Source organism: Lipophrys pholis (assembly GCF_963383615.2).
Source record: "Lipophrys pholis genome assembly, chromosome: 15".
Taxonomy (NCBI): domain Eukaryota; kingdom Metazoa; phylum Chordata; class Actinopteri; order Blenniiformes; family Blenniidae; genus Lipophrys; species Lipophrys pholis.
In genome coordinates, this window is record NC_137642.1 from 15713086 (window position 1) to 15784966 (window position 71881).

At 39.6% G+C, this 71881-nt stretch overlaps 3 protein-coding genes across 3 annotated transcripts in view; all 3 read right to left on the bottom strand.

Annotated features, from left to right (window-relative positions):
• Nucleotides 1-4174, bottom strand: part of fam83b (family with sequence similarity 83 member B) — an 8617-nt gene extending 4443 nt beyond the window's left edge. The window contains exons 1-3 of the mRNA XM_080481737.1: nucleotides 4036-4174; nucleotides 1545-2018; nucleotides 260-424 (exon numbers count right to left, since the gene is read on the bottom strand). Of these exons, the coding sequence (XP_080337863.1) occupies nucleotides 260-424; nucleotides 1545-1994 (615 nt within the window). The 5' untranslated portion in view covers nucleotides 1995-2018; nucleotides 4036-4174. The remainder of the gene's footprint in view (nucleotides 1-259; nucleotides 425-1544; nucleotides 2019-4035) is intronic.
• A 24224-nt stretch (nucleotides 4175-28398) lies between these two features.
• Nucleotides 28399-58938, bottom strand: mlip (muscular LMNA-interacting protein). The gene is made up of 12 exons (XM_080482267.1): nucleotides 58764-58938; nucleotides 52661-52786; nucleotides 48554-48682; nucleotides 46560-48218; nucleotides 45869-45940; nucleotides 45289-45366; nucleotides 43551-43634; nucleotides 43435-43470; nucleotides 41199-41243; nucleotides 39547-39606; nucleotides 39319-39444; nucleotides 28399-30447 (listed from the first exon to the last, which is right to left on the bottom strand). Exons 1-12 carry the CDS (start codon nucleotides 58791-58793, stop codon nucleotides 30226-30228), a joined length of 2667 nt encoding a protein of 888 aa, XP_080338393.1. The 5' UTR covers nucleotides 58794-58938; the 3' UTR covers nucleotides 28399-30225.
• An 8913-nt stretch (nucleotides 58939-67851) lies between these two features.
• lrrc1 (leucine rich repeat containing 1) overlaps nucleotides 67852-71881 on the bottom strand; it is a 21099-nt gene continuing 17069 nt past the window's right edge. The window contains exons 13-14 of the mRNA XM_080480982.1: nucleotides 70756-70895; nucleotides 67852-69428 (exon numbers count right to left, since the gene is read on the bottom strand). Of these exons, the coding sequence (XP_080337108.1) occupies nucleotides 69270-69428; nucleotides 70756-70895 (299 nt within the window). The 3' untranslated portion in view covers nucleotides 67852-69269. The remainder of the gene's footprint in view (nucleotides 69429-70755; nucleotides 70896-71881) is intronic.

The window sequence follows — 71881 nt, forward strand, 5'->3', positions numbered from 1 at the left end:
ATAAATTCATCACTCATCATATAAACAGTTAAAAAGAACGGATGCACTTTGCAGGAAAGATCCATGTGACATTTTGTCACTGACTCACTGTTGTTGACATATAAAAAGCATTTAGTTGAATATCAAGGGTGTGTTTTAATCTTCAGGATCTCTTGCCAATGATTATGACTGCACCCACTAAACAGGAGGAACCGGGTCTGAGGGATAATTTGCTTCTGTTTCCAGTGAAGCAAGACGCAACACACTTGCATGGACTTACCCTAAGTTGCTGAAGTTTGACATCTTGACTTTCGGCCATTGTGAGGAAACTTTTCAGTTGAGAATCATCCAAAAGTAGGTAAACAGAGACTCCTCGTATAGAAGCGTCAACAATTTCCTTGAGTATATCTACATCGGTGAACTTGTCCATGACGATTGCAATGACCTGCAAGGAAGCAGTGGACAAAACACAATCGATTGACTTGTACATACAGTGCACATGACCTGTTTACACATTTGTAATCAGTGGCTGGTATAGGCACAAACATGAATATCAAATGTGTGTTCCACAGCTTCAAATCAAAATTTTTTATAAAAAATATATTATAAACAGTGGGTCATCCTAAGCAAATGCAGTGATATTAAACGTATTGATTTGACTGAGATCGATGCAAAGAAATGAAGACGAAATGGCAAGGAATTATTCAGCTATCTTTAAGGGCAATATTGACGAAAACCCTATTTCAGTTTTTCCAGGAGTATATAAGCTGATGTCCTTGCTCATTCACATTGTTTCAGGCGCACCGCAGCCATGAAAGTTATCCCAGTGTTCAAAGTGAAAATACAACAAGCACCCTACCAATGTCCTACTAGAACCAAAGCAGGAAATAATGTTGTGTGTGACTAAAATTCAAATGAATTTCTCAGTTATAATTTCCTGTGCAGGAGGATTTGTACCATCCTTCATATGAGGAAGAAGTTTGCTATTCTTAGTCATAGAGGAAACATAGAACATCCATTCAACTGTGAATAATTTAACCGTGTAAAACTGGTGTTTTTCACAGACAAAACTTTGCAGCCGTCATGTCTCATGACACTTTTATCTGCATTTAGTTTGATTTGTTCATCATTGTACTGATAACGCCTGATAATGGTGTGTCCCCCTCTTGTTTCTGCTGTGAAAGCAAATTTTTAAGTCAATTCAGCAATCACAGAGCTGCACAGCGCTAAATGTCTACTGACCACAGTTTTGAGCAACAAAGCAAAAATCGACTGAGGCAAAAGAAAAAAAGAAAACCTGTGAGGGACAGGGCAGTATTATGCAGAGCTCACACTATAAAAAGAGTTCACACAGGTTTCCATTGAAGGTGAGTTGCATAACCAGATTTTGACCTTAACAACCTAGGCAGACACTCCTTAAATCTGAACACTGAACGCAATGCACGTCTGGGAAACTGCCTTGAGGAGGATTGTGCCACTGACATACCGTAGATGATTTCTGAGAAAAAAAAGCAACAACTTGTGATTGCCACGGAACTGTTCTCGTGAAGGTGTTTTTATATTACCTGTCTTGCTTCCTGAATTTTTTTCCGGACCACTTCTTTGATGGTTGGGTTGTTTGGTCTTGGCGGATGAAAGAGCAGGTCTATATTCGTCTCGTGTAGTTCGTGCATGACCTCTGGCCATCCTAAGTCCAAATCTGGCGTGACAACGTCTGAGTGGACGGGCCAATATGTCCCTGAGGAAGATTCATTGTCTGGTGGACCATTACTTTCCTCTTCATGATTTTGAAGCGGAAGCCGCTCAGCATTTTCAGTGATAAAGAGAAGTTCATCCTCTGAGAGAAAGCTCCCGATTCGCTCTCCTTTAAGAAACTCCTGGTAGCTGCTTGTGCCGTCTTTCACCAGAGAATCAATGGCCAGGCGATACGACTCCTTATAGTGAGGTTTAATGTAATCATCTGTTTTCAGCTCGCCCCTCAAGGATGAGAGCAGTGATAAATTGGATGACTCCATCCTCTCAGATGGATTCAGCTGTACCTGTCATGGATAATGAAAATCAATGATATGATGTCAGAGAATCAGAGAACAAACATAATAGCACAGTAGAAAACATTGACTGTTGATAAGCCTGATGAGGTCAAATTAACCTTATACTAGTGCTTGTGAGGTCATTTCATTCATCTATAATAGATGTTATTAAGATTTAAACCACAGTGCAATACATTTTGTCTGTACTTTACCGCTCCAGTGAGAGTTAAAGTGTAAGTAATAGTGTATAAGCGTGTGATCAATCAGATGCAAATGTGATGAAGAGGATTACGCACTTCCAGTTTTTGTGGATACATTGTGCTCAAAAGTTCATATCTTATCTTTTTAAAACAGCGACAATACCAACTGATCTCCAATGATTACTGCAGTATTCAGATTTCTAGAAAAACATTGAAAGGCAGTGTTCAAATAAACAGACACACACGTGTTTGCATATTCATGCAGCATAATCCAAACACTCACAAACCTGCTCGCACGCTTGTTTATAGCTGAGTATTCAAAAGAATACATCCTGAGACATGGCGCCAAGTCTGTATGTGGTGTTTTTCTTAATGCTTTTTGATGGTTTTAAAGGTGTGGTACATTAGCAGATGACAATAAAGTCCAATCAATCATGTCAAGATAACATAAGCTATCTGACTATATCATTAATAAGAACTTGATTCAAGCTGAATCAAGAGAAGTGGCATCATATGTGGTGGGCGGCATATCACATTTTGTCACAGTGTATGGTAAAGTTACTGGGATTGACTGTTAAGAAATTACTAAATGACATCAAATACATCAGCTGGTTAAGAAATGTTAATGCAGTAGACAATAAGTCTTGTTTACCACAAACGTTGCAATGCACCACGGCCATACCCCAGCTATTTATGTGCATCTCTTTCACAAGGTTGTATTTTGTCTTGAATCACATGCAGCTGTGACTGCTGTTTTTATAACTGAACATCGAACAGCAAGCCACATCATGAAAAGTAATTCATCGTTCTTAAGCACTTTTTCAAACGCTGTTCACAGACAGACATTTAAAAAATGGCAAGCAATGTTTGCACAAGGTGGGAAAACTACAAAATGGAGAGACATTTTACCAGCAAAACATCACTTTGCAGTAAACTTGCGTACTCGTTTGATTGCCTCACATGAAAACAAAATTATCCATAAGATTTTATAAAAAAAGTGCAGACATGGACTCAAAGGACGGTAAACTAGAGCAAACTTCTTTCTCAAAGATCAAGGAAAAAGTGTGCTACCATCTTGTAAATCATCCCTCCAAAAATGAATGTAAAAGAAAAATGTATTAAGTTGTGCCGAGAAGGCTCCACAAAGGCCAAGGAGGGGTGCTTTTTCAAAACACTGCTTAAGACTTGATTATCTACTGTCATTTAAAAAGTTTGTCTTGAGTGTTTTTACCAGGAGCAGCTTGCAACATCCCGGATGACAAACAACATAACAGCTAGACAGACCCAAGCAACATTTTAAAAGACGTAAGTTATTCAGTTTACTCGAGAGTACATGTTACCTGACAGGCCTCATGGGAATCAGGTTTTCCCGGTATTTTGGTGTATTCAGTAAATTAAACTGTCTGAGTGGTTATACTACTTTCACTTCTGCTCATAAGACAGAAAAAAGCTTTCGTGAACAAACAAATCTAAGTACAGCTACATTTTTTTGTGTTATTTCTCCTTTAGTGTCATTATGTATTTACTCTTTTTACAGCATTCTGAATTGGTTTACACTTATTGAAGAGCCTGGTAAATGTTCAAAGTATCTGTGTAGTAATGTGCAGCAGTTGTCGGAAATATACTTATCAGCTACACTGTATTACACAACCAGCTTATACTAGCGTTATTACAAAGCTGTCACTTTTCAAAACGCTTCATTTGAATTTGTGACTTCTGATACTCTCACAGAGCAGCTTCCTGTTGACGGACACTTCCGAGAGGCTTCAAAGACACAGTGAGCGAGTCACAACATTATCATCTTACACTCAACAACAGTGACTTACATTTAGAGAACTGTGTGAAAATCCTCTTGACTGCTCCCCGAGTATCCCCCTCACGTGTGTGTGTACTTTCAGCTCTCAGTACGCTCAGTGTTTGGAGAGAGAGAGACGCTGCTGTTTGTCAGCTGAAAAAGACAAAGACAAGGAGGTGTCTGAACATGATAAGCAGTCTGCAGATGGAGGGTGTGGATTCCAGTTTGAACACGCAAATAGAGCAGCTCGAAACTCGCTCACAGCCGGCCATAAACCTGTTTCAGACGTTTAGCCACTCCCCTCCCCTCGTTAGGGACAAGGTTCACTCTGACAGAAAACCTAGATAGTTATGGATAAAAAAAACTGCTTTGATGAATAGTTGACATATGAATGAAGGCTACACTGCACACAGATTGGATGAGAAGTGTCCGAGTTGTGATATGCCAACTATTCAAGCAGCAACAATAGACTTCAAACAGAAGTCTCTCAAACAGGAATACCACAAACCAAAGTCAACCGGGATAATCCAGGTATTATTATCCATGATAAGCTTGACTTTCAATGTTTCAAAAACATCAGGGTGGAGCTACACAAACCTTATTTTTTCGCATTCTTGTATAAAGGTGTGGGTAAGCACATCATTTCCTTTTCTTTTCTCGGGGGGGGGGGTTATGATTAATAATGTTGTCAATAAAAGTCTCATTATGTAAGTCATTTTGTCTGAAGAAAACAACCCTTCACAAAACAAATGTTCCCCTGAAAGCAAATGTAGGGACACAGTTTGTTGAAATTCCATTGTTTCTGTCTGCATTTGTCATAGAAATTATGCACTGCATGACATGTGCCAACAAAGGCAAAGAATATATATTTTTTTAAATGTATATAGTGTATCCACAGCCAGTGTCAGATTCTGTTTTTTATATTTTTCTTGGCACAAATTGTCTTTTCAGGACCAAACCTTTGTCTGCTGTTCGCTGTGATGGGCTCCACTCAACCACAACGGACGGAGAGACAGACGGACGATATAAGAATAATAAGAATTCTGCTAGATTTCCGCAGAATAAAGATTTTAACTGCACACAAGATGTAGAATGCAGAATATCTGCAGCATTCTTCACGTAAAACATTCTATCACACATTTCATGGCCTCTCAGCTGTTTGTTTGTTTTTTTTACTTTCAAGAGGCGTTACCATGTTATGTCCTTCAGTTGTGAAACATGTTTTACTAAATAGAAGTACCAGTTAAGTATTACTTGCATGCAAACTTGAATTAAACAAAAATGAATAATTGATGGAGTGATACCTCAGTGGTGTAGTGGTTTGCATTGTCGCCTCATAGCAAGAATACCACAGGTTTGATTTCAGATTACGTGTAGTTTGCATATTATCTTTGTGCATGCACAAGCGTTTTCTAGCACTTCCTCCAAAAGTACAAAAACATGCATTTGAAGTGAATTGACTATGCTAAAATAATCTTTCGATGGAGATGTAATTGTGTAGTCGGCTGTCTCTCGAGGTTTGCCATGTGATGGACTGGTGGGCTTTCCAAGGTGCACTATGCTTTTGCCCAGTTAACTTGGAATCGAGCAGTATAGAAGATGGATGGTGGCTTTGAAAACATGAAATCTGGGTTTATCGTCATGAGTTTTAAGCTGATGTCAATAATCTGCACTGGGAGATTGTTGTCCCTTCAAAAGACAAACAATGTTCCCTTTTTTATAGTCCAGCTTCCAAAAGAAATAGTCTCTCAATATAGTTTCCCACAAAATAAAAAAATAAAAATTCTCATTTCGAAACAAATACTAAAATGGACTTCAGTTTGACAAGTTTGAATGTTTTTACCTTTCAGTGATGAACACCACACCTCACAGTCTGTATGCCATTGCCCCAAAGCATTTGGTGGGTCAGTGTAGATTTGCATATCAACTTTCCAGCGGCTCCAAATAACATTTGGTGAAAATGGCTCTATAACATTTACACACACACACACACACACACACACACACAGCCCGACATACCAGAATATGTGAGCACACGCAGCGCAGGTGGGTTGGTCTGTCTATACAGCTTAAGGTTCTGAAGGTAATCCATCTCATTAAATTTTAAAGAACATGTTGGCATTTTGTAAAATGTCCTTCTTGTCTTTCTTGCCAGAAACCAAAGGAGATTGAAAACACTTGCATATATGCTGTAGGTGTTGATTGATTATCTATTTAGATAGGAAACAGGAGAAATGGCCTCATTCTGTATAAACCGCACAGCAAATCATTAAATCCATTTATTTATTTGCTTCAGTAATTGCCACTGAAAAGACGAATTCTGCTTGAAGTTAAGAAAAACCCGCGTTTCTTTTTTTTTTTTTACCATCTCATAGAATTAAGTGGTTGTAATAACAGGCTGTTTTTGTTCCGTTTTAAATCACGCCTAATCAGAGAAAACTTAAGAACATCATTGACTCACTTCAATCGTTTTTATTCTGTGTTTGTCAATACAAATCCATTTTACAATCATGTTCTTCGAAGAATAAAAAAAGAAATTAGCAACATATCATATGCTTTTGTTAATTTCCTGCCTCTTCTATATGCGTGTTTCACCGAGATGAAGTAAGGAAATGAAGAGTTATCATAATTAAATACTTTTTTTTTCTGTCGGTTGTAATATTTGCTGTCATACAATTACTTATTGCAGTTACTATCTTGAAAATAATCAATGTACCGGAGAGATATTCTACTAACGCAATCACAATGGGCCTTTATAGCGAGCGTGATAAGTGATAAGTCACATGATCATGTTGACAGTCTGTTCCTTCATTAAGGCCCAAACGCCTTCGGTAACACGTCAGTTGAAAAGCGTCATGCAGAACGAGATATGCTCGCCATTGTTCAGACGCGTCTTGAATCTGGGTGTGTAAATATTAAGTAACGTATGTACTCAGCCAAAGGGAGTTTCTTCTCCTGGAGTGGCCTCCTTGTTCGTCGTTCTTTGTGACACCCAATACCTGCCGTTATGATCAGCTCCTCGGGGCCGTCCTCAACTCCTGGTGGCACGTCTGAGCGAATGGCATGCTTCTGCTGGATTCAAATGAAGAAATCGCCACACAGATTACATTTTTAATAAATGGAACTGATGGCATGAGTAAATACAAAATGGAAGAAAGTGGATTGGTCTCAACAGCTTTCAACGGTCCACTGCCATTGCAGTACCTTTGTGTCGAATGTTTTCATCACGTATAATTGTGGATATTTGTGCGGATCCTGCAGAGACTGAGCAATTGGCAGAGCTGAAAGGTAATTAAGATTTTACCTTCGTAGCCAATTCATTCTAAATCTCCTTGTGCCAAATCAAATCAGGCTGGTGGCGATGCTGCTTAAAAGGCAAAGTGATATACAGTAATTGCACTATGATTAAAAGAAGACATGAAAGGTGTCACATGGATGAAATTACAGGTCTAGTTGGAACTGCAGCCTTTGCACAGAGACACTCATTAAAAAACACGACGAGCTGTTTTACCAGTTTATTACACGTCCCTAATCACACCTTGTTTTGTGATTTGTATGCAAAGGATTCAGATTTCAGGTTGGAGGTAGAGCCTATGAATGTGGGAAGATCACAGTCATCAACCTTCAGTACCAAGCAAATAGCACCTGATTGTGGCAATATACTGTATGTCCAAGACAACCATTTACATTAACATAGGCTGTTGTTGTTTTTTTTATCACCACATAATAGCTCTGCTACTCAGAAAAACCTCAACACTTATGTTTTGACAAATATTTTGAGGTAATTATCAACACTATAAATGTGCACATAACCCACATTGACCTCACACACTTGTCTAGTGTAGCTGAGATGTTTACTGTCTTCACCTTTGAACACCCATTTTAGCAAGCTCGCACGACACATAGAAAATTCCTGTCAAGCAAACCTCAGGTATGTATGTAAAGAAACCATTACGCCGATGTCATCACACCATATGATTATTAAATGTTAAGCTGCAACGGTGTCTTTGTGTTTAGTTTCAATGCAAACACATGATGGTGGCTGACTGGTTGATAGAAACACTCTGAGGAGATTGACCTGAAAAGAAATTGAGACGTGATTATATTTACTCCTGAAATGCCGGGGTGGGTGGGACGTGGCGAACAACGAAATCAAACGTTTTTTCTGAGTTACTAATTTTCCTCAGCGACTGAGACACTAACACACCATCAATTACTCCTAACTTAGCTACAATATATGGTATTCCTGTTGTATATACTGTGTATATATATATATATATATATATATATAAATTTTCTTCTTCTTAAGCTTTACATGAAATGAGACAGAAAAACATATATATCCATTTTGTTTTGTAGTAGTTTCCTTACTGTTCAGCTACTGTGTTTGAGTTCTCCATTGAAACAGTGGGAGAAGAGGAATATGAGAGGAAATCTGAAGATCTATAGTGTGAGTCCCTTTTTGTTGGAAAGAAAGTGTCTAAGTGATATTAAACATTCTATTTTTAATCAATTCATGAATGCAGCAAATATATATTGAGTGAACATAGATATTCATCTGAAAATTTAATTGTCCTACAGTATAGTTTCTGATTGTTCCACTATGGACAAGAGAAATTTATATTTCAAACTGAAATATAAATGAAATGAAGTCAGAGCAAAGCATTTGATATTAAAGTTACTGGATATTGCATTTTTAATGCTGTAATGCTACTTTACTACTAGTAGTGTTCTGAGTCGGTAATGATACTCACATTCTTTGGTCAAGAAATGAATACATTTTAAGAAAGAGAAACTTTGATTAAAGTCCAGAACTCTGCTGATCGGATCGTCACTAAAGCTCCTTCATTCCACCTCATCACCCCCACCCTATAGAGAAACTTCACTGGCTCCTGGTCAATCATAGGAATATCTACAAAATCCTCCTCTACACTATAAGTCTATTTATAACCTCGCCCCTCTATACCTCTCTGACCTCCTGCATGTTATCACTCCATCCTGCCCACTGAAATCCTCCACCTCACCGTACCCGCCTCAGCACCACGGGGGGCAGAGCTCATCGCCACTAGACCTGAGTAACTCTTCCACTCTTTCTGTCTTCAAATCCAAACTCACAATGCATCTGTTCAGTCTCGCCTGCTCTCTGTAACTGCTTCACATTGTCCCTCACCCTTTTTTTAAATCTGTTTTCCCACCTGTATTTTGTCTGATTTTTCATATCTTACTTTGTAAGTGTAAGTGTGTGTGTGTGTGTGTGTGTGTGTGTGTGTGTGTGTGTGTGTGTGTGTGTGTGTGTGTGTGTGTGTGTGTGTGTGTGTAGATATAGACAGACGCAGACAGACAGGGGGAATGGGGAGAGGCAACATGCATCTGAAGGAGCAAAACGGAGCAAATGAGAGTGAAGTCAGACCCGCCTGAAGCAAGAGCTGAGTTACCGCGGAGCACCGCCAGCCACAACATGAACAGTGATGATATCAAACATCAACGTGGCCTGAACTTGAGGAAGGATTACAGAATGAGAACAAAAACTAGAGAAATAGACAAATTGACAGGCAAAGAAACAGATCAGGATTCCACTTGTGTCATTGTATCAGAAAATTTAACTGGAAAAGAAAAATATCCGGATATTAATAGTTTGTTTTTGAATGAGAAACAGGAAATTATGGTTGTCAGCCTCGGATCCCCGATATGGCCGACAGACTGGCCGGAGAGCAGTTTGAACAGTGAGTAGCAAGAGATGACCGTGGCAGCTTTTAGCGTGGACCACTTCTTTTTGGGGGTTTTTATTTTCAAAAGTGCATAATGATAAAAGGGGCAATGTGCAAAAAGTGCATGGGAGGTTTCATTAGTTTCATATAACCACGTTAAAACCCTCCAAAACCAAAACCAAAAGTATAACTTAATGAAAGAAAACCCATATTAACAAATTAATTTTAAAAACCAAACACCTAAATAACTAAATCCCAAACCCTGCTAAAACTATGTGCCACGCCCCACTTGCTCCTCCTCTTGGTTCAGCCCGGAATCATCTTTAGGTGTCCATTCCAGGGGGAATCTTTTACCTTGACACAAAAGAAGTAAGTAAGTTAAAGCTCTCCTCTCACAGGCCCCACAACACTCTCACCCACATCTTAAAAGATTCACAGCACACACATCAACAACTAAAAGAATCAGCCCATATTAAATACACATATTGCACAATGCTCAATTTATCAATTAATTGTTGTGTTTCCACAGATGGCCGGGTCTACAGACGACAACAGAATATTCAATAAATAAGTTAAAGACAACAATTGTGTGCAAATGTCATTTAAATGTGCAAATAGCATCATCTTAAAGTGCTGTGTACTCCTCACAGTGTTGGTCAACTGAAAGGTCAGTAAAGATACTTGAGATTCGTTTTTTTGCCAAATTCACAAAACATAAAAAATAAAAATAAAATACCCTGTCATTTCTGGTAGAATTTGTTTGGTTTTGCAAATCCATAGACATTTTCATCACATATAAGCCACACCACAACTGATTTTAAAGTTTACATTTCATTATCACAGTATTTTATTAGTGCAGCCAGTCTAGATGAGATTGGGCTGTCTGCGGCCACTGAACTAAAATGTGTTTGACACCCTGACTTATACCAAAAGTAAAATCATCAGATCAGTCAGTTTTGCCATAATGAGCAACATCATGCAAAACAATTATATTCGAAGTGGGGCTTTGTGTCCATCAGTCCTGTTTTCTGGAAACGATATCTTTTTCAGTTGGTTTAGGTTTACCATGGATTTATTTGATGTAATGCTGAACCCCTAAAAGCAAAAAAATAAAAAATTGGAAAATAGATAATGGTGGAATATGTTATCAAATCCCCTGGCAAGCTCAGTTGGTAGAGCATGAGACTCGGAATCTCAAGGTAGTGTGTCCATGTCCCACGCTGGGTGCCACCTTCCCGTGGGCTCACCACCTGCAGGAAAGGTTCTTAATGTGATCTGGGTGACAGTACCTGCCACTCGGAAACAGATAAGCGGGAGAAAATGGATGGATGGATGGATGTTATCAAATTATTTGGGGGGAAAAAATTGCTGAGAGGTGATCATTCACTGAGTGAAATTTGTAGGGAAAAAGAACAACTGAAGTGATTCCTAAAATACAACAAGAAACAGAAATAAGACAGAAAATATCTTATGAAAGAGTCTACCCTATAGGTGAAAGCTGTGGACTGCCTCTCACCCCTATAACGGAAGGCTGAGTCATTTCCACTCTGCCTTTTTGAAGGTTTTGAACACAGTCACTAAATAAGTAAACATTATCTGATGTCATAATTCACATTAGGCGTTGTATAGAAATCTATTAGCATGAACTCCTCTTAGTATTTTGCAATATCTGGAACGCTTGCCTGATATGTCTTATTCTTGAAGACAAATGCACTTCATCGCCTGTTTGTGTGTGTGTGTGTGTGTGTGTGTGTGTGTGTGTGTGTGTGTGTGTGTGTGTGTGTGTGTGTGTGTGTGTGTGTGTGTGTGTGTGTGTGTGTGTGTGTGTGTGTGTGTGTGTGTGTGTGTGTGTGTGTGTGTGTGTTTGTAATTTTCATGCATGCCAATATCTTTCGCTTTATATGTCCAGCTGAAGCAATAAAATTCCTCCTAATCTGCGTCATTGTAGATTTGCAATTTGCTCTATCTACACTGACATAGTATTACAATAAAAAAAGAAAAAAAAAGAAAAATGTTATCACAGACTTATACAGTATAAGAGCCCCTTCCATAAAAGTGTAAAAGTGCTGTCATTGAGAGAGTGGCAATATGAGAATGTGGTACAATCTTGGTTTGTTATACACTATAACTTAATATATCAGTGAGAAATATGCCAGTGAAGAAAATTAACCACACAACATTGATGTAGTGATAGTGAATAGAGAAAATTAAACCATTTTTCAAGTGTCATAGTAAACAATTCTCTCGGTTCCAAATGGGATGCATCTGATGCCAGGTTTTATCTCGTGCTTTGGCCAGGCGACTGCTTTTCATTCATTGAATATATCTTGCTCTGAAAGGACAAGAAAAGAAAATGTTATGAATTCAGTGTCATGTTTTGAATATTTCCTTAGTTTATAAAGTCATGTTTTATTTGCACCAAGCTTTTCTTTGTACTTATGTGTTATTTTGAGTGAATACAGTGATTAAAAAAAAATACTTTTTATATGAGTAATGCTATTTCGGCCATAAAAAACATTCCCAAGAAATATTTTTTGAATGCATTCAAGCGTGTTTGTTTTTTTTTTTGTTAGTTCTTTACTGTGGACTCCCATGAGTACACTGCACTGGAAACAAATTGGAGAGAAAACTGAGGAATCTGACAATTGAGCGAGGGGGAAACAGTTATTTTGTGTAATGATGACGACAGACAACTTCACAAATTCAGTGTCTTATTCTGGGCATCTCCATTTGACTTTGTTTTTCTTCATGCCACTGAAACAGATTTCCACCTCAGTCCACAGCAGTACAATAATAAGCATCATCTCCGGGTTCACATCAGGATGAAGCGACACATCCTATTTTGGGGTTTTTTTCTCTCCGTACCTGAAGCAGTTTCAAACAGCATTCCCAACTCGTCCTGCCAGACTTCACAGTTCTCCAGCTGGAAACACATGTTAGATAGCAGAACATCAGAGCGCCACACCGCCATTTATTTAGCATAGAGCAAGGCCATTTCCATGAGGCTGAGTGATAACACGCATTAATGCTGTTTCTCTTCTTTCCCCTTTCATTCACGCTCACTCCACCTCTTCGTACATGGCTGTACATTAGTTTCGCGTCCTTGGAAAGTAAACAATTACTATTTGTTACGTGGCCACTGAAGATAAATATGCTGATGTTTGCCTGCTTGGATCACAAGTGATCTACAATCTCTTCGTTTAAGGATGGTCTGTGGTGGAGCTGGACAGTGGGACAGCAGCAAGTACTCTCACGTCATAACAACCCTACTTGTTTGACCCCATGCTGGGATTGGCATTTCCTTCCATGTGTAGTTTGCATATTCTTCCTGTGCATGAGTGGGTTTTCTCTGGATAGGCTGTTTTGTTCGGTTTAGTTGTTTTTTTTTCTCACAGTACCACAATTAGCTTTAAATTAACTATAGGTGTCTCTACAAATGGCTCCGCTAGATTAACTTGAAATTTTTAAATACACGTTCACTGTCTGATGGAAACTTTGAGACGTCAAAAATTACAAAATGTCTAATTGAGTTCATCAAAGCATCATCCAATGCTTATGGCTATTAGAGTTTATTACCATTCTGTATTCAATCAGATGCCTCAATTATAGAAACAGACAAACTTGCCAAAACAAGCTTTAGTTTTATGGTGCTTTTTTTGTTTCTTTCATTCTTTTAGTTTCACTGATGTTTATACAGATGTTTTGACTGTTGATAGCTTACAATCTACAACCGAGGATCTTAACTAGTGGGGCTTGTGCGCACGCTGCTGACCATGGCTACATGCACTTTGTTTGAAAGACACAGAAGCTCTGATCCTAATCCCTCTGGTGGAGTCTCAACCATGACACAAACCTGCAGACTGCCAGTGGCCATTCGGTCCAAATGTCTGGCAAACCCAGAGTGGCAAAACACCATTATATACTCTTCTGTGAGAGGAGATGATCTTTAGCCTTTTCCTCACTCGCATAAATGAATGACTCAGACTTTCTTTTTTCTCTTCAACAAAGTCCCAAACTTTTTGTAGAACTGGCTGTGGACTACACTGTTGGTTCAGCCAGCAGGTCTGTGCTTTCAACTGGACATGGATAATGAGCTTCGGAAATTGCAAATGGAAGCAATGATGACAGCAAAATGTCTATCACTAAATGGTGCCAGCTCTTCGAGTTGGGACCAAAATAGTAAACACAAAGTTAATATGGGGAATATAGGCTGCAACTATGTTTCTTCTAAATGATAAAAGAGCTACTGGCTGACCATGCCGCCATTGATTGTGTAGCTCTCAACATTGGTGTCCTGGGTAACTTTATGGGTTGTTAGGGATAGGCAAATATCAGACCTATTTCGGCAACAGATATTGTTGAGAAAAAAAAACTATAACATGTGTGCATGAACTTAAAAGCACTATGAACTGAATCCACAAAATTCAGCTTTTGCATAACAGAAATAAACCCTTCATTCATCATTCATTCTTTCAAATATGACTTCCACCTGAAAAATAAAGGATGAAGGATTAAGGATCCTCGTATGTATAGTGGAAAACAAAGTAATATGTTCACATTGATATGCTCAGGGGCCTGTCACACTGGGTTATTGATCTGTGCAATCAGAGGAGAGCTACAAATTGGCTCTGATAACTACACGTGGGTTGTTAGTGTCATCATGGAAGGTTTCAAAGAAATTCCTCATGAAAGATTTTGAAACACCCTGCTGTTAAATGAAGTGAAGTGAGCGCTGTGTCGTCGGACACAAAACATCACAGAACAAAGTGCAGCCTACAGCAAGTCTTTAGCTTCATATAAATGCATGTGAAGGGATCACAGAAATTATCAACTTTAAAAGCCGTTTTGCCCGCGGAGGAACAAGAAAGTGTTTGATACACAGCAGGGATGCAAGACCTGCTGTGTATCAAAACCTGAGAACCGACCACAGTAACTGCTTCCTTCTTCTTCTTCTTCTTTTGGGTTTAACTGCAGTTTGCATCCATAAAGTTGCGTTACCGCCTCCTGCTGGTTCTATCTATCTATCTATGTGGTTTCCCACGGCTCTTGTCGTCCCTGATGACTGTTTCCCTCTTTCTCTTATCAGAACCTTTTTCGTCCCTGATGACATAGTAACCTCCCAGACCACGAACCAGTGAACATCTCTGAGGCAAACATCAATGAAAGAGCGTCTAATAGTTCCCCCACACTGTGCAATTTTAACAGTCTTGGTAGTTGCAGCCTCTCACACTGTACAGGATAAACTAAGGCCATGAGATGAAGTTTGCTTTGTGCAGAATGTTCGACCACACATACTGAGTCACAGCCAGCGTGGCTGCGCAGTCTCGAATAACGCAATCACATCGACTGATTGTGGAATACACGATTATGGCATAAACGGAGCCTCAGCATTGTGGCATTTATGTGTTTGGAAAGAAATCCCAAAAAAGAGAAGGAGGAGAATATGGACGCGGTCTTGGCTCAGAGAGAGAGGCCAAAGTGGATGGTGATGTTGCAGGGGGAACTTGAAGTAAGTACAGTACTTGTTAGTATCTATTAGCATCTACTACCCTTTCACATTAGCGTTTCCTTTTGTGGTCTTTCATTTTCCAACAAAACAAATTCCATTAATGAAACAGGCTGCAGGTTGCAGCAGCAGCAGCTACGATCGCCCCAACTATCTGACACTGTCTGGTATTGATCACAGGCTTACGAGCACCAACTCAACCGTCTGGTGAACCTTGCACCCGGTGTGACGTACGGCCACCGATTAGAGCCACGGCAACAGATTTTACTAACGATTCTTCCACAATCCAATGTTTCATCACCGACAGCCGAAAATCGCAGCGTGTGAGAGCCTTAAGATAAAGACTCTCAATATGATCCATTCGTACTGGTTGGAGAAGCCGACTTGGCTCCATGAGAGGTATTGAAAAAGGAATATTTTTTACAATGAATGGCTTGTTGGTAGTCGATTTTGTGAGCGACACTCTTTATTCGAAGCTAATTGACATATCTTAAGGCAACCTTTTACAGCTTCAGCAATCACATCTAAACATGAGTGATAAAAATAAGAAGTGGGTTAATTACCTTCACCAACAAACAATGCGATGTATGTATGTATGTACTGTATGTATGGTATTTTACCAATCTATTAGATTTCGGTATCAAACAGCTCCTGGAGACGTAAGATACTTACTCGGTTGTGGGCACAATGGAGTCAGTCATGGCTGCGGCAGGGAAGCTGCCGTGCTAACTCCACTCCGGTTCAGTGTTTTGCACAGTGGCGTTGCTATCTGACAGGCTGGTTTGCATCGATATGAGCTAATGGCTAACATGCCAGCAATGCTAATTCGGTTCTACAAACAAATGTGGCATTGGCGAAGGGATGCGCTCTACCCAGTGCCCGTTCTAGGTCACCTTTGCGAAAAGCCAGCTGTGTTTAGCAATGACCTAAAGGCAATGTTGTGGCTATCAATGTCAACATCTACATGAACGTTAAAGTCACTCTGACTTTACTTGGTACCAAACTGCAAAATTCTGAGAATTTGGATAAAAACTGGATGAACGAAACACTATGACAAATACGAAAGCGCAGTTCAGTACTGAATGCCATTTGCAGTTTTCCTGACAATCCCGAGATCTTTTGAAGTCCCTTTGCAGGAATTGAAGACATTTACAATCTCTCTTCCAAAGGCCTCAGATCGCTCTTCAGCACAACTGAAATGCCAGAGGTCTGGATAAGAAAGGTTCCACATGTCGCTCCATGATGAGGTTCTAATCGCTGGCACCTGAGCGGAGAACTCGGCAGCCCATATAACCTTTCCATAGACTTCAAGGTTGACTCAATGTACGTAGCTGAGTCATGGTTGGGCGAAGGAGATTTTCTTCATGGACTTTGCATGTTTTCCCTGCGCATGCGTGAGTTTTCCCATGGCACTCCAATTTCCTCCCATATTCCAAAACTTGCAATTGTTGGTAGTTTTGAATGTGAGTGTTTGTGGCAGTCTGCCATCCGGTAATAGGTTGGAAATCTGTTCAAGGTGTACTCCGCCTTTGTCCATAGTCTCCTGGAATCAACGACAGCGTGACACGGCACTGGGTTGGATAAGGGAGTGTACAGAGAAAATACGAAAATGGCCCTGTGATGTATCGGCATCTTATTCATGGTGTCTCATTATCAGCAGGTTATACTGAAGGAGATTAATAGATGTCAGTACCTTGACTCCTATTTTCATTATTTGTGTGTATTTGTGAAATTGTTTCCTTTAGTTCTTTATTTGCACCTTTCTGTAAGGACATTTTACTGAATATATCATGCTGCCGTTGCAGCAGATTCCAAATGTTTCTCATAAAGGTGTTACAGGTGCAGCCTCTGCTCCTGCAGTGCAGACACACCGAGTAGCTCAGCACTAACACACAATAAAAAATAGAACAGAAGTGGAAAATGTACCGGTGTGTGCTGTCTTAAATTCAAATCAGAAAAGACATTGTCACAAAAGGCAGAAAGCTGATGTGTTTTTCTGTTGCTTTGGTTTCAGAATCAAACCATTCCACTGAATCTACACACAGGACAAGAATCAGCTGACAGACACACCATCTTACTGATAAACTTAATAAATCTTTAAGATGCCGTCACATCTGAGAACGGAAATCCACTGGTCATGAAATACGGATAAAAGAAATAAAAGAAAGAATGAAAAAACACACTAAAGTCAATGGGCACTAGAAAGTAAATAGTCGGTATCTCCATTCTTTATTAATACCTAAAATGGAATGGAGCAGTTATTAAATTATAATCGTGGAGTGTTTTTTCTTGTGGAAGCCAAGAAATATAATCAAGGTCAATTATAGTGTTGTAACTTAATTATCACGGTGTTATTTTCAACAATTTTGTTTTGTTCTTGATGCTAACATGAAGTTGAATACAATGCAAATTATGATTATGTATTGTGAAAAAACAAGAACAATTCCCTGATCCCTTTTTTTAAGACAACTGCACAGCACAATTTCAGCACAATATTAACAAAATAATAGTAATTTAAAAAAAAACATGTCAATTAAAGTTGAAAGATTGAGAACAGATTGGTCCCAGCGTTTCATTGTATTGCCATCTGGACTTGATGTGCAGTACGTGCAGACGTGCAATGCTTTTTGGGGGGGAGGGGTTAATGTTTTTTCATCTATCACCTACAAAGCACTGCCATTAAGCACTATATATTTGTCTTGAAACGATCTTGGCAAATTAAAAGATGAAACACCAGTCATAACTTTCATTTCCCTGAATGAATCACGGCCTTGTGCCAGAATAGTAGCTACTGAAATAAATGTGCCTTGCCTATGGGGCCATCACAGCAGTAATTCATTTTCCATGTCATTTACCGGCTCGTTTGCTCAGTGACGCTATCTTTCAATAACAGTACAATACAACCTTGGATTTGACATCCTTGGTGGATATCTGATGATCACATGTGGGCTCACTGATGTAACTTACACCTTTTTTTTAACTTTCTCATTTGCCTGAGGCAGATTGGTGTCCAACTTTGAATCTAGTAATGTCTGAGGTTTGTATTTGTCCTTTTTTTACTTTATAATATCATAACCTCTTGGCCTGACTATGAAAGATGATAAATAACTCCAATATACCTGTTTCGCACTCACTGTCAGAAATTCTGATAAATGATAGGCATTGATTCTGAGCTGAATACTAAAAAAGAGCTTTGGTTTTCAGGAGAAATAACATTTACAGTATTGTCAATTTCCTTGCTTAGTGTTTCTATCAAATATAGTAGACATAATTACAAGAAAGAAGAGAAGAGATGATGCTGCTGACAATGAACATCCAATCCTGAGAAGCAGCTTGAATCGTTCCGCGAAATGATCAATATTGAAAAGCAGAATGCAGATATCTTGTTTTAATGTTTTTGAGCCTTAGAAAATCTTGACATTGCAATAATTTCTCTAAAAGTGCAGTGCTAAAAAAAGATGTCGGAATGGTTTCTTTAGTGGACAAAGGTGGTCAAAAAAACCGATTCCTGTCGAATGGAGCTGATGTATGTGGACAGAGGGCTTGGGAAATTCCCCATGCCACACCATGAACTGACAGCCAGACTGGGGAAAAAATAAAAATAAAATCATAAAGAAGCCCGACAGACCACACCTTTTGCCCATGAATAGCAGAGTGGAGACACATTTAACGGATTCGTAATTGTCTGACATTTTAACTATATACACGGGTCAGTCAGACTTCAGAGAATACACTGAAGAAGACGATGATGATAAATTGTCAGTAATCACTGTTTCCTCTGATGGGACTGCAGCGGAAAGTCTGTCAGCTTCTTTACCAGAAGATGAGAAACAGTCAATCTTTTCTTTTTTTCTGATGTACTTTACAATCAGCAGTGGAGGCTCTGTCAGAGGCTCTGCCACTCCCACAACACAATTTTCTTGGTTGGTTAAACAGCCTCCGACATCCAACTGAGAGAGAGAGAGAGAGAGAGAGAGAGAGAGAGAGAGAGAGAGAGAGAGAGAGAGAGAGAGAGAGAGAGAGAGAGAGAGAGAGAGAGAGAGAGAGAGAGAGAGAGAGAGAGACCTATTCTGGTGATTCCAATCACATAAAGTATAATAATTCAATCACATCGAAATCAAAATGTCGGAAAACTGGTTGGAAGAAGTAAAACAGATTTAATCCTACTGCTTTCCCAATATTCAATAATCACATTTCATAAAGATCCTTTATTTACAATAAAATAATTGTTTAACACTTGTTCATCTTGTCTTTTAATTTTTTTACATTTGTACTTTTTTTTTTTAACAGTTTTGTGGTTAATAATTAACATGATTCTCTTTGTTTTATTGTGAATGTCAATCAATACATTGAATGACATGCCAACATTATGCAGTTCCTACTGAAATGCAGTGAATTGTCCAAAACTCATTCATCAACCTTGTTCTCTTTTTGAGAAATCATTGAGTCGGTTTTTGCCCCCGGTCCATATGTTTCATATCTCCGATGTGAAATATACTGCTGAACATTGCTCTGAGCGGAATGGTGTTCATGACCTGCAGTGTTTACAATGTGATATATTGGTACAAATCATGTATCAGCCTGTTGTGGTGTGGTCACATGGAAACACTAATCAAAGACACTATGTATTTATGTAAATGTATCTTGTTATTAGATTTACTTTAATGTTCTCATCCTTTTCCAGATGGAATTTTGTCTGGAAAATACATTTTGGCATAATACATTGTGTACTCCTCCAAGACAGTTGATTTCTAATCTCAGTAGCATAAAAAAAAAATACTTTTATACCTACAATCTATTAAAAGTTTAACTTACCTTAAAAGAAGGTTTGTTTGTTTGTTTGTTTAAAACAAATTTCGCTGTTGAGAAAAATTCAGTTCTAAGTCCAGCACATAATCTCCTGGAAGTTTCCCTTTCAGTATCACGGACATTACATTCGGTGATGCAAGGTGTCAATGAGTAAGAGAGAGAGAATAGCTCAGTTTAATGATTAGGTGGACGTACAACAGGAATGCCTCGCTCTCAACATAATGTATTCTCTAAGAGAATCAATCAATACAACTCTGTGTCTAACTCAACCTTAACACAACTGTAACTTGAGCCATTCACACTTACTCACACACACACACACACACACACACACACAGACACACATGATTGCATTAAACTGACTAGCGGTGTAAATAACGAATCTGACCAATTCACTTCCTGCCATCAAAAGCCAGCATGTGCAGGTATCTATTTGTGTGTGTGTGTGTGTGTGTGTGTGTGTGTGTGTGTGTGTGTGTGTGTGTGTGTGTGTGTGTGTGTGTGTGTGTGTGTGTGTGTGTGTGTGTGTGTGTGTGTGTGTGTGTGTGTGTGTGTGTGTGTGTGTGTGTGTGAGATAAGGCTGTGACCACGGGTGCAGAGAGGGAGGGGAGCATGATACTGGCAGAATTACATGTCAAATACAGCTGTCAGATGTTGCAGAATAGATTTGGAATTGAGTCAAATTGAAAAACTAAAACATGAAACTTAAAAAATGAAATGTCTAGAAACAGTGCTGCTATTGAGAAGAGGCCTGGGGGACCCTTTGTATTTTACATATGCACAGAATGCGATCTACAGGAAGAAAAAAAACTTCTAAACTTAATAATAGATAATGATGGAAACATACTGCTCTGTAGGATCATTCACAGCAGGATCCTGCAGAGCAGTGAATGTCTTTAAAGAGAGAAATTAAAGAGAGGTTTGTTGTGGGTATAGCATAAAAGTTGTATTGTGTCAGTGAGGCAATTCTATAATTTTATGCTGGAATCTGTAACAATACATCCAAGTTGTCAGGCCACAGCGACTCTGACTCTAAAAACGGAGTTGATGTGAATGAGGCAAGAAACAAAGAGCAAATATATACGTTCATTCCTGTAAACACACAGCGACTTGCTGTATGACAAGAATGTAGAAATATAACATAAATAAGTATAACATAAATCCATAGTCCAGAACCCACGGGCTCAGAGATCCAGCAGTGAATAAATCATATCTCATAAAGCTGTGGAGCAAAACAAAAAACATCCAGAACAAATCTTTTCTTTTATTACGAAGAGATTTCTTTTGTGCCAAACCAAACCAATAACAAATCAAGATAGCATTTCTATACATGGCAAATGTAACCAAGTCAATCCAGCTAACCGTTTAAAAATATCTTTAAATCTACTGAATCACTTCCCCCAGCTAAACGTTCATCTTGGTAATTGAGTGTTCTGGCTTGTTTGCTTTTTTTAATGCAGGGATATTATCTGCACTGTGGGAGACTCTGCACTGTGGGAGACTCTGCACTGACTGTGCATCAAAAGGCAATTTCTCACTGAAGCCAGTCCGAGTGAATCAATCAGCAAGAGAAACTCGTTTTGTCATGTACCAAAGACCCACATGAAGAGAGCAGCAGTGTAACAGACTGGCCCGGCTGCAGTTCATCAGCAGTCCTTCACAATTTAACTTGTACGCTCAAGGTAAATATTGAGCGATATCAAGCTCATCAATACCAATCAAACAAGGCGGAGTAATAAAACTCTTAACGTACTGTGAGTCCAACAGTAATATACCATTGTCACTGTCACATCTTTGTTTATTTGTATTTTTTTGCTTCTAATTTTAACATGGTAATAGTTCCATGTGGTGTTTTTGCATTTATTCATCGAGCCTTGGGTAAGATCATTTCCTGTGAGTGTTTAAAAAAAAGGGTGGAAATAATCCATTCAACAAACCATTATATAATTGTTATTGAACAGGACACAAGACTTGCATCTTTGTGGAAATGCATTTGCAGCATACTGTAGAAATGAACGAATGTGAAGATAAAGCTGCGGCTGACTGTTTCATCGCTGACATCTTCACAGAACTGAATGATTCAAATGATGACCATGCTTGGGAAAATAGAATAAGCAAAACATGCATAATACGGCATGTTAAAGTAGCAATTTGTAACCGAATACAAATTAGAGTGATCACCAACAATTTGCTAGTCTGGCTGAAATAATCACTCCAGTAGATGAATATACTGAAACAACATTGATTTCAATGGAGTATAAGATTGACAAAAAAGTGACGCATTTGAAGTCGTCTGAAGCCAGATTTCACAGGCTTATACGATCAACCACACAATCGTCCTTTTTCACTCCGTGCAGCCTTCTTTTTGTCCACTAATCACTCTCTAAATTGTATTAAACACATTCTCGACTAGAGTTTTGCCGTTTTTCAGCTTTGAGTTTATTTCATCAAAATGTAATGGAGTCTTCATTCAGAGCGCAATGGTGACAGAATCAGCACTTATCAGTCGAGAGCTCTTTGAGTGGGACCACAGGCTGTTCTGAGGGCTCAAAGACGTACTTTACCGTCAAATCCAAACAGGAAAAGAAAAAAAAAGGAAAAGAAATAAAGAGGCTGTTACAGCCCGGTAATGTGTTTTGCTGTGATCGCTGACACGGAAACGTTGCTTTCTGATGCAGTCGACTCAAGTGAAGTCTGCTCCATCACGGCAGCATCTGGACATTCTGCCACTGGTAAGTGTGTGGAAACATGATTAGCATGGGACACGTGCCAAATTCACTATCTAAAAGAAAATTATTTAAATGTGAAATACAAACATTTTATGAATCTGCCATTTATCCTCCCATGTTATGTAGTATTAAAATGTAAGCAGTATGACAGGCTTCTTCCTTGAATGAAGAATTGATCTGTATCGTACATTTTCAGGTCAGGCAGGCAGGGTGCAGCACAAATACAGGCAGTAAAGGCTGGTCCTGAAACATAACTCTATACTCTGGCCAATCAATAGCAATGATTTGTTGATCTGGGTTACTCTGTGGCAAATGAATGTAGTTGGAAAGAAATTCCCCACGAATAATGTTTAAGGGAGCAGGACAGAATTGGACACAAAATAAAACATGTTTCTTTTGCACATTTCATCAAAAAAAAAAAAAAGAAAACAAGAAAAACAATTTTAAGCATTCCCTTTGCCAACTGCACAATGCTTCCACCGAGAGCCAATGTGCCCGTCTAAAATATCAAAAACATCCCTGTGAGCAAAAGTGAAATAGGTTACAAAAAGTCCAGCTTGTCAAAACAAACCAGAATCTCACAGTGGTCACACCACGTAGAAGTTAAATAGACATTTGCATTTGCTTTCCCAGCAGATGCATGGCAACATGTTATCTTCAGCCACAGGTAAACCAATCGGCCGGCTGTGTGCTCCTAAAGACAGGTGTGCCCATACCTTCATTGTCCTTTTGTCCAATCCTGTGCAATTGCTTGGCATGGCAGCCGCTGGGGCTCAAACAAAGTGAAGTATATTTTCTATATTCAGTTTCTATATGCAATTTCTCTTTTGATATTTTTCTCTTAGCGTCGAGGAGTCTGGGCCAGAAAGGTCATGGTCCATCCTGTTATGATGTGAGGCTGTAAGGGGCCCCCCACTTAAGTGAAGCCAGAATGCTGTGATCCCACCATTGTTTTTCATACGATATGTAAATCTGTACTGTAACCTGGCAGAATTTCTGGCACTGGTTAGAGAAAGCATATACAAGTTTCACCTGTTATTCTGATGCTATTCAATTGTATATAAAAATTACATTTTTATGCAATCAAGAAGGCATCACCAAAGTATTTCTTCATCCTCTTCATCACCATCTAATTGACCTCAAAAGCTACAACCCTGGTAATGCTTCATGCCTTCTCATGCCAACACTTATTCATGTGTGTAAATTTAAAGCATTTCTTATTGAAAAACGTGACGAGAAGATCGAGAGAGGAGCCAGCACAGTGTCTCATAAGAGATGCGGTTTATGTCGATATCAGCTTAATATAAACATATGTGGGAATAAGTCTACATTTCTAACGCATTATCAGAATCAATCCTAATAATTATTCAATCACTTTCTTGGTTTATTCTGGCATCCATGGAACAGAGGTATAGTGATTTTTGTGGGCAGTTTTAAGTCTTAAAAAACTGAAAGAAAATGATATTGGCATACCTATTAGGAAAATAGCACGTAAAGCCTCAACCGGGTCGCTGTGAAAATAAATCTTTAAAAAAAGGCAGATATTATTCAGCTTCAATCCACCTTCACTGTGCAATGGAATAGAATGAGAAGTCGTGGCTTATCCAAGCTTGTAATCAAAAGTTTGTGGGTTTAAATCTGTAAAATTGTCAACAGGTCACCACTGTCACCAGAAAGGGTCTAGATAATTAATGATTGTGGCCTTGTAGGAACAAAACATGCACAGGAAGAACATGAAATCACCACAAAGAGGGCGTCCCAGCCGAAACCCTTAAACCGCCTTGTTGCCCACCTAATAATTCACTTACTGGCCAAACAGCTATAGATAGATGGTGATGAGTAACACATTCAGTCAGTGAGGAAGAGGTTTTGGTGCCACTTTTCACACATCTTTCACGCTGCATAAACAAATACATAGTGTTCACAGGTTCATTCCAAACCACAAGTTACCATACCCTCTACTGGTACTGGGATTCCTATGTGGAGAGAAATGGACAGACTTCTAATTTGAACATTAAATCATGACCACCACTGGATTCAGACGCGTTTTTGGAGGGAAATTTAATTTAATTTAATTTTATTTTATTTAATTTAATTTTATTTTATTTTATTTTATTTTATTTTATTTTATTTTATTTTATTTTATTTAACTTAATTTAATTTAATTTAATTTAATTTAATTTAATTTAATTCAATTTAATTTAATTAGGGAGTAGATACTGTGCTTAAATGTGCTTAAATGTTAATGCAGTTTTTGTAGACAGCAGTTCCCAACCCCATTATTAACTTATAATAAACCTCAACTCAACAGAACTTTATTTGTAAACCACTTTAAAACAACTACAGCTGAACCACGGGGTCATACATAAATAACAGATAACCCCACCCACACTAATATATAAGCAGGAGCTTTCAGATAAAATCAATATTGTGGTTTTCTGTGACATTTACTATTCTAATTCTGATGACCTCGAGGCAGATAAAACCTCGCCCACCTCCTGTGATCGACCAGACTTGAGTTTAAGAGTAGTATTAGATCACTTTAAGGTATTTAAATACAAATTCAAACCGAGGACGAAAAAACTGGTCACTGACATCAAATATGTGTCCAACACCCAGCATTTTCGCTGGAATGTACAACATGTAGTTACGCAGCATCCACATGTGGTAGCAGCTGTCTCAGCTTAGAATGTGGTCGCAAAGAGAACAGAGTGAACACGACTGTGCCCTTCCTAACAAAACCACACGCTATTGAGCTTCGTTGTCTCGCCGAGTATAAGATGGCAGTTGTGCCCGGCTGGTTGTCCTCCAGGCACAGCATGTTCTTCCACAAATTATTGAATGAACAACATTTTTTTTTCTGTCTTTCAGTCTTCCACTCTGACACCTATTGTTTCTTTCTTCTTCTTTTTTTTTTCCTCACAGAAAATGTCGATAATTCTTAAAAGCTTGGCGCGTTGAAGGGACAACTCGACTCCACGACTGTGTTTTCCAGCATTATTGATTTGAGGGATTGGATATTAAAGTATATTTGACAAATTTGGAAGGATTATTTGACACAAAAACATAAGCCGTGTGAGCAAGGCTGACATGAAATAGCTGTGAGTGCCAGGCGGTACGTGGAGGCTGGCGGTTTGTTTGTTTCTATCAGATGTCCTGTCAGGTAAGCACAGCTTTTTTCCAATTGCTTCCACCTTTCGACTGAATGTGCTTCGGGGTGGTAAATAGGAAAGATGCTTGAGTGGATTCAAGTCATTTTCGGATGAAACATGTCTTTTCTGGTGTGATTCTAGGTTCTTTTTTTGTCCATTCATAAAAACCCAGAAAGAAAAAAAATGATGAAAAAAAAGATTACCTAGTTCTTATTGTACTTAAGCTGGTCTTTCACTTCAGAGTCAGGTTAAGCCAATCGTCTCCAGTTGGTCCTCACACCCTTTGGAGTGAGAGCACTTCACACCATCTCACCTTCTCCTTTCACACCAGGGCACCGCCTCGCGTCTGGACGCCTGCGATCCCTCATTCAGCACATTGCCAGACAATTATTGAGCTTTGGTCTTTTATTTGTAGCATTGAATTACAAGATATAGGAAAGACATAAACATAACCGGGATGAAAGTATTTGCAAACTTCCTAAAGGATGTTGTGAAGCATCCCTTCTTTTTAAAACAACAGTCTTCAAACGACCGGTTGTTACAATTTACATTTTCCTGAGTTTGTCCCACAATCGACTTTATTTGTTTAGTATTTGCTTTGCCATATAAAAGTAATACAATTGTGGCATGACTCATTTTCCTTTACTTCTGTATACCCAAACTACATCCCATGTGCTCGTGGTTCCTTCAGACCCCGGCTGTGGCTCTGCAGATGACAGCTTGTATTGATTGTTTATCCGTAACATTTATATTTTTCTTACAAAAGAGGTCCGTGCGGTGCTTTGTGTTCCCTGGTTAGGGTTTCCTTCACTCGTAGTTGTCGCCTGTCACATGTGTGAGTAGTTTAATAAAAAAATTATAATAATACATTTAATTTGGAGGCGCCTTTCAGGTCACCCAAGGTTAGAGAGAATAAAAGCATAAAAACATCAAGACATTAAAAAAAATCATATGAATAAAAAAAATTTTTTAAAAACATAAAAACAAGTGAAGTGAAGTATACAGTGTCCAATAAAAGTGAATAAGTGAGTTTGTATATCAACCTCTTTTTTTTTCTTCATCAGTAGCCCATGTCCACCAGTGGCCTCCAGCACTGACAAGGTCTCCATTCCCCAATCGCTGCAAATGGTGTTTTATCAGATTTTAAGCACAATATTGATAAAGGTTGGAACTAAATCTCGAGCTTAATTCATAGAATGAACATTTGTGCATAAAGGTGTAATCTTTTCGGAAAACCCTGGGTCAAAGTCCCAGACTGGTGTAATTCTAATCAATTTAGTTTTGAGGACAACTTAATAAATTGGACTGCAGAAGCAGTAGAAATGTGCTTTTTTTCGATCACAATGACATCGTTGCACCAAAAGTGGCCGAGAACACTTGCCTGGCGTTCAATATATTTTCATACAGTGATTGTAGGAGCAAGTTTGTCTTCGTTTACATAGGCATGCCTGTGATTGTGTTGCGATGACACAGCAAATGCAGTAAACGCAGTAAACACTGGGACATCAGCGGTCAATAGCACCAATTGACTCCCACATTTGCATTTCCAACGTTCTAAGGGAGGGACATAACAGGTTTTTCAGTTTTTCTTCCAGGTTTTCTTCTCAGTCATATAAACATCTGTTAATTTTCTATACATTGTTTTACAATTTAGGATGACGGGGAATTGGACCCAATAGCAGCAAACTATAGGTGAAAGGGGGGGATGCAGCCTGGAAAGGTGACACAAATATCTATAATTACATTTATGAGTTACTAAATAACCTAAACAGGAGTCTATATATATATATATATATATATATATTTCAGGAGAAAGTTATTATTCTAAGCCTGGAGTCCAACCAGTGTCTTCTCATGGGGAGGCAAGAGTGCAAACCACTCGCCTACCGTGCCCACGTTGCTTCACACAAAGGACAGATAAACGAGCAACCTTCACTCCTTCAAATTGTACATGATGTCTTTTGAGCAGGGGTGACAAACATGAGCTCTGCAGACCCAAACCAGCTTGCAAGAAGGTTAAATCCAGGCTGTAGGACGACGTTGCAACAAGAAAGCTATTGCCTCTAATGTCATAAAAGTAACTGCTATTTCCAGTTTGTCCATTACTACTGCCAAACAGCAGGTGGCAACATTGCTGGTAGCCAAAGGATCACTTACCTAAAATAGCTTCTAGTCAAAGCCATGTGGGTGAGTTTGAGAAAATGTGCAAGCTGAATCCTGTTTTCTATGAACTAACAGGCTTGTGTCCACATTAGTCCAATAAGAAACACTGCTGAACTGATTTCAAATGACATTTTAATTTGTTCATGATCTTGAAGCGCAATAATTGTAAACAATTCCAGGATGTGCTTGTGTTCAAGCCGAGCTGTGTGCAGGCGCCCGAGCTGAAGTGTGTGTGACATTAGAGGATCGTCCAGATGTATCATTCTAAACAGATTGTAATGTCACGTCTATTTTTGGAATTCACTGTGAGACAAACTCGACATGAAAGACGGTGAGGGAAGTCTTTTTATTAGATGTTCCAATTTCATCAATTCAGTATGATAAAATGGTACTTTGTGGGTTCTAAATGGCGCTTTGGGTTAGTGTAGGAGGACAAAGACTGCATGGTCTCTTCTTGAATTATTGGAGTTTTCACATTTTTTGGGGGCCAAAATAAAATAATAATTGTAAAATGGGATCAAGGCCACATCACACTTAATTGATCTGTTTTTATTATTTTATTCACGCAGCAAACAACCATTTGCCTGCCCTGGCATTAGTGTGTGTCACACAGTGGATCTGGCTGGTAAGACAATACTAAGCATTTAATGAGACATTGTGTTACTTTAAAAAGACAAGCGTTCTCAGCTGTGCCAATCATTGTGTAGTATGCTTACACACACGCACACACACACACACACACACACACACACACACACACACACACACACACACACACACACACACACACACACGTGCGCGCGCAGTCAATTTTCCTCCTCCCCAACTCCATGTTTATTGTAGTCAGAGGTGTCAAATACCAAAGTAAAAATAGTTTGTTCCCTTTCATAAGAGTTTTTATGTGTCTATATTTTACTGGAGTAATTATTTTCAGCCTAGTTTTTACTTCTACTCTTTTTAATGGTTATATTTTTAAAAACAACCTTTGACTCTTATTTCATATAGACCTGTTTTGGGGATTTTCATGGTTCAAAAAAAAAACCCATCCAAATAAGTTGCACCAACCAGGTAGAGTCCATTTGATTGTGATTGGATGAAAAGTATATTAACTTACCATTCCGACACCCTATTGTTTGTACACGATGCATCGCCCCTGCACATGAATGACATACAAATCACATCACACAGCAAGAGGCACATAGGTGACAGACTCCATGTCATATGAAGATGAGACTCAAGAGAACTCGAGCAAAATGCCCCAAGCAAGCGCGGAGGTTGGTGGCCAGAAAGACCAGCCGACGTTTGTAACCCTCTGGCCATACCAGGAAGAGATTTTTCAAACTGGCAAGCTCTGCACACCCAAGTACCACAAACTAATAGCTTTTATTATATAATATGATAATATAGTCATTATGGCATTTAGAAAAATGTTGGTTTTGTTGGTAGTGCACTGTAAGACCCTTTGGCGGGTGGCCCAAGGTGGCTTTGTATTTAATGTTATTTTTGTTTCTTTACATTACTTTTAGTTTTATACTTAACGTAGTTTTGAAGCCAGTACTTTTACGCGTCTACTTGAGTGAAAAGCTTGAGTAGATACTTTATCTTACAAAAGTATTTTTAAACTCCAATATCTATACTTTCTACTTGAGTAATGAATGTGAATAGTTGTGACACCTCTGACTGTCGTCTTTATCTTGGGCGGCATTTCTTTTGCTTTGATGTGCTAATTAACAGATGAATGGTGGCATGAATCCCAATAAACAAACATGAAAACAGTATGATGATGCACTGATGATTTTCCTTTTCATACATCTAATACCTGGATTAACTCGCTCCCCTCTCAAATACCACAACATAAGTGTTTTATTATTTAAATGGTGCCTGCAGCGCTTTCAGATCTCTAATTTAGTTAGATAGAAAGCTTTAAATGGTCGCTGTACCAACTATAACAGCCATTTGGAAATGATAAGAGTGCCAGCCAGTTCCTTCTAGTTCAACTGACATATATGTGTGTGTGTGTGTGTGTGTGTGTTGCATTCATTCACTAGTTCTGGTAAAAGCACAATTCATCCTCCCCTAAATATGGTGTGTAGTAACTGTCTGTTCGGATAATTGTTTCCCTCAGTAAAAAAAATAATAATAATAACAAATGCTTTAAATGTGGGTTTGAAAGGTTTCCAGACATCGCTCAGCTGCACTGAATGTAGTGGAAGCATCTTTCCTGGGGTGGCTAATGTCCTCCTCAGGTTCTGTGATCTGCAGGTCGCGTACGAAGAATGGACTCCTCCTCCTTTCAGGCTTTCTCTCTTCTCCCCACATTTTGCTTCTTGGCCCTGTGTGCCAACCTGTTCCTTCCTCCTCGGGACTGGCTGCCATCTGAAATATAAAAGAACACGACAACCTGCCATTTGTTACTCCTCAAATACACACAACATCCAGAGAATAAAGGTTTGTGAACACTTAAAAGAGCGCCGACTGAAAGTCAAACAACATGATTACAACACTACAAAATCTTCTTCGTGGGCGTTTTAATTTGTGTTTGTTTACATATTCTATTTGTATTTTTCAGATAATTATGCTTTAAAAAGTGGAGGGGTCAAGTTTTTTTACTTGGTTTTTAGGAGCCAGATGAACTGAATATGCCGGAAAAAAAACCTGTATCGCCGCGTGTTCAAAAGAAAAATGAAAAACAAAACATATCAAACCGCATTTGCATTTCTATTGGATACAGAAATTTGCTGCCTTCAGTTTCCGTCATTATGTAGCAGTTAAAGCAAATGAATCTGCTTATATTTATTCCTGGATTGTAAGAGGCAGCATGCAGGTGACTTATCTCAGGCATAATTTAGTTTAGCAAACTATCAAACTATTAAAAAAAATCACATAAGTACTGTTGTCTGGCTTACAGTGATGTGATAAAGTGGAACAACCAACTTTTTTTATGAGCTGATGTTGCATTTTTTAGTTGCAGATTGAGAGCACCAAGACAAATGGAAGCACAATTAGTAAATACCTTCGCGGGCAACATGAGTTATCAGATATTTTGTATTGTTTTACGTGATAGTTACAAAAAAAAAAGGAAAAAAAAAAAAAAGTAATTGTGTGTGGAAATACTGGAATTAACAAAATAATTTACTTTTATGTTATCAAGAAATAGCCCACAGAAACCACAAAAAAACTGTGGAAATGTAAATTTCACTTCATGATGTCCTTCCAACAATCTCTCTTCAGGGTGTCAACACTCACACATGAAACCGTGTTGATGAAAATCATTCATCTCATTGAAGCAGCTTTGATCAAGACACTTGGAAAAAGGTCCAAAATTAGTAGTCGACACCTCCATCAATCTTTAATAAAAATAAAAAAATGTAAAAAAAACTGTCACTTGAGGGTTTTACACAGACGAGTAAAAGAAACAGAAGCAATGAGACAAAGCCGCTAACAAGCTCTCTCATGACAAACTGCCAATCTCGATTATGTCTCATGTGTGAACTGGTGCAGCTTCACGAGGCCACAAAACTCACATATTAATGTTGTCCAATTGTCATATTGTCTGTATGGCGTCTGATAATAACAAACGAAGGTTTATAACAGTCAATCACGAGCTACACCTATAAAACCAACAAGGCATGGCCAATAAAGACGCATCATGCAGTCTGAATTGCCAACGTCTCTCCGCCTCAAGTCAACAGTGGTGCTTCTTGACAGCTGTCAAAGTTTCCTGGTCGACCAGGAAAAAAAAAGTAGGTTTTTTTTCAGGATGATGATTATTTATGCATTATATGTTACTGTTTGGTGATTCACAGCTGGAACCCATTCAAATAAATAAGTCAGCAGCAGGAAATATATGGATCTGTATACTGGTGTTGAATACAAATGCCTTTATTGAAATGAACAAAGTGTTTCTTAAAGTTCGCTTGAGGCAAACAGGAACTCAAAGCCAAAGTCTTTAGACCAAACACCTTTGACTCACTTTAGTTCAGCCACAAGTGTGCTTTGGCAAAGATGCTGTGTAGAAATATTTTTCTTAAAAAGTTTTTTTAATATTTCAAGGGTCCAAAAACGTTTGGAATGTTTAAAACATGAGACATGCAGTGGGAACCGGGATCAGAACACAATCATGGTGACCATCCAGTGTTTATCAAAGCTATAATAGTATTATTCTTGTATTTTGCAGTTGAGCGTTGCTCCAGTTTGTCAGCAGGAAACACATTTCATTAGGTGAGGCGGATCCACACTGGACTAAACTAACGTGAGTCAGACCTGAGATAAATGATCTCTGACAACAGATGAGGTCAGATATGCTCTCACAGCTGAAATTTAAATCAAATCAATGAAATGGAGGAAACAGCATGGGTGGTCTGAGGGAAATTAACATAATGAGCCTTTCAGATTATGCAGATTGCAGACTTCTTCAGGGAATGTGGTGCTGGTCAGCCGCAAACTCTAATGGATTCATACATTGGACTGTCATTCTTAATAATGGGATACTTAAAAAAAATTTAAATCTTAAATACAGAGGAACAAATATTTGTAATTTTTTTAATGAAATACGTAACAGCACTAAATACTGTCAGCATGCTAATATGAGTTGAAATGCTTGTGTGGACACACAAACTGTTTTTTTTTTTTGTATTTATTTATCTATTTTCCAATTGTATTTTATTAGGCAGCCTTAGTTAAATGGGGGGAGGAAATATCCCAGCCCACATGTATTGGATATTTTGATTTACACTAAAGGCTTTCACTGTATACCTTGAGGCTGAAGTCTTTATGATAAATTAATTTTGCATTGCACATGACTGAGGCAGATGGTTTCATGCATGCTGATCTTACAGTATGTCTAAACACAGATTGCGGCGCCGAGGCAAGCATGTGCAGGTGCAACATAATCGCTGCATACTTGGGGATTGATTGGGTTCTCAGAACACCTTCAACTGGCTTATAAGCAGAGCTCTGCAATATATTACATGAGTCAGATTTTTTTTAATAGATTAGATCACAATGTTCCATCTTTATCATAGTGTGACTCACCAATATGAATTCTAAGCACTGACCCCGGTTTGAAATGCACAGACATGGAAAAGTATAACGCCTACAAAAAGTAAGAGGCTGTAAAGAAAATGAAAAGCATAGTGAAGGCACTGGTCTGAATACCAGATCAGTCTGACTTCCTGTTTGTCAAAACTTATCTTTTAGGTTATTTTTTTCTCACTTTATTTAAAGGAAATCATTTCAAAAAACACAAAACTGAGAACAAAATGTTCATTTATTTAAACAAGGTTATTGGATGAGGATTTTGATACCAATTTAACAGATAAGGAATCAAACAATGTAGTTTATGTTACAATAAAACTGGACAAATAAATCAGTTAAATTGGTTTTACTCTGATGTTTAAGCCTGCCATCATGAGATATTAATGTCTTCCAGACATATTTAACTTCACTATGCTCAGGCTCCACCAGCTCTGCCACTAAGGTTTCATCTTGACGACCAAGATCCTTCATTTTTTTTTTTGTAAGCTTAAATGTGCAATTACCCGAAAGGGAAAAGAGTGTAATTAAATGTTGAACTTCATGAATCATGTTGTTTCTACAAGGTCCAATACAGGGGTGAAGAACCAGGCAGTATTTTTAATTTGGTGTTACTCATCACGTAATAGACTTCACCTTTTTCACAGTTTTTCTGTTGAACAGAAGGCTGGTGTATAGTTCAACACTTTTAATAAAACACAAATAGATGGTGACTCAACATTATTGAATGCAGGAGCAACTGAGGAGGAAAATTATGAGAACATGGACAAAATGGTGTAAAAGCACCCATGCAGTCAATAATTGAGAAAATCAATGTGTCCTTGCTGCAGGTTTAGAGAGAATTTTACCAAAATATCCAATCGTATTCAAAATGAAGGCATGAATGTCTGAATCTCACAAAAAAGAAAGGCACAGAGTTGAATGATCTCTGTTGGAAATGTGATTCACAGGCTCAATCAAGCTGAAGTTGGATTTTTAACTGCCTGTGTGAGCCTTTGGATTCAGAGATAAACTATGTGAATGTTGCAGACGGGGATGCAGCAACTGGAGGCATCTCTCAACCTTTTGAGACATTTCTTTGAAGCATAAACATTGAGCTGGTTGCTGCAGCTCTAATTACATGTATGCTGTATATATATTTATGAGATCCTGGACCAACGGCGGTGAAGTGAGCGGCGCTGCCGCAAAGCAACAATACCCCTCGATCCATGAGACCGAGCAGAGAAGAGAGCTGGCAATGAGTCCCCATGCGTGCATTCCAGCAATGGCTGATATAATTCACCTCGCAGAGATTAATTCATGATAACCTTGTAGATATAGGTAAGGAAAAACCAAAACAGTAAACAAAGTTAGAAAATGATTTTCCAGACCTTCACTCCATCAGAAGCAGTCCACCCAGAGACCGGGAAAAATGGTTGTTTTTTTTTTGTTTTTTTTCTCCAAACAGCAGCTTATCCGTTACAGATGATTTCTTTGTATCAACAACCCCAGGATAGAAAGAGTAATCAGATAGTAAAGTAGCTCTAATATCAAGCCACAAGAGATCCCAATCCTTGAGTCATACTTTTCAAAATGATAACTTGTCATGTAAACTCTTCACTACTTTCTTGCAATCAAACGTGATGTTTTGCTTTAATCAGTATAAAAGAGGTCAGGACAGAATGAAATGATGCACACAGTGACTACAATCAATGAATAAGTTGACAATAAAGAAGTAGCTTTTGGGTAAGATGAACATAAAAAGTACCTTTGATCACAGTTTAGTTTATAATATTAGTGAGTGAACCAGTAAAGTCAACAACACTGGCAGGTTGCGTATAAATAAATTTACTAGTTTACTGTATGATACCTTTTTATCATTTCTCTCCTGTACTTTGGTTAAGTGTTTACATTTTGTAGATTTAGGACAGTAGAATGCATCGTTATACCATCATACACCATACAGATCAATCATATTATTTGATTAATAAGGTGTCAAAGAATTGAAATTAAGTGTATTTTTCTTCGCTTTTCATTTATTCATACTGTCTGCAGCCGAGTCTACAGTTTTCATTTGGAGAAAAAAATTATAAATGAAGGCTCCAGAAAACATAACAACGAGCTATCAAATATTCATATTTCATTTATTATTTTATACTGTTCAAAATTCAAACTCATAATGGTTGTTAACAGTTGAAAGCCTTCTTCTGTTGGGGGATAATTGAAGTTGTTGCTGAAGCGCCGCTGTGTTGTGAGGGAGGGATGTGAAGGACACCACGTACCGTCTGAATGCAACGCTAAAAATAATCCCAGGAAAATGTACATGAGCTCACAGTTCTGGTGGATTGTGTCACAACTGCCGGAGAATAAAGTCCAGAAGACGGAGGTTGAGCTCACCTGCAGGTTCAGGATGTTCAGTGTGTGTGTGTGCGTGTGTGTGTGTGTGCGTGTGTGTGTCATTTAGCTCAAGAAAAACACACATTTGTTGTGAGAATGTGACTTTACAGTTTAAAGCATCAGTCTCATGGTCAGTGTGTGACAGCTGGCAGCTCTGTGTTCACTCACGTTGAGTATTGTGGCTATGATCACCTCACTGCATTGTTATTGTGTGTGATATATAAACCAATGACAGCTTTGGAATAAACGTACATTGACCTTGTCACAAGATAAAATGAGCCTAAAGTATTTTGTGTGCTCGCTGAAAGCATAAGATCAGGAGCTTTTGGGGGGGCTTTTAACAATTGAATGTGCCACACTTTTAGTTTTCAAAACATTTGTTGTTGTTGGTTGCGTTTTGTTCTGTTAACAGAGAAAACACTTTTCAAACAACAATCATTTCATAACATATTCTTTGGTAGAATATGGAAATTCTAATACAGTACAAATACAGTTTAATGACTATGGCCATTCATTTAAATGCTTTTTAACACCTTTAGGACTGTCTTCCATACATATTAGCTGCATGGGGCTGGTGTTAAGTGTGTGTCACACAGATCAAGATGAAGAGTATCTCAAGATAAGACCTCTGAATGGCTGCCTACATATATATATATAGATATATAGATAGATAGATAGATAGATAGATAGATAGATAGATAGATAGATAGATAGATAGATAGATAGATAGATAGATAGATAGATAGATAGATAGATAGATAGATATATGGTGTGAACGGCTGTGTCGGGTTTACTTATTTTGCATTTGTCAAAGCAGGGACGGTGTAGATGTGGTGTCATAAATTTCTATGTATTACTCCAAATTTCCTGATTTATGCTCCTCATGTCCTCTGCTGTGCTCGTGCTCCTCTTCTGATCACCATCAGGTGTGTATTTAGGGATCTTTCCCAGGTTTGAGTTTTGTCAGTGACTCAGTCATTCCTCTCTGCTGGTTACCTTCTTCACGTCTGTGTTCCTCCTGCGTTTTCCACCCAGGATGTGGATACTGTTAAGTCTGTCTTTGGGTCTGATCTATCAAGTTACAATTTCCCTTGATTTGCAGTCTTTGTGCCAAGATCTTTTTTTTTTTTTTCGTCTGGAGCTTCACATTTACTGCACTGGGTAACAGGTCCTTGAATGACTTCTTGAATGTCTCCAACAAGCACACACAGAATATGAAGTCTTATTTTTCTACCTTTTTGACACTAATTGAATATCATCATTTAGACTAGATTTAATCTAGTCTAAATGTTAAATATTCAGGATATCTTACCGTGAAATGAAATCATTTCATAGACTGAAGGTTGAATGACAGCAGCTCGATAAGCAAAACATTGATCCAGAGATTCCTTCACTGAACAGAAATGTCACGGGCCTCCCTTCATGTTGACAGGCTCAGTGTTATTATATCTCATGCTGCAACAGGCCAATTACAAAGGTACTTATCCGAGTCAGATATAGTGCTAATGTTTGCCTCTCTGGAAGTAAATGCATCTTGACTTCTTGTATTGAAAACTGTTTTTCCCAGCATCATATATGTCATGAACTTTGATATCTTAAAGACTTCTCTGCCGATGAGCGCCGCTGAAAGCATGCTTTTCACTCACAAGGGTAAGTGTTTGCATCTCATCAGTTCCCTCCATATGTGAAAATGTATTTCTCACCCTTCAATTTTCTGGCAATCACCGTGACATTTAATGAAAGATGTACAGGCAGCATTCCATGTGTAACTTGTAGTTTACTGAATGACATGTTGTGGAGGGGGGAAAAAAACACTGATGGTGCCTATAATATACAGTATATAAGATTTCCAACACATTTTAGAGGACGCACAGCTATGGAAAAAAATTAATGAAAAATAGAGCTAAAAGAAATTTGAATTACATCTGTGGCTCCTGCATTGCATCACCTATTTTGAAATAAAACATCTGCTATACAAATATGGTTCATCAGACTGCCCATCATCTCGTTTTACCTGATATTGACGCTATTCATCGGATGGCTTTAGTTTTAGGTTAGCCTTTAAATGATGTAGTGTACTTACATCGTTAGAAATGTATTTACATTGTTGTCAGAGGTTCCATTCTTTCTTTGTTTTTTGCCGTTTAAAAAAAAAAAACCAACACACACAAACATTGCTAAATACATTGCTTTCAGCATGCTGGTGAGCGGAGCAGCGCCGACGTTATCCAATTCAATTTGTTTGACAAGTCGGGGGGAAAAGGGAGGCATGGCCACGAGCTCAACAGCTTCTGAAGGAAAAAGAAATGAATCCCTCGGAGAATGTGGGGAGGCTGGCCGAGGAGGCGGCCCACTGAGCAAGAAGTCCAACAAGAGGAGACGAAAAGGCAGAATAACTGGCTGCAGGGAAGTGTGCCACTTCTTTGAAGACGGATTCATTTCTCATCAAAGCCTTTTGAAAAAATGGCTTGTCAAGAGACAGATAGCTTCAAAATGAGAGATACTGTCGAAGGTATCGAACTCTTTTCAGATGTACTCAAGATTGACAGTCAAACTAAAGACCTTGACCCGCCTCACTTTGTCCTCAGAGAGATGGCTTCAGGTGAATGATGGGTAGTTTCCTACATTATGTTTTTAAACCGTGTTCTCATTTCAATTGTGCAGGTTTATGAGGAGAGGACAAACTTTGAGGACAAATTCCATCTGAACTTGATCAGATTAAACAACTAAACCAGCAGCAGTGAAGTTTAAATTAGTTTGTAGGATGCTATTATCAAGTAAGTCTTCTAGGCTGAAGGCTGATGAAATTGCAGAGGACCTTTGATACATTATTGTTTATTAAAGAAGGAACGGCTTCTCAGGTGAAAGACGCTTATCGAGAGCTCACTTGAGTAAATATTTATCCATCAAATATTGCGGTTTGTTGATTGTTAATTAGATGAGATGAGTTGGTCAAAGTCAACAAATCTCTGCAATACAGGCAGAGACTTAGTTTTTTTTTTTTTTTTTTGCATTCAATAATTGGGTGTACAAAAAATATCTGCAAAAGACTCCAAAGGCGTTTTTCTGATGCTTAGCATGAAAGCTGATCGCTGTTGTTTTCCACGTGTTTTATATCCTGATTAAAAGTTAGAGAAGTTTTCCCTCAACGCTTTCCTCCACAAACCTGTGCCAAATGTTCCCCCTCTCTACATTTGGAGAGCAAAATATAATTGACAAAGACATTGCATAAAATACATAAAAAGATATCCTTGCATGTTGTTTTGCTGAATCACAATTGAGAAAAGTTTCCCGAAATGTTTCCACCTGCCTTAAAGTTTTCATCTCAGAACTTTCATCAACAAAACCAAAGTGAGGTTGTCTTTTATTCTGCTTCTCTATTCAGAGGTACAGCAGGAGGGCTTAAGAATCATTCAGTTTTGTTTTCATTTTGTCAAACATTTTGAAACCTTTTTCAAAATGTTTGCCTTCAATAGACTGGCCGGTGAATTAGAAGAATTAGGAATGTGTGTGAATGTACAGTCTTCCAGTCATACAAGTGAAAACTGAAAAAGTACTGAAACTTTGTAATGCAACTACTCCAACATTACGCGCATTGTATCTAATTACAAGCTTTGTTGTTAAACCAAAGGAATAATTTCCCAATAAATGACTCAAAGCATGAGTTACATACATGTCATTTAACAGCAGTGTCAGTAGGCCTTCAATATAATTTACCTGCATTAAATAGTCTGAGGGAATTAAAACAACATTATTTGGTTTCGTAAACAAATGTCGGCATAAAGAAATATATAACGGCGAGGAAACAAAAACAATGACCAAATGGCGGCCTCCTACCTTCTTCCTGCCGGCTGAGGTCTGGCTGACAGCAGACTGCCTGAAGCTGTTTGGATGGAGCTGGTTTTCATCCTCCACTGTCAGTCTGGGAATGGTGGTCATTGGGCGAATGACCCCGGGTTTTGTCTGGAGGGTAAGACGCAGAGTTTGACAGGAGGGACACTTCACTCCCACCAGTAACTCTCAGAAGATCCTCGACCCTTCGATCAAATAGATTTGTTTGCTTACCCTGTTGGCCTCCATCAGTTTCCTCTCACTGGTAGAAGGAGGCAACCTGCATAAAGATGCCTGAATAAACAATGGAGAAGAAAAAATAAAGTTTTTATCAGTTATTAAAATGGATCAAATTGTTTTTGATGAGTTCAGACTTTCAAAACAAAGGCAAGAAAACACTCAAAAATATGTCTTATTGACTACTGAGCTGGTATTCATGACTATAATTTAAGGGAATAACAGGAATGAAAGCTCTACAGTTAATGAGTTTTATTATACCAAAAGACACAAAGCTTTTGTTCTGATGTTCAAACGCCAATTTAAGCACTGTGTTCATTCACAACACTGTCATGAAGAACCACAGATTATCTGACTATTAAAAGTCATTCGCACTGCCATGCACCAAACAAGCCATCACGAAAAGTGGCTGCACACGACTGGGAGCAAGTCGAGATGAAGAGCTGACAAATGAATGGATGACGATGGATTTGAATTAGTTCCACACATCTGCATGTGGCTGAACACCCACTTTTTTTCCCCCAAAAACCATTTACATTTACATTAACATTTGTTCGGGTGGTGTGTATGAAATGCAGCATGCAAAATCAGTGTGACGCTCTCAAGAAGGGAACATGCTGTCATGAATTTAACTTGAGGGAAAAAAACTATTTGCTCACATCCCGAAGCTTTAAGAGCGTCAAAGCACATCAGAGACGATACAGGCAGAAGGAGATAGATGGGAGAAAGCCGTGCTCTGAATGGCGTCCATGTGAAGGCTGAGCACGGACGCACATCAATATTTGAGGCTAAACAGCACACACATCTCATCACGTCTTAAATACACGCTCTCATAAAAGAAGGTGTGATGCAACAGATGTGTTCTGACTGCTAAATGGGGACTTGAGTGGAGCTGCAGGCGAGAGCAGGAGGAGGCGGGACCTCAGGTGAGGCAACGCAACACACCTGAGTCCCATCAGGAACTAATTGCCTCTCTACCTCTCTCGCATGCCGGAACATAAAAGAGAGAACGCTCAAGGACGGGTAGGGGGAAGGGGCGGCTGAAGAGGCAACAGATGAAACTGAAGAGTGGAAAATAAACAGTCAAACGTGAGCTGTGTCTCTGGGAACTTACTGTACGAGAGAGTCTCGCCTTACATTACATATAACAATATTACACAATCACATGTAACACAGCGCTCTAAGTGTGTGTGTACGCAGCCGTCGCAGGTCAAAGCCACCGCGGTGAATGGCGTGTGACTGATTGTGTGAATGGCTGAATGTGATGAATCAAGCGAAGCGCTTTGGCTCTCAGCGAAAAGTCGCTATATCAGTGAAGTCCATTTACCATTTACATTACCATAAAAACAAATTCGCCGCCATTGTCACCAGGAAAGTCAGAGTCTGAGCGAGAGAAAACCACACATGCCTTTTGAAATAATCCATGTTTGGAGGTTAATCGTAAACCACAACACCCGACGTGTCAAAACGAGTCCTGCAACATTTACAACGTTTACTCTTGTTTATTCACGTTTCCCACGGCAAAGAGAAAACCCTTTTCAAAGTCAAGTCGATGAAATGCTATTGGTTTTTTGTCTCGTTGTGATTGTGACATGTGCGCGTTTCCATTTCCTCAATCACACAGGAGAAAGTATGCAACTTAAACTTACGTATTTGGTTTCTCGTCCCAGGGATTTCGGCAATGAGCCGCTCTGCTGTCGGTTGAAAAACAGAACAGGCAGAAGTGACGCAAGTGAGTTTCATTCACCGGGACATGCCACTTGAATATTAAAATGTGAATTTCACCTTCACATAAATGAGAGAAAAGAAGGTAAGAAAAAGAAGAGCTTGTTGGGAAGACGACAAACTGACTGTTTTCTGGATAGATAGATAGATAGATAGATAGATAGATAGATAGATAGATAGATAGATAGATAGATAGATAGATAGATAGATAGATAGATAGATAGATAGATAGATTTTAAGATAATTCTGAAAAAGTCTTCGCTCCATGTATTATGTCAGCTTAGATGTATAATTAATGCCAATTGTAGCTTTTCTGGTTGTCACATCACCATGAGGCAGTAATTCTAGTTTTTTCCTTGTGGGCGACTGACAGTCGTCCATTTTCATCACTCCGCTCTTGAATTCGGTCAATCATCCGAGGTCGTGGCGTGCTGACGTCTCAAGGACAACACGCACCCTCGCACACGCATCTTTCCTCTGGAAGCAACCAGAAACTTTCTGCTTAATGAATAATGAACACATGCCTTCTTTTTTTTTTTTTTTGTGCTGAGGATCATAGTAAGAATTCACTTTTATCTTTTATCCCACTTCCAGTTCACGTTTCAGTAAATCACAATATAAGAGATTTATACTGTCCATGTCTCACCAACTTTTTTTTTTATTTTGCAATTTTTAATTCAATGTAATTTCAATAATTCATGTTTTTAGTTATAATTGTATTTCAGATGTGAGGAGCCGTTACCAGTGACCACCTGCTACAGGCAGATATTCAGACTGTGTCTGTGATTTCTCCAAGCAATGTAATTATACTTGATATATGTATATTGAGTGTGATTTTCTTGCGTTTGTGTGAGACATTAAAGACTTATCTCACCATGAGCTAGTAATTTTGTGCTCATTTTGAAACATTCGGGTTACATACACTCTCTCGCACACTTTGGTGTTTGATATTCTTCCTTTCATGAAAATAATAGCCGAGTATTGCAGAACTCTCCACTGACCATTACTTTTGTCACTGATGAAAACATCTTAAGCATTAACGTTCTAAATATGTAATAGGTAAGGGGTAATATATATTCCATTAACAAATAAATTGTGAGAGGTGGAAAAAAAGAGTGAACACAACAACACCGACTTCTAATTTCCGACACAGTTGTCCAACGCCACACAAAAACTAATTTCCTCCCAGATGACAAATCAAATATAACTGTTAATGCATAATAGGAAAAGGCCACAGGTTTGTAATCTCTATGAGTAAAAGATACATTTTTGCTAACAGCCCCCCATCCGACCAGCGAATTAATGAATGAATGAACAAATAAATAATTAAATAAATAAAGCATGTACCTATAAGTTTATTGCTACTTAAAAACATGTAATTTTGCCATATTTACCAAAATAGTGATTTATGTTGCATTTAGGAAATTCAAAGATCATAATTTATCATATATTTATGCAACATGTTTCAGTTAGTCCAGGAAATTGTTTGCTGTTCTCACCCGTCTTAGCTGTTCTTTCTTTGCCTTTTCAAAGCGCCGACATTTCTCAGTTATTTTTTAGTTGGTTGCTCTTTTGTCTCCACATAACATACGTACTACCAAGAATCTGTTCAGCGAGAAGGATGCTTCGCCTCGCTCTCAGAAATGTCAATAAGAGTCATTCGAGACTAAGTTCAGTGAAAACCTCTCAAGATTTATCACTTCAAGACAAAGGCGGGAAGATAACATGTGAGGCCGTGACAAACATTTCAGCGGAAAGCCTCATGGAACCATTCTTTCATTTTAGTGCCACGTTTGTCGCCTCGGCCTGCAAGATAAGAACCCTTTTAAAGATTGCCTGATGTGCAATAGAAATTGAAATAACGGGGAGAAAAAGGTTGATTTGTCAATTTTGGGAAAGACACAACAGAGAGGCAGAACGGCTCCATTTGACTGGAGGGAAGCGGGTTGCTTCTCTCCAGGACCCTGATCAAGACCTTCGCACACAAGTGACTGGTTGGTTTTGGCTTGGGTAACTGGTGAAGTCTATCAACTACTTTTCAAAGAAGTAACTTGTATTAGAATTCTAATCAAAATTAAGTGCGTGAAGGTTCATCGTAAGTACTTAGAGATGTTGAAGTCAGATGAACAGCTGACATGCTGTTCGAGGAAAACACTTTACCTGTTGACCTGCGTGAACTGTCGATGGTCTGGGGGACTGCAATGAGAGAGATAGTTCAATTAAATATCAGCCCAAACCTGCATTACTTTAATACATAAAAATGATGCAAAACTCACGTCCGGAATGGAATTTGCCAAAACTTCATCAATGACGGCGTAGAGTTCCTCTGACTGCTGCCGAAGTTGAGCAGGTGAGCACATCTGTGTGAAGCACAATATTATTTTTACTCTGCAACGTGAAGTGAGCAATATGTACACGCGCAGCTGTCTCAACTGAATTCTCCGAGCTCTCCTTTGCCTGCCAGGTTGATTTGAGGCTCTACCTTCTTTTGATTGGGGATTAGCTTCAGCCCCCTGTTGAATAATATCGCGACACAGTCTGTCTTTTCATTTTAATGCAGGTGAAGCAAAAACATCTTTATCGGGTAGGGATGATGATATCAAGCAGCAGGTTACTGATAACATTCTTCATTTCAATGTTAAGCAGACTAAATGACCATGTTATTCATCTTTCATGTCAGCATTGTTTCCACAGTTACCTTAAAATAGTAATCTGATCACTGATTACTAGTTTTTGCCAAAAACTCTGAGCTGATCCCTGCCTGGCCTCCTGCGCCCTGCAGATATATATTTTACCTTTGACCTACTTCTATTTATATTTATATCTGACTCACGTTTTTATTATTAGATTTTTACTATTACTGGTATGTATTTTCCCGAAGATGTATTTGCAGTCTGTTGTTGCACTATTTGTTTATTTGTACTGCCTGCTCCATGCGACCTTTCAATTGCTCTGAATCGGATTACTGGTTTGGAAATAGTAACTCGATAGATTACTCGTAACTGAAAAAACGCGTTACTAATTAACGCATTGCCGGCATCGCTGCATATCAGGGATCTTTGCAATGTGTTTAAGAGATTGAAGTTTATATTGTTTGCTGGTGACACAAATGTTCTGGTTTCTGGGAGAAATTTGCAGAGACTTCTGTCCACAGTCACATCTGAAATTAGTCCATTTTAAAAAAATGGTTTGAGAGAAACAATCACAAAAATATAAATAATCAGATTTTTGGGAACTACAAAGAAAATGAATTGATTTTGAAACAATAATATTCAAATTAATTCAGTCATAGTGGCTTTTATTAGCCAGTGTTTTCTTTTGGTTTTTGTTTTTTTTTTATCCCCTTTTCATTATGTTGCTTCGAAGGGCAATATCAAGAAATGTTGAGGGAGAGTTTAAAGGCCTAAATATGCTCCCTTTGCACATATAAATTGATACATGCCTTTCAAACATTGCCATGCGTCAGTGCCTTCGTGCTCCTGTGTGTCCTGTGTGCATATTGGTTTATTGCATGGCAACATTTCTAAAACACACATTTGCAAAACAGTTACAAAACTGCTGAAAAAAGTATTTTATGCCCTCAGTTGTGTTTTAAAAAATAGTTCCTATGGGATAATTTGTTGCTTTGTGTTTTCAACTGTATGAGTTTATAAACTGTTCGTTTTGAACTTATCTGAAGCTTCTTTGTCCTGGCATACAGGCCAAGTAATGTCATATGTACAGCATGGAGTACTGTCAGGAGCATGACTCGGTAGTATTACTCAGTATTACTCACTTTGTCCCTTGAGAATTTACCAAATTATGCAAGAAATGACAGAAAACTGACAGAAGGCTCGATTTGCATCCGTCTGCGTATTTACCTCAGAGTGTATTTGGGTGCTGAGAGTCAGGATTTCTCGGTGGTTTTGGGCCACCTCATTCTTACTCAAATGTCAATAAAGATCAGCTGGTTCGGTGAGGCCTGAACGAGCTGGTCAATACACGAAATGAAAACCATGTTGTGTGTTGGACTACCTCAGCATGGGTGTCTGCCACGGCGTCGTCGAGCGTGTCACATCGACTGTCTTGTCTTTCTATCTGCTCATCTATCGCCTATAAAAAGCAAAAGAGAGGGACAACATTGAGTGTGCCGCCAACACGGCTGCTTTCTTATATATGTCACACTTGCCACAATGCCATTCCCATCATTCCGGAGTACCTACTTGGTATTCTCCCCACACTGAAGTCCCTCATCTCCAGCTTTAAATGTATCGTGCTATGGTATACACAAGGCAGCATTATGCCTGTTTTTCATAGTTGTTTGAATCTTTAATTCAAACACAGGTTTAAAAAACTGACATTTTCACATAGAAGTGAATCCTTTTTTTAAATTTTTATATAAATTGACATTTTTTATAAAAACCTAAAAAATAATTAACTCGGGAAATTTTTTTTAAATTTTGTTTAATTAAACCTCAACTTTTATGAGTCTATTCCAATTTTAGCTCATTTGTATACCTCTTAAGCTGCATCATAGTTCCTGTATAATTTGGATTTCAGACCTGTGAATAACAGAGTGAATTATGCGGATTAGAGTGGAAGGAACTGAACTTACTTGCTGATCCAGCAGTAGGGTGTTTGTGGGAATTGCTGCAAGTGATTTGTAGCTTAACTTAATCTTGTGTGTCTAGAGTTCAGAAGGGAGAAGAACAGACTATGAATACAAATGCATTGACAATTACGATTTCAAATAAACTTGCAAAGTCTCGTGGTAATGTGTCATATGCTTCTTTTCATGTTTAATTATTCCTGCCTTATCATGAGCTGCTGCAGACAGTTAATCATGCAAAATTGATGCACAGTAGTATTAAAAAAAAAATATTTCTTAGTTTTGCCTTCACTGGAAAACACGTGACGTTTGTACAGATGTCTCTCTTGACGGTTTGGCAGCGTCTATCATTTAAATTCAGGGCCTTCTCTTAATATACTGGATTACCACTAGTATTTACTCAGAAATCTTGTGTCATGTTACTCAACTTACTAAAGGCACAAATGCATTTTATCGTGATGCATTCCCTTTCGCTTCACAAATTTGACATTTCAGATGTTGTACTTTAGAAATGCATGCAGAGCAGTAATCTGTAACATGATCAAACATGAGTCAAACAGGGAAAAGTGCATGATGTCCTCATATCAACTGAGTGAAATGTATTTTTAACCACACAGCATGAGACAGCAGCATGTCAGAGAGAAAAATACCAGAAATCATCCTCAGTCGAGGTAAGCCATGCAAGAACAATGTCTACCTTTCTTTTTTTACCCTCTCTGTCACTGCAGTCTGATATTCCACTCCCCGGCCTTGGAGAGGGCGTGGAGCGCAGGGAGAGGGAAGGAGATGGAGTGAGGTCTCTGACAGGCGGAGCAGGAGAGGGCGTGAGGGTGGGGGTGAGGGTGGGGGTGGGCGTGAGCGTGGGCGTGCTGATGGGCGACGGCCATCCAGAAAAAACCATGGGCGTGTAGCGGGAAGGGGACAGAGAGTGCATTTTGCTAAAGCTCCGAGGTGGTGAGGCACTTTTGGGAATAAGGCGACTCCTCTCTGACTCACACCCTCTGATAGTGTTTTGTCCGGGAGGAGCAGGTGACGTTACCTCAGCCCGAGCAGGGAACATTGTGGCACAGGAGTGGGAGTTCTGGAGCTGTGAAGGGCAGACAGGCGGCGATCTGAGTCGCTGAGAAAGCGAGTGAAGCCTCGAAAGAGACGAATTTGGTTGGCGACTCCATTTGTGGGGCAGGGTGGTGACTGGCTCATTACTATATTGAAGGGAAGAAGAGAGGAGTTTTTTAAGGGGAGTTCCTGCGTGGCTCTTGAGAAACATGTGAGCACTGCTTGGCTTCAGCTCTGGGAACTGGGTGGCGGAGGGATTTAGGTCCGACACTTTTTTTGAAGTAACACAGTGGGATTCCTCACATTTCGGGGAAGTGACAGATTGGAGTTTGGAGCTGAACAGAGGCAGTGGGACTCGGGGCAGCGTGATGCCCTTTGCTGGAGGAGGTGAAATCACTCGCTCCCATTTAGGTGCACTGCTTGGGCGAATTTGCTCGGGGCATCTCTTTCCTTGAGTCTGTGGGCACGTTCTGTTGAGCTCACGCAGCCGCACAGCTGGGGGAGCGGTGGTGCACCTGTCAGCCTCTCTGTGACTGTGGCTTTGACTATCAATAGATGTTGATGAGGAGAAGTGAGAGGAGAACTCCAGGGGGATGGAGGCCACACTGGAGGCTGCTGAGCATGCGTTACAGAAGGACAGGGTCACGGGGTTAATGGGCCAGCAGGGGGTGTAAGGCCGCTGTAGAGCTGAGGACAAGACCGGGAGACGACCTTTCCTCAGGATGGCAGTGAGAAGGGAGAGTCGGGTGAGAGGAGGCCGGTGCCGGGGACGAGGGGGGGGGGACTGTGGATAGACGGAGGACAAGCTGTCGCAGGATGAGAAGCAGGATTGAGGGATATTAACCAAACTAGAACCAGGAGCAAGACAATGCGTCTTGATCTGGATGACAGCGGGAGAGAAAATGCCAGAGCGAACAGATGAGCATGGAGAGACGGTGCGGCTGAAAGAAACAGGAGAGGTTACAGAGGAACGCAGCACAGCGGACCAGCTCCTCTCCTTGTCCGAGCCCTCGGACAGGATGGACTCTCTGGATGAAGCTGGGGTGGGGAACAGGTCTGCAGAGTTTGTGGGGCTCGTCCTGTCCTCTGACACAGACGCTCTATTTGGAAAGCAACCCAGGCTAACCTCAGCATGCCCGGCAGCGTTGTGACTCCGCCACTGGGGAAGGCCCCGGTGTTTGTCAACAGCTGTTTCCATAGATGCCGTCCTGGCGTCTCCGTGGTTGGGTGTATTTTCAGCCTGAGCTCTGGCTGGAGGAGAGGCTTCGGGTGGAGAGAGACTCACGTAATCTGGCTTCAACTGAAAGACAGAAACAGTTGTTCACTTTTTTTTGTATGTCTTACCTGAGGCCTGAAAATGGACTTTGTTTAAAAATAAAACAAACAGAAGGACCAATTTTAATTCCTCATAACATTTTTGAAACTCCTAAAAAAAAAGAAATAAAGTAAAGCACATTATGAAGCACAAAGAAGAAAAGAGCAGTGTTTTTCTCCAGTCAATTTCATGGCAGTGCTTTTTGATTCATTACAATTTTAAAATATCCATATATCACGTATAAACATAAATATCTTATAAATCAAAGCTTCATGTTTTTTTTCCTCTCGTGATATTGAGAGTGTGTGTGTTGGACTTACTTGAGGCATTTGACTTGCGTTTCCTGCTCCTCCCACAACAGAGTCCTTGATAAAAACTCTCTCTGCTTTGAAAGTCTCTCTGTCCGACATGGTATCCTGAGTTGTCTTCTCGGGGGGCACGGCCACAATCTGATGGCAGGAAATGAGGCAAATGTTTAGAAGGAACGGAGCGAGTGAAACCTGAGAAAACCCGAGGTGAACTTCGACAGGCCTCTCGGGGGGGGGGGCGGGGGGCGTTAATGCACCACATGGCACCACGGACACATGACTCACATGTACGCACACATGTCATGTCCACGTTGGTTTTGTGCGTGTGTCGTATGCAGGGCTGAACAACTGACCGATGGGCTGCAGACGCAAGAGTTGAGTGGCAAACGGTAAAGTAATGACTTCAGTCTTGATCTATGGGACAAATATGAGTAAAGATGCTCACTGATTTTTTCTATTTCATCACCTGAAGGACCAAGTTGAAAACATTTGATTCGGAGAAGTAATATATTTGAAAGAATGAGCATTAACACATTGGGTTGCATCAAAACTATCCTGTCATATTAACATAATGATCCTGTCCTCCACCACCACCACCACCTTGTAATTGCTGGTGTGTTTAATTGCCAGACTTCAATGAGAACATCAGGTGAACTGACACTGATAGGGCTCCTGCAGTAACAATAAAATACTTTTAAAATGAGGTCTTCTGTTATATTCGATAAGACACAAATTAATATGATCCATTTCACATATGGAGCCTTTTTTTTAAATATTAATATGTGCGACAGTGGCATGAGGCTCAAATAAATAACTGCTCATCACAGCCTTAATTACTGACATGACCTGCCGCTTTCTTTTTTATTGTGACTGCAAAAAAAAACAAACAAAAAAAACACATAACACATAACACATAACACAAACTAATTAATTTTAATTCAAATGAAATGTTTAATGGGGGCATGAAAAGCTGCTATGTTGATGGTTTTTTTTTCTGGCATTGGATTTAAAAAGAAGTTTGTGTGGACAACATCGCCAAAATTGGCTCAAACCTGATAACTGCAGTGATCTGTAGTCTTCACATCTGCTGCCAGTAAATACCAAAATATAAGAGCAAGGTAGCAAGCACAGCATCGTCATACATGTGACTTATGTTGTGCATGTATGATGTTGATGTTGCAATGGCTCGAGGACTTTTCTTAACAAATTGGAATTAAAATGCTTACTTGCTGCACTTTCGGATTTTAAATTAACTAAGTGAGCGCTCATCGGGGGAATCATCTGCTCCCTCGCTATCGTCTGAAGAACTGAATGCAAGCTCTGATCCAAATCAGTATAGCACATACACAGAAAAAAAACTTGTATTTAAAATTCGATGTGAATTTTGCAGAGAAGCTTACTATGAAACGCGGTGGTGGCCACACGGGGAATGAACTCATAACGACTACTTGATGGCCCCATCTAATTTAATATATTGCACGAGGGCACATATGCAATCTCTTTATTTTGAGAAGAAAGATGAACAGGCTGCTCTCTATCGCACTGGTGGATTAATGAGCCGCTGAATGTCTCTCGGGTAAATCTGTACATTTTGCGCAATCTGCCACTGGGGTGCGTTCCTGATCTTTGAAGGGTGAACGCAACAAGTTTGAGGCTCAGTCTAAGCTGCAAACTGCTGCTAACTATATTTTGGATTACTGTCAAGTCGATGTTTTGCTCTCCTTCCAAACGTTAACAGGATGCTACCTGACAAAGATGTAAGCGTGGGTACAGAATATTTGTCCTACATGAGTGCACTGTTGCAGAAACGCATGCATCTTCTCCAACAAGGAGATTTAATACTCACAGAGGCAGATTTGCTATGTGGTCAAATATATTCATATTTGTTTGCTGCTGCTCCATCCATAAAGTGAACCTCAGTTGATGAAGAGGTACTTTTTTACACTTTCTTCACAAAACTCAGACTCACAGAAAGTCCTGACATCTTACACATTTTCATGCATGGTTTGAACTGTTTGCGGATTAGCATGAAAAAGCAAAAAGATGCAGTGGGAGGAACTGTGCCAAACTTTGTGGGAAAACATCTTGTTTTCCAGCCAAAAGTCAGATTGGAAGGATAGCAGTTTTGAGCTTTAACTCTGGGAAGTGACAGCATCAGTCCCCACAGAGAGAGTTAAATTTAAATCACAGGGTTTGGGGGGGCGGTTCTGTAAACTTTAGAATGTTTTTCTTTTTTTTTTTTTTGCATCATTTGCAGATTTTATACCAATTTATCCGGGACTACAAATCTTTCAAAAGCAGTTTCACATCTTCCCTCTTGAGCTTTTTTCCAAACTATATTCTACTGTGATATGTTTGACCTCCTTTTTGAGGTGAACAGAATTAAATGTGACTGGATTCTTCATCCGGAGTCACTATATGAAGCCTGTTCACAACTGTGTCTCGACATGTATGTGAACTCTGTCGGAAACCTTCCCAGGGATGAGCTAAAAAGCCCTCAGAAGAAAAAACATTTTTTTTTTAGTTTAGTGGAAGCTGATGAGAAGGGCGAGGGGCTTGTACCGTGGATGATTAAACACCAGAATTCAGCATTTTTTTCATCTTTCTTGTCTTGTCAAGTCTGAAGTGTGATGAACACTGTTGTGTTCTTCAGCAGCAGCAGGGATCTGGACAATGGAGACAACGGGTACTGCTGTGCCAAAGTGAGACCACCGACTGTGCCCACGATATCATACGCTTCTTCATTCATCCTTCGTGTGTCTTTCATTTCTGAAGGAGATGTTCCCTTTTTGTCTTTGTCATAATAACTTAAAGGATAGTGTGGATTTATTTTAGTTTACGTCCATTCATCTTCAAAACGCACGTCTTCCAAGTCCACCTTGACGACTGAAAATATGAGAGAAAAACATTCATTGCGACACACAAGGAATGAAGTGGTCTGAAGTTGAGATGAGGACGCAACAGAAAGAAAATGGTGATACACACCCCGTATATCAACCTCAATGTGCACTAAAACAGGGAGTATCTTGGCAACTTTGCAGCTGTGCAGTCACATGTCAACAACTTGAAAGGTTGCCACTCCTTTAGGTAATAGCAGTGAGGGGAGTTGAGAAACTAATGGTGCCATCCCTCCAGGGAAAAGACCTTTGAAGTCTATATATGCAGGCTGCCAGCAAACTGACTCCAGGCACCCGGAGCTGAAGTGCTGCTGTGATGTTGAATGAACATTCAATGGCACCCATAAGCCCTGAGCAATCAACACCGGTGGGGGTCGACAGCAGCCCCCCAAGATGGCTTGTCTCACTAGGTGTCAGCGACAACATTTCCGGCTTGTGTGGTGAAGTGGTGCCAAAAACGTTGGACTCAATGTCAAAAATGATCAAACCATCAATACAAATAATTGTTGAAATACATCAAAAATTCTCCATTGGTCTTCAATTCATAATGATGTCACTTTTTCACATCAGTGTGAAAACAAAATTCCATACACTGTCATACATCATGATGGGGAGCAGACCATTTGATCTTAAAACGCATCCATGTGTTCTGTCTTTAGATCATTCGTGGAACACATAAAATAACCTTCTGGCAAATTCAATGGATGATGTTGTTCAAAACTGAGGCTGGATAGGAAATTAAAATGGAGGAAACACACTATACACCAAACAGTTTATGTCATGTTTATTCTTTTCAAGCAAAGTGTGTTTAATTGTAATTGCAGTTTGCTGATTATTTGCTGAAATAATTATAGCTGGTGAAACTCTTTTTAGCGTCTTCCAGAGGATGTTACTCTGATTGCTTTGAGATCAACACAATGCAAACGTTTTTCCAGGTAAAACGTTAGACTGAGTGGCTTGGTTAAAGTAATACAAGAAAGTATTACTTTTTAAGGAATCTGGCTCTCAGCATGTTATCCATGGATGGATGGATGGATGGATGGATGGATGGATGGATGGATGGATGGATGGATGGATGGATGGATGGATGGATGGATGGATGGATGGATTGAAATCAAATTGCAATGCTTTCATTGGTTTAACCAGAAACAATTTGGGATTATTTTGCATTGATGTCTTGAAATAAAAAATAACACTCATAGATAAGAAAATGCTCTTATACCTTTTTCATGTTCCTTGTCGGGGCTTCAGCTCTCCATTCCTCAGAAATGATGCTTTTAATTGGTAATTTCTGCACCACTGGCACAAATGTGAAAATAGAAGGCTTAGATGGCACTCCCACTGAAACCTGTAAAACATGAGGGGGGGGGGGGGGGGGGGGGGGGGGTTGTAATTCATAAGTACTCCTTTATTATGTAATTTTGAGTCACTTTTGTTTTTTACTGGCAGTAGATGGTGACTCAAATGTATAAAAAAAAAATGCAAAATGATACATAAATTACATTTTCTCATGTCATGCCAAGGTCTTGTTAAAATCTCATTGTGAGCTACATAACAGCATATTTTCTCACAGCGGCTGAAATTGGCTTTTTTTCATCTTTCTACTATACAGAGTATCTATTCCCTATCACACACGATCCATCATCATACGCCCAAACACACAGATTAAGTAATTAAGCGCCCTGCTGCTCAAAGCATCGATACGCCCATATTCAATGAGGAGTGATGAACTGCGATTAAACCAGCTCATGTCCTTATCTGCACGTGGCACCCGTGCTTTATATATTCTGTGTATACGCTGGGAGGAGTCCCTGTGACATTATAAACTGTACGGATAATGATAATCTAATAACTATTGATGACCCTCACGTGAAACCAAGGTTGAAGTGACTAACACATGTTAAAAGCAGGTACACAGTACACACATAGGTACACAGTGCTTTTGCAAGATTGGATAACAGATGTGGATAGTGGCTGGGCCAGCAAATACATTGTCAGGTCATGATGGAAAACCTAGGAACAAGCATTCGAAAGCATGAAAAACCCGGGGTGATTCGATCAGTGGGACATTTTGTCAGTGTCCAATACAATCAATGCACCCGGCTCTCAAACTGCTCTGGAGTGAGCAACATGCATTGTCTGATTGGCAGCTGCCAAATCCTAATAGTAATCGGTGCCTGTGTCTAATGATGCAATACCACATATTGTCAACACAGGGATGCTTTGATGCTCAAGGCTTTTATGCTTTTTGAAAGACTTTGCCATTGACGATAATGAAATTACATACAAAGTGGAGCATTAACCACAAAGGCATTAGATGTTATAAGCATTGATGAAGATCTATTCGCCGCATGTTCTATGGATTCATGGTGAAAAATACTTCAGTGGTTATCACCCATGCCTGGCCTCTATTTACAGCTCCACGATAGAAGGAGTTGCTTTCAGGAAATAGAGTAACTGAAATCCGTCAAGAAAAGTGGGAGTGGGTGTAAACATCTGGAAAAATGTTGAAATAACAAAGCTGGTTTAATACTTCCAGTATTCTGGTCTTGGATGTTATCAGTGTATATTTTGAACTCCCCAAGAGCCAAAAAAAAACCATAGTTTTTTGTATGTGCAAAACCTGTAATTTGTTTTACCTGTTCTTGATATATTTACAGCAGTAGCTTCTGTTCATGTTGCAACTACAAGTAATTTTACACCAATTTAATAACAAACTCAGGTTTTTGAGCAGCCTGGTTTGTTTGGGTTTTTTTTTGGGGGGGGGGGGGGGTGTTTACCCCACGCTAAGAAAAATATGTTCACTTTAGGCCAGAAGTTTTCTGAAATTAGTAGTTTCCTTTCCAATCAGGTCTCGAGTGTACAGCTAAAAAAAAATAAAAAAAAGTGTATTTGCCTCAAAAAGACCTTTGGGATAATATACATGTCTATTCTGTGAAACAACTAGAACAGCTGCTAAGAGAAAGTACCACATTGAGCTTTCAGCTTTTAGTACAGGATCAGCGTGAGTTACAACTTTCACCGTCGGTGCTAATGGGTGGATTCCCACCAGGGACCAGCCTTGCTGAAAATATGTAGAGCTGTGAATATGAAAAATAGCGACGTGGCCCGGGTCGAATTAGAATGGGAAATGTTGAGAATAACGAGAACAGTCCACTTTTTTTCACATTTTAAAAAGCCATTAAACTGCCAAAACCTAATATCCTCTCATACTTTGGTAAATGGTGTTGGGACTCTCCATCTATTGCTCATAATAATGGGCGATACCGTGGCTTCGGTTTGTCAAAGTGTTGGCACAGATACCTCTGCAAATCGAGTTCAATGGTATTTAAAGCTCTGATTGAGTGAAAATGTTTCCTATTCATTCCTACTGATGTAATCAACACAGACACTGGATGGGGAAGTGCTTCCACTGCATTTTAATCGTGCCTGCTCTCTTTCTGCAGCGCTGTCGGGTCGTCTTCGAACTGCCAGCCAGTGAATCAGGGCAGGGAAATTTCTTCAACTAATCAGCCGAGGTTATTTAAGAACCTACTTGAGACTTCATTTTAAAACAAAAAAAGAATCACATGACCGCTCCACATATATGCTGCTGCTAATAGAGGATTGGAGGCTCTTCTTAATAATGGTGTAAGACACACTGCTGCTGGGAGGAAGATTAAAAAGCAGCTCCGATACAAAATGACAGTAGAGTATTTTACAAATCAATGTCGCTCTGAATTGTGCTTAAAATATAAAACCGCATCCACTATGTAATATTATTCCGATTTATTTTTATGTGCAGCCAGCAATGAATACTGAAGAATGGATTTAGGAGAAGTAGATCGTTGTGTGGTGTGATCATGTTCTATTTCCTGAGGCTCCAGGATCAGAGATTGGACTCTTCATTTCAGTCAATACTAACTAGGAACCATTATAGACCTCAGGGCTGCATGGCCCGCATTTACTGTGTGTTGGTCTGTTGGTTGTTTAGGTTGTTTCTCGTATTTTACCTGCACACTTGAGCTCAGGGGTCAAGCACATGTTTATCGCCATAAGAGCCTGCGCTTTCAGAATTGATATTTACCCAGCGGTAGTACCTCAGCAGAGGAAGCAGACAAAGTTTGTGATCGATGATGAGGGGAAATGGGAGCAACAGAAGCTTACCCAATACAGCAACACTTCTTCAAGGGACTGACCAGGTGTTTCATTGTACAATAAGATTATTATAAGCATTTTATGAAAACTTATTGATGGGAAATCATATAGCGTCCAGTCATGAGCGCACGCCTACCACAGCAAGACTACACAGCACAGCTTGTGTCATATCAGGAATAGCAGACCGCCGCACCACAACCCTCTTTTCATCGTAGCTATTAACCATTAACATAATCTAGACTAATACAGCATGATAGCGAAGATTAAATGAATAAAGTAACAAATGTGAAGAAGCTCATTATTTATGGGACTGCCCATAATAACAGCAGGATCACCAAGAATTCAAAGGAGGAAGTGAGTGTGCCTGCTGCCATCTTCAACGAGAGCCACTTTTATACACGACGTGGTTTTGTCTCAAAACAAGCAGTCATCAGCAGCCGAATGGCATATATAATAAATCTAACAATAATAATGCTCCTGGCTGTTGATATTGAAATGATTTGGTGTACGTATAGAAGATAGTTGGTAAGATCTTTGGTAAATCCGATATTCTGCAAAGGGGTTTGTGCTTTATATTTACATTGGATTCACTGAAGAATAATTACTTTTAACTTCAAGGCCACCGGTTGGTTTTGATCCAGTGTTGCATGCATTATATAGTGCAGGTGGCCTGGCAAATGATGCTTTTTTCTTTTTTTGCATTTTTAAAAAGGACTGGGTCCCACTAAATCTCACTTTACTATTCTGTATGATGTACAGTAATGAATCCAGCAGCAATAGAAACCAGAAATAAAATAACCGATGTTCAATTCCTTTTCTTTATTCATCCCTTCTGGCTCAGGGGTCCGGAGCCACATGTGGCTCTTCAGCCCCTCTGCAGTGGCTCTCCGAAGCTTTCATAATATGTAATGTAAATAAACCTTCATTTGTATTTTATTTTACGTTGCACGCTGAATTTCAAAAATGGATAAAAACAGCTAAATAAGCTAAAACAGCTAAAAACATCCAGAGCAGCAAATAAATATTTAAAAAAAAAAAGAGAGAGAAAGGAAAAGAAGGTAAAGGAAAAAAGGGAGAACATAAAAGCAAAAGGGAAAAAGTAAAACTGTGAAAAGGGAAGGGAAAAAAGGAGAGAAAGAAAAGGAAAAAGGGCAAAAAAATAAAGAAAAAAGAGGGAAAAATTAGGAGAGCTAAAACTGCTCTAATCATTAGGGAACACAGAGCATGTAAAAAAATTATTAAAGAGCTCAAGAGGCTAAAATAGTCAAGATGTATAAAATGTCTCAAGATCCATGGGAAAATAACCTTTAGAATTGGCCAAAACGGCTAAAAATGTAAGAAAAATATACTGTATCTAAAATGTGTCTATGACACTTCATTATTGCAACCTTGTTCTTTTTTGTAAGGATAGCCATTTTCTTATATGTTTTTTTCATTATCTCAGATAAATTTGCATACGGTATTTTGCAGCTTCAGACAAATTTTATTTAGTGGAAAATTACGAAAATGGCCCTTTTGTTCACAAATGTTCCAGACCCCTACTCAAGATTAAGGCTAAAGCATCCTTGACAAGACAAAAGCCAGTATTTATTTGAATGTGTACAATAGCACCTAGAATTATCCATTCAAGTCCATTCAGTGAGCAATTGGCAAGAAGATTAAACGAAATGTCATTGAGAAAAAAAAAGAAAAGGTCTCTGACATCAGCAGAACCTCAGTGAATGGCAAATATCCATACGTACTAAATACACTCAGAAAATAAGCATATGATTTCAGCTTCTTGGGTTAATTTCAGGGTCATTTCTGCCAACAAAAAACACCGCTACAGATTTCTCGATGTGAGGTTTCCGGTAATTCCATAACTTACTTAAGGCTGTGGGACTTCAACGATGAGTGAGATATTTATCTTAAAAATAACAGCAATCAGCTATAAATAAATTCAAAAAACAAAAACACACCGGGTAAATTCTTTGACGAAAATAATCATCTCATAAACTTGTTTATCTATGCGCGCTATTGCGAAACCGCCTTGTTTGCTTGTCCTCTGTAGTCATAGCAGAGTAAGTTTATACTGTGAAAGGTTAAAGCGTGCATTTCCTACTTGCCCGCTGGAGCCAGCTTTAATGTTTGATAGTGCTGAGTGCTGCCGAGGTCATGCCGTCCTCATAGATCACATTTCCAGCCACCACCGCCTCACTGTGCTGCGTGTCAACCCGTTGCATGTGAGCTCCCGCTCAATTTTTTTTCCTCGTGGCATCTCAGACCCGTCCCAAAGATTGAATAGAAGCAGCACTAAATCATATCTTGAAGGGGGACCACCATGTGTGGTGCTCTTTAAAGGGGCCCGTCGTCGTAAAACTATGGCTCGCGGTAGAAAGTTAGAAATGTGCCTCAAGGAAGCGACGAACGAGCAGATTTTCGGCGAAGTCATTCGTGGAACTTTCAAGTGGTCCACAGACGACAAACTTCCTCTCACGATAGTTGACATTATGCCACAGAACAAGAATAAACAGTCGGGTGTGTCGCCGGCTAAAGAGTTTAATTACAGACAAACACATCACCACTCCCTGCAGAGCAAACGGAGCAGATATGGGGTTCAAATATAGCCCAGAGCCAGCTGCTACCGAGCATGGGGCTAAGATTATAAACAAATATTGTGATTATTGCCAAGATCATATACTGAGACAGAGCCAACACACACACACACACACACACACAAACACTTCTCTAATTTACCTTCAATGGAGTAAAAGAGGAACACATTTTAAAGAACTGTCATAAAGAATTCTTTTACAATTTTATTAAGTTTTTGTCCGATGTTTTTTTTCATACTCTACACTTGAGTTTCTGTTTCACGATAGTCAAACCTCTGTTCTGAAAGCAGTTTTGATAAGTGATATCCGGGTAAAGGTGACAGGAAATCATTGCCTCTGTTTGTGTCTGTAAGTATTTCTGTATGGTTGCCTGGAAGATGCCCGGGGCTGCAGGAGGACACAACAGGGGGGGTGCTGATTTGAAAGAGTTCATGCAGCTTTGAGGAAATTTTCATCGGAAAATTGAATTCAAACTCAGCTTTGTTGCAACTCAAAAGCAAACTCTTGGATATCTCTGCAGCCTGATGTCAAACAGCTGACAAGAAAAATGACGTGTCTTTCAAACAGAAAATGCCTTTTCCCAAACCCTCTTACCTCGCCGTCATTTTCATTTATCCAGTCCATCTCTGCTTCGTGTGCCTCTCCATCCAGTAGCTCAGGTCCGGGCTCACCAAAGACGTCAAATGTTGATGGGGGAAGCCATCAGAGATGAGATGTCCACCTCTTCAACCCCTCTCATGAACTTCAATCTGTAATACTGTTGGTGTGTGAGCGCGGCCCTGCAGATTTCCTTTTATAGACACATAATAGCCACAAATAGCTTGCAGACAGCAGGCTGTCTGCAGGGCACCGCTGACAATGTTCACACCAGCAACAAACCCTGAGGGGGCAACAAAACTGCCCTGATTGTTGCATGCCACCACTCTTTTTGTCACATTATTAAACATTCCCCACACTTTTCTATGAATAACTCTTTTTTTTTTTTTTTTTTTCAGGAATTCTCTACAAGCCTCATAAATAAACAGCAAATAATTTCTGTGCTGGGGCTGTGTCACAAAGAAAGAAATGACAGTTGAGTTAAAAGTCGGGGAAAGAAAACAAAGAAGAAAAACAGAAGAAAATGAATATTGAGCAAGTGTCTTATCTTCCTTGGCCAGCCATGGTGACAATTACACCATTCTTATTATTGCTTTGGGCATTCATTAAAACCTTTTCCATTACATTTTTCAAAAACTTCAAAGTAATCCAAGACAATGGAAAATTGAATGAGGGCTGTTTGAGCACTAAATGGACGAAAGAGAAAGAGAAACCGAAGACAAGTGGACCCGCAATAACCTACAACAATACTTGTGAATGTTTAATTTCCCTCCAGATAATAGTGAGTCGGTGGCAGGAAGCAGATTGATGTAAATGACGTGTCAGAAGGAGCGGAATTGATTTACTTGCTTGTTTGGTGCAACATTGACGTTTTGTTTGCTTCTCCCTCAGTGAAAGCAGACCTCTGGAGTGGATGCTAATCCTACACGAACACAGCATTCTTCATGCCGGTCACAGCTGTTGTTTTCCATTTCCACAGGCCCGCCTGCCTTCGCGTGGTCGTGAGGCTGCAACACTGAAAATCACGCTGAGACGAAGTCTCCTGCGCACCTCTGCACCATCCTCATTATATAATTCTACACTGAATCATTTGAGTTTGTAGTCACATTGAGGAGTGCGGGGGGGGGGGGGGGGGGGCATCCGACAGCTGCTTGAAATGTACGCATTCCATAAATTATAGCCTGAATAGTCTCCTCTGATAAATAACTGACACGTGTGGAATGTACTCAGAGCTTTTGTCTTCAAGACATCGACTGATTCATTCTGGTGGAAACCCATTAGTGAGAGACGCATCACTAATTAGAGCAATTCAACTAAGGAATCTGTGATTGTTTGGTTTTTAACTAATTCAACATCGATCACTGTCGATTGTCAAAGTGAAAAGAAAACGTGCGACAGAGCAACAGAGCCGCAAGCTTTTATCAACTTTGTATTTAGTGGGACACGTGTGAAGCACCAAGATGGACAAAATGTTGGGATGACAACAGTGTGTCACGGTTTGTTTTGTGTCTTGATTTGCCTTCATGCTTTGTATTCCCTCTTTTTTCCTGACATCCTTGTCGTTGCAAACTCTTTCCCTTGTTACCTCCGAGTGTTGTTTGCTGTGTCTTGTCAGTCCACGTTTAGACGTACCTGGGTTTTGACAAAAAAACGATATTTCCCCTTCTGCATTTAAAAAAAATATATTCCTTTACACGGACCCACATACACACCTGGTTCAGAGCTACTATGAGCATGCCAAACCTGTAGGGGGCAGTGTAGCGAGAAACATGAAGCCATGATAGCCAATCGGAGTCCTGAAAAAAACAAGCCATCGTGAATGGCAGTAGTTAATTCCTGTTCTTTTTTGGAAAACTTATAAAGCATTTCTGAAAGCGAGTATCAATTTTAGTCATCTTTTTTTTTTTCTTACCTCTTTTCACGATACTGTTTGTCTCCCCTGCTTTTTCCCACAAGCAATTATCCTCCCATTATTTCTACTTTTTCATAAGCATTGATTTTTGACTCAATGGTCATAAGCAAGTGGCCAACCACAACAAAAATGATGCGGTCTAAAAAACAAAAACACTTCTCAGCCTTTTTCTAAATCATCCCGTCTATTCCACATCCCCAGATGGCGGGAGTAGATCTCAGGCCAGCCACTGAAATAACAAAGTTGTTTACTTTGAAGACACAATATATATATTTGTTCCAAGTAAATATGTTAGTCAATGGTGTGATAAAACAACAATAAAAGTGGGTTTATTGATGAGAAAGGAACCACTAGAGACAAACTAAAAACGTTTGTGTACCAAAACGCTGCTTCAAAAAGCAAGAAGAGATTGAACATCTAAGTAAATAATACAAAAAGTTAGGAACAAAAGCAGAAAAGAAAAATGTACCCGCAAAGCCGGGCCAATGCAGTTTTCGACTTACACAGCTTGTTAACTGAGGACTGACCCCCTGGCGACTGGGTGGGAGTTGTTTTTGTCCCTGGTCACACCAGCAGCCCCTCATTCATTATCTGCCCAATCTAATCACACAACCTGGAAGGAGAGATGCAGAAGGAAGCCAGACACACAGAGTCTCAGTATATAGTGTCTCTCAGTATGTGACGTCCTTCATTCAGCAGATATCACTTAGAAAACAACCAGGAGATCAAAGTCTCCATAAACAGACTATATGGATGCAAAGCAGCGATGAAACAATGAAACAGACGGAAATGTCAGGGACACCCTCTGTTTTTCAAAGGTCTAATGATTGACTTGCAATGATATTTAAAGAGCAGGGAACAGCGACTGATTAGGAGAGAATGAGGGAAGAGAAAAGAATTGGAACAAAGGAGCGACATTCAATATTGCAGACTGGAAGAGTTTCATCACCTTGAGCAAGTAAAAATTGTAGCAAGGGTGTGGTTATCGTTCAGAAAATACTTTAGATAATATATGAATAAGAAGTTCACTATCAAATTTATTCACCAGACCAAATATGATTTATATGATTTACGGAATAATTATCAGAGTTTACAGCAAATCCTTAAAGTAGAGAAACACGCTTCACTTCTGTTAAGTGTTGTTGAATAAAATGCTATAAAGTCATGCTTTACTGTATCATGTCACTATTAGTAGAACCAACAAGTTTTAAATTGATTGGTTTTAGGAAATATTTGTTACCTTTGCTGCACGAGGGGATTTAACGATGTTTCGACAACGCCGCATGGTGACCCTGAGCAAATTACAAGAGCTAAAGTCGTACAACTTCAATACATGTCATTAGATGAAATGCCTCTAAAATGCTTATCTGCTCAGTCATGTCACTGACTTGTTTGCCAGTGAGCCTAATTAGTTGAAAAAGGATTATTTTCTTTTTTCTTTTTTGCCCGTGTCCTAACGTTTTTGAACTACTTTACAGTCTTCTGATTTATAATAAGATCATATTTATACTGAAATTGTGAAATGTCTAACTCTTAACATATCTTTATTTGCACTTCATGTCGAAACATTTTTGTTGGTATTTTGTGTTACTTTAAGACTTCACTTTTAAACATTAGAAGACAAAAGACATCAACCATTTAACAGAAATAAGTATATGAAGTACAGACCACATATCTTAAGGGATGTTTTAGTATTTTCCTCATATTTGTGGTATTTGCCACATAACTTTGTGAATGAGAACATGCAACTCCGTTGTAAAACAAATGTTCCCAAAGTCCCAGTTTTATTAGATAGTGTTTTATTACTGGGTCTGTTTACCCTCCTCAGGAGTTCCCCTGTCGTATCCCGATGTCTCTCAAGACAGATGTCGTCCCACAACATAAGTCTGACCCACCAGTAATGGACTCAGAATTGAATTTCACACTTTGGATGTGTTGTTGTAGTTTGTTTTTCAATAGGTTGGATCCCCGGAGGATTACCGCACAGCAATTGTCACTGCCCAGCATCACCTGTAACAAGCAGCCGCCCTCAGTGTAAACTTCATCTCCTCTGACACTAAAATAAAAAAGGCAGGCCTCGTGGAGCAATGTGTTTGCACTTTATTGAGAAGGCCGGCACGTAACAACAGGTTCTGTGAGAACACGAAAAGTGTCACATAATACAAGGCAGACGTGTATGCAGGACTTCTAACACTTTGTACACGCTGGCCTTTTTTAAAAGCCAGATTCCTAATTCCTGCTGAGTGATGTCTGGTCTCTCTCTCTCTCTCTTTTTAAAAACTTCTGCCGAGCGGGTAATCTCACCCGGCTGCATTTAGCTCATCGGGCAGGTGTGTGAAGATGAGAAGCAGAGCTGTCAGTCTCCGGACTCGGCAGGATACGGACTCCCTGCTGCACGTCCTGTTCAACCATGTGCCATTCTATCTCGCTGTGGACTATAAAAGGTATCGGGGCTTTGCACAGTAACAAGTCACAAGTCACACACACACACACACACACACACACACACGCACGCACACACACACACACACACGCACACACACACGCACACACACACACACACAGTAGTGTGAGGCAGAGGTAAGCAGCATTATTCATTGTTTAATTGACTGTATAAAACACGGTGGCTTTAGAGAGTGCCCAGTTTCTGCTCAGTGTAGCTTCACAAGATAAACGTTGTGGTTTTCAGTACTAATAAAGTTACAAAGTTCCCTGTACTTGCAAGTGACATTAGTGTCATTAAGTGCAATTAGCAGCAATTAACTTTGACAAACCGCTTTGCAAGGACTTCTTAAACAGAAAAAACATAGGCCGCAACAGTCTTCCTCTTGAATGGCTGTGGTCTCCTGTCTGTGGTCAAGGTGAGTAGAAAGCGCTGTCGCTGCAGTCGGGGTGTACACGTTTGTCAGATTTGTCAATATCATGAAGCAGTGGTTTGCGGGGAATCTGTGTCAAGAGTTCCACGTCTTCATCAGAGGTGGAGGGATGAGTCAGGATGATCCGGGGGATCTGTCAGAAGATTGACAGAGAAGCAAACAGGATTGAGGAGGGAAATAAGCATGTGATATGATGTGCAGAGGATGGAATCTCAGCAGAATCATACAATATGATTCTCTGTTGTTGCTTTCTTCTTCTTTTTTTATACACAGTTTTAAAGGATTCAGGAGCAAATAAAATACACATCTTAAGAACTGAAAGTTATGTGTGTGTGTGTGTGTGGGGGGGGGGGGGGGGGGGGGGGGTCATTTTCCCAAACTCTGACAACCCCTGGTGACGGATATTATGGAAGGATGTGTAAAGGATGGAAGATCAGCTTACTGTCATTGTGTGTTTCCCTTCTTGAAGAGGTTCATTTCTTATGAACGCCTCTGTTTTGATTTTGGATGCTGTACGATTCAGGTCACTCACTAAATCAGACTGAAACACAGAGCGAGAGGAGAAGAGGATTAGAATGCATAAAAGGTTGGTGGGTGTGTATCTTTTCCAAACCATTGCGCCAACGAGGAGTTGAAGAGACAATGGTTAAAAATTTTATTGCGTTTCTTCAACGTAATCCAACCACGCACAATGCCATTCCCATTGCAGACAACTGCCTCAATCTTCTTGGGCAGACGTCGCTGTGGGCTGTCCACCTCGGGCTGAGAGCTCCTGTGGCCTCTGCTGTCCTCCCTCCCGGTCATGTCCAGGGGAACCTGACGCGCCTCCGGGGCGCACATCTCCAGAGGAAGGAGACGCTCCCTGAGCACCTTCATCCGTATGCAGCTCCCAGCATTCCTCAGGATGCTCACCGCCTCCAGGTGAGTCGCCCCCTGCATGCTGAGGCCGTTCACCTGCGCAATTAGACCAATTTAATCAACTGGAAGAGCGAGGCAGAAAGAGTAAATTGAGTCTCACATACATTATAGATAGTCTACAGAAACATAGCTGCAGTATTTCCATTTCTCATGCTCTCTGAAGGAAACTCCAGGCGGCGTGTCCTCCCCTCTCTTGGTCTATTAATGCCCCCTAGTGGCCAAATGAGGAACACCTACACAAACTTGTGCGATAATATTTCCAAGCAAGTTTAAACATGCAGTATCTGGACAAAACTATCCACACACCTGGCCATCATGCTCGCAGGAACTGTATTGGCATTATATTTTTTTGTAATAAGTTAAAGGGGCAATCACGGCTTGCCACATGTTTCACTAAAAGTATCTGGACCGCATAGGGTTGAACTGTTGCTCCAAAGGGGGAAGCTTAGCATTATTCAGATGTTATTCAGAATGCCTTCATATGTTCTTGATTTGACATACTTGCAACATAACACCTGAATTTAGTGATTAACAACTATGTCTGAATCCCTTGTCCATAGAACATATATTCCTGCCGGTCTTTTCTCTTGTGGATTCAGCTCCTACCTCCATTAATCTATCCCCAACATGGACCCCAGCCTTCTCTGATGGACCCCCTTTGGTTACCCGAGAAATAAAAACACCCTGAAATGAGATAAAAACGTTATCCTCATGGATGCAGGCACAATGACAACAGTTTTTGCATATATATATAGATAGATACACAGACATTGAATTTTTTGCACTGACAATGATTTTAAGAAATTACATCCTGCAAGCAATTTATTTTCTGTAGCAACATTTATTTATTTTTATTTTTTTAGTGTGCAAGGATGACACCCGTCTCATTTATCAAACCACACTTAGTTTTGGACATCCTGGTGTTATACATATTACTGCTGAAGTCTGTTTGGATCCATGAGCATTAAAAAGCAAACCACTAAGTAGATGCTCTTAATTGGAGTTATCGGGTTAGTTATATTGCTGCATTTATGAATTTGTTGCTCAGTTTCTATTAAACATTTATGAATTCAGATCAAAAAACAATGTGTGTTTTAACCAAAGAGTTATTAGTACCGACTCACTTTTGTTTATATCAGAAATTGAAAGGAAATGATATCATGCATGTTTTATCAGTGTCTTTTATTTTTTTATTTTTCAATTTAAAAAATCGTTTCTAATGATTTGCACATAATTGCATTATGCACATTTGAATTTTATATGACATTGTGGTGCATTTTAAGCCCAATCAGCTGGAGCAACATGTCTCCCTCACCTCATCGTGGTCTCTGTAAGGCAGAGAGCCTCTCCCACCAGCAATGCTGATGCCTAAACCACCCCTCTGGCCGGACACTTTGATCTGTAACTGAGACAAAATAAAAAGTTCAGTCACACATAAAAGCCAACACAGATCTACATTCAGAGCAAAAGACTACAACCCTTATCACGTCACATGTCAAATCTATTAGCTGTGATTTGACACCATTGATCTGTTTCCCAGAGGAGGCTGAAGTGGCCTCTGCTCATAGAAAGATACTGAAGTTACTCTTAATGGTACTTGGGAGATGAATGATTCAGTAGGAAGGGTCTTCTCGGTCACCACTGCAGATTTCAGACATCCTGTGACGGATGGGACCTTCGAGTTGAAACTGGGGTCTCCATGGAAACCCGATGCCAGATTTAGAGCTCGGTGATGTTTGAATCTTCTGCCCGGCTGCAGTTCACCTCTGTGATGATGAAATCGAGGCGGCCTGGCTTCATTCTCTGACAGCTGGCCGTCCTGGTGATAGGAGAACATTTGATGTTTTACTGTCTCATTGTCAAGTCTTTCTTCTTCTTCTTTTTTTGCTCTCTGGACACATGAGCATAATGACAAGGCTGTCAAACATTTTTTCAGTCTGGATTCCTTGGACTATGACACACATTTAATAAATACACAACAAGTTGAAATCTGCAGTACGTGTTGCGTAAATACATTTCTTCGTTAGCAACATGAAGTGTCTGATATATCTAAATTGAAACAGACCTCAGGTTGTGAAATGTCCTCTACGTCGTTATCTGTGCTCGAGCAGCGGCTGCACACGTTGCCGCTGGCCGGAAGAGGGTGAGGCTCCCTCTGCTGAGGATCTTTGTTTGCCACCCGGCTGAAGCCCGGGGGGGCCCAGGTTTGGTAACTTGTCCAGAGAGACGGGTTAGTATGAGGATTTCTACACTCCTGGAGATAGTCAGTGGACACCACTTGTTGCTGAAAATAAGATTTCAAAGCAAATGTGTTTCTGAAGAAAATAACTTGACTTGTGAGGAATAATTGAACACTGTCATTTACTCGCCAGGAAAAAGAGACTATCAATGATGGTGCATCATTTACATTTTCTGTTTCTATTATTTTTGCCTTCTTTTACACAATCAGCAATAATAAAATGATCTAAATATTGTGTAATTAGTTGGGGTTTTTTGCAGCGAAAGCATCCCTGACTTATTAAGACATGGACTCTTCTGGACTCTGAAGGTGTTCTATGTTGTCTGGCACCACGTTAACAGCTTTTCCTTTAAGTCCTGGAAGTTGTGGAAAGGTCTGCATTGGACCACGTCTTGCAGTTTTGGTGACGCTGAAATCCAAGCCGTCGAGCCAAATCTTTCTCTTGGAACATCAACTCGAGAGACAGACATTCACACAGCTGCAGGATACGTCACATTACATGAGACGTTATTAAACCTGCAGTAACGTTATGGCAGATTGCTGTGAATTCATGCTCATTTGTTTGTGCACGAGGAAACAATAGCCTTCGTGTTAAGAGTTTAGTTCAAGTAGTTTCTCGGGTAAAGAAAATTACATGGAGAGCAGCGAAAATAAATGCTTTTTCTCTTTGCCTTCATGAAAATGTTTTACGAGGTAAATTCAAGTGCAATCGCACTGAAGCCAAATATTAACAGAAGAGCAGCTAAAAGAAACTCTACATGTTTGATGCAACACACATCAAGAGACCAAACCTGAGGTCTGTGATGTTGCTTCTGAATTGTATTACAGGTAATGCTTTTCAGTGACATTGTGATTTAAAACTAAAAATGCATTGAACCTGCCGTGCCTGTTTATTAGCATCATACCCCGACATACAATATTATACGAGGAGCACATATAGACCTGTATAGGTAATGCTAATAACGGTGGAAAACTGAAAAAGATTGTGTTAAATTATTGAGACAGTAAGTCCATGCCAGCATCAGTAGTGCATGCAGCACGTGCAGGACAGACGACATGCTGGCAGAGACATCGTGTTGGACAGACGACATGCTGGCAGAGACAGCGTGCTGGACAGACAAAACAGGCAGGAGAACGACTCGGGCTCATCACCTCAAAACGAGACACTTTGAGTTGCTTTATTAGAATTTTTTTTTTTTTTTTTTTACAATGAATACCTATAACATTAAAAGAATCCCAAGCGTGTGATTTAGTGTTGCACTCTCTTTTATTGATCAGTGGTTAAAAACTCATCCAAATCTCAAAGTTCGAGATCTGATTTGTGCAGCTTGATCAGAAAAATAATTAAAAAGACATAAAACAAACCAATCTTCCCTGGTCCACTTTCTGCAATCAATTTAAAAAGTAAATAATACATTTTAACATGTACCATGGAAAACAAAAAAAAAAAAGAAAATAAAAGGTAATTTGAGCAATGCCGACAAGTGCATGGAAGTGGAATGACTGCATCTCAGAGAAAAGCCATCCTCGTGGTATGAACCTCATTCTCATCAAGTCTGCGCTGATGATTTCTTACAGTACTCTGCTGAATAAGAGCAAAGATGTTTAAAAAAAAAAAATAAATACACCTGGTTTTGGCATCTAATTGAGAAAACATTGCGAAGGAGATTAGCACAGCACATACAAATAAGAAAGCAATCTTACTTCTGCATGATTACACTGCAGATGGGTAAAGTTTGATGTGAAGTACTTAAATCCAAACTTATTCAACTTATATTTAATTTATTCATCCAAAATACGTTTTATAGATGCAGCAAAAAGAGGATAAAAGGCAAATCCATTCACCCAGTGACGATCAGGTGAACTGAATAAGACATAAGTGAGGGTTTTGTTCACTGCTTTGATTTACAAAAAGAAATAATAATGTACCAAGTCTGAAAAAGAAAAATAGTTTTTATAATCTGCAACTGATTAAGAAATTTGCTATACATTTTATTTACATCTGAGCTGCCAAAAAATATAAAAGTATCAATATTCACAGGCGACTATACAATAATCCTTAATCAGTAGGTCCAAAAACTCCTGCTTTGTTGCCCAAAATGTAAAAAGTATTCACCCAGTGTTTTAAAAAAAAGGAAAAAAAGAAAAAAAAAAAAAAAAAAGATATAGAACAAATATATAATACATTTAAAAAGGTCTGGCCGTGATATAAAGACTTGTAGTGCAACTATCTAATGTATACTTTTAAAAAGAGTCATTTTAAAAAAGCAAATCTTTAAAATATCATTGAACTGGAGCGTCTCTGCAGATGATTGCAGCGGACAGTTAATAAAAGAGGAAGGCACCTTGGCCATGGTAGACGGAGTTTTACACAGGACTATAGATGGAGTAAGGTTACAGACGTTCCAAAGGTTCATCGGAGGAAAGGGGAGGCCACACCGGGATATGGATAAAGAAGATAAACAGGTAGGTGGGGGGGGGGGGGGGGGGCTGCGGGACTGTGCAGGACAACATGGTCAGACACAGGAGGTAAATAAAAAGTATTTCTGAGGTAAAGGTCACACAGACGTGGTCACTTTGTCTGCACCATTATTGACCTCGTTTTTGTTGGAGTCCAGGCCTTTGGCGGCGTGCAGATCGTTGCGGAGGCTCTCTGCTGCTTTCTTCATCGTTTTGAGCTCGCCGGGGTGAGGCGTGGCCCGCCGCAGTAGTGTTCCCTGGGAGGAGGGGGAGAAGGATATACTGCAATAACTCTTTACATCTATTTTACACGGCCAGGGTGAATTAATGCCGCCGTATCCAAGATCTAGAGAATGCTCTGTTTGGGCATTAGGGGGCAGACTTGAATGTTGCCGAGCGCTTCAAGACGTTTGAATGAAACTTAAGTACGATGACGATCAGTTAGACACGGAAATGAGTCACTACACCCTCTTGTGGTACAACATGGTAATACAATTATGGCTGGACCCATTGAGTTGTTTGCTAATTTGTGGAAACATCCCTGCAGCACAATCTATAATCGTTATTTTGATGATTAATTATTTGCTTCAAGTCTGGTGAATATTTTAAGGTTTTTATGGATTTATATAATAACATTACAAAGTGAATCTTGAAAGAATGAGCGAAGCTTTTAGTGATCATAAGAATGAGAGAAAAAAACTTTTTGGTATCATTAATATAGTATATTATTTATAAAAGGGAAATAACAGTGGTACTGCTGACAGTCTGCTCTCTCATATTATCATTGTGTAGCATTGCAGAGTCTCATATCTCACCAACATGGTTCAACATTCCTGTGTGCTTAAATTATTATAGTAAAAAAACATTGATTCTTCCATTACATTTCTCAAAAAATGTAAATATAATGGACTAATTATACTACGGCTTAGAAATAAAAAATTATTCATTTGAAATGACACAAACTTTAACAAAAGTAACGTCCAAATTATACAGCATTTTCATTTACTTTGCTTAAGACGTCACAATTCCAACCTGATGTACACATTCTTCACTCAAACAGGAGAAAGAAAAGTGAGCGCCGTCATTTCTAAGGTCTTGTTTGTTTAACAAACCGCTTCAAATATTTTTCTCTGGAATTGTACCGTCAGTGGGAAAGTGTTGCAGGTGAAATTGACACTAGAAAAGCATTTTTTTAATGTTGGTCTCTTTTTTTTTTATATCTTTACTGCTCTTTCAAACCCGGAATGTATAAAGACAGTAGGCGTCTTTTTTTGTTATTGTACGATCCACGTAGGATGAAATCAGTGTCGATTTTACTTTCGTGAAAATCCATCATTCCTCTCAAGTGCAAACTCTAATCTAAGTCTTAAGCTGCTTTGAAATGAGTAAATAAATACAGTTTGTACATGAACTTTGTTCCTTTGCTAATCTCCCAGGAGGAGAGGAAAAACTAGAACCATCTGGTAATTATCTGTTTGTAGTAGCCATTAATTAATAATTGATCTGGAGAAGTCAATGTATGGATTTTTCATCGGCTGCTCTTCTCCACATATATAATTGTGGCCTTGAGCTTCCTGATCTTACCTGTTCATCATCCTCCTCCTCATCATCGTCCAAGAAGTGAATGGCACTGATCCTGTTCGTGGCTTTGTTGTCCCAGGTGTCATCTGCGATGTCGTTCACCAGACTCTCCAGGGCTCCGCAGCGGGCAAGACTGTCTGACCCTGCGGTTGGCGTTTTAAAAAAAAAAGAAAGAAAGAAAGAGACGACATGTGTCACTGCAATCCTTGCACACATTTCAAATTTGTTCAGATCAAATCACAAGTGCATGCTGGTGTAAATACTTCAGATTAAAATCTATATGGCCGTTGCGATTGCTTCCCTTCAATCTTCCAACTCAAGAAATGAAAGCCGTCACATAACCCGCGCTAATAAGAGAGGGCCTGAAACTGCCAGATCACAGTTTCAAATCCCAGCTTAGTCACAGGCTTACAGCAACACAATCTTCCCCTGCCCCCAACCTCAGCCTCACTCAGCTGACATCCACCAGTTTTGCATCTGCGATGCTGCTGCATGGCAGAAGACAAACTGATAAATACGCCTTTTCTCTTAGAGAGATACATTTTTCAAGTTAACCGGCGACTTGCATTCGATGACAAACATTTAACAGATCTGGGCTCGTAAATCGAAGGATGCCGACACTGGGGGGGAAAAAAAACAAAAAAAAAAAACAATAAACTGCTGTATCAGGCAGCGACAGAGCGGCCTCTCGGCAGCATCTCGATACCCAGGGGGTGAGCTTTTAATGGCAGCAGGCCAGCCGCCGCTAAGCCTCTTTAGCTGTCCAATCCACTGCTTTTCTGGACAAAAAAAAAAAAAAAAAACATAACTCAAGGGGAAGGGAGAGGGTCTGAGCTGGTACAGGCGCAGTGATCCTTTACAGGACCTCATAATCGACAGATACTGCAGGAAAAGGATCAGAAGACGCGGGACACAGTGACCCCCCCCCCACCCCCCCACCCCCCCACCCCCCCCACCCCCGTTCCCCTAAAGCAGATCATGTGATAATGTCATCAAAACCGCAGGGCACTAAATCCTCAGAGTATGCAAGAACGGATGAGGAGTGTTGCTCAAATGTCGCAGAGGTAGCTCCAAGCTCTGGACCTCCAGAGGTGAAACACAGACTGGCGATTTCCATCCGGCAGTCTGG

Excerpts from the sequence above, each read along its gene's own strand:
- mlip (XM_080482267.1), bottom strand. The coding sequence starts at position 58,793 with ATGGACTGGATAAATGAAAATGACGGCGAG. Across the intron at positions 43,635-45,288 it reads TGGCAGACACCCATGCTGAG|ATGTGCTCACCTGCTCAACT; the intron begins GTAGTCCAACAC and ends TGCTTCACACAG. Across the intron at positions 39,445-39,546 it reads AACTGATGGAGGCCAACAGG|ACAAAACCCGGGGTCATTCG; the intron begins GTAAGCAAACAA and ends CTTACCCTCCAG.